This window comes from Coregonus lavaretus (assembly GCF_964263955.1).
Source record: "Coregonus lavaretus genome assembly, chromosome: 20".
Lineage (NCBI taxonomy): Eukaryota > Metazoa > Chordata > Actinopteri > Salmoniformes > Salmonidae > Coregonus > Coregonus lavaretus.
Genome location: NC_140007.1, coordinates 24,719,985 through 24,792,073, shown reverse-complemented (window position 1 = coordinate 24,792,073; position 72,089 = coordinate 24,719,985). Strand labels below are relative to the sequence as shown.

General features: G+C 42.7%; 3 protein-coding genes across 3 annotated transcripts; 1 reads left to right on the top strand and 2 right to left on the bottom strand.

The window, feature by feature from the left end:
* Positions 1-1,850: 1,850 nt before the first annotated feature.
* On the bottom strand, positions 1,851-19,904 carry LOC311147351 (transmembrane protein 240-like; the record flags this gene model as incomplete). Its single annotated transcript, XM_084184037.1, has 4 exons — positions 1,851-2,005; positions 6,394-6,602; positions 19,383-19,489; positions 19,848-19,904. 4 exons carry the CDS (start codon positions 19,902-19,904, stop codon positions 1,851-1,853), a joined length of 528 nt encoding a protein of 175 aa, XP_084040163.1.
* Positions 19,905-31,818: 11,914 nt separating this feature from the next.
* On the top strand, positions 31,819-39,293 carry otud3 (OTU deubiquitinase 3). Its single transcript, XM_084184461.1, has 8 exons — positions 31,819-31,945; positions 34,308-34,612; positions 36,493-36,641; positions 36,802-36,914; positions 37,334-37,456; positions 37,565-37,694; positions 37,992-38,182; positions 38,552-39,293. The coding sequence occupies exons 2-8, from the start codon at positions 34,404-34,406 to the stop codon at positions 38,714-38,716; spliced, it is 1,080 nt and encodes a 359-aa protein (XP_084040587.1). The 5' UTR covers positions 31,819-31,945; positions 34,308-34,403; the 3' UTR covers positions 38,717-39,293.
* An 11,668-nt stretch (positions 39,294-50,961) lies between these two features.
* Positions 50,962-64,301, bottom strand: vwa1 (von Willebrand factor A domain containing 1). The gene is made up of 6 exons (XM_084184205.1): positions 63,903-64,301; positions 60,156-60,713; positions 58,891-59,223; positions 58,389-58,664; positions 57,840-58,121; positions 50,962-52,083 (listed from the first exon to the last, which is right to left on the bottom strand). The coding sequence occupies exons 1-6, from the start codon at positions 63,985-63,987 to the stop codon at positions 52,055-52,057; spliced, it is 1,563 nt and encodes a 520-aa protein (XP_084040331.1). The 5' UTR covers positions 63,988-64,301; the 3' UTR covers positions 50,962-52,054.
* Between the last annotated feature and the right edge of the window lie 7,788 nt (positions 64,302-72,089).

Genomic DNA, 72,089 nt, shown 5'->3' with positions numbered 1-72,089 from the left:
ATCATACTAAATGAAGTGTCTCCGATTTACATACAGAATAATACAAAATGCTCCTAGACCAGGTTGAACCACAGAGGAAATAAAAGCTACAGATTGAACCTCAACTTGCAAAGTATTTACATTCATCAACATCGAACTGATAATTTGGTAGACCATGATGTCCCTAATACCTGCATATAAAATAAAGATAGGATGAGAGGATTGACCACCGACTGATTACAAATCTAATGCATATACACATTTCAATGTGTAACAGTTAAATAGTATGTAACAATGTGTAACTACACTGTAATTACACTGTACCTGCCTATGTAACCACAACGTTTAAATACCTAGATATTATGGATGCTTATGGGAAAGTGGGGCTGATCTTTTAGTAAAATTATGGACAAAATTGTCATTATTCCTAGATTGTGGATAAAGGGATAGTGCGATATTTTGGCAATCAATACCTTTTTTTACTAACCCATGAATTGCTAGCTGTTTCTGGAGCATGCTAACTAGTTTCTGGAGCATGCTAGCTGTTCCTGTAGATGTCCAGTCATTGCGCTAACACTAGTTAGCAATGGCTCCAGAAACTACCTTCAACTTCCTTCAAACTGCACAGAGACATATTTTGCACAGATTAATTAAACCACAATTAGGACTACTGCATGTGGATGGCATATACTCAAAACTTAAATTGCCCTGAACAGTTGATTTACATTCCATATTTCCTGTTTAAAAAAATAACCCTTCACAAATACAACCTCTAGGAATTCAGTTTTTTTCTCTCCATACATACACTGTTCAATGGTATGGCTACTGATGTTGAGGCAATGACACATTCAAACATCAGGGGTAACTGTTGTGCTTCAATGGCACTTTTAATAAAACAGACATTTTATCTTCACAACAGCAATGTCTGGACAGAGAGGGAGAGAGGGACTGGATAAGGGTTCCCGCTGCTTCTAGGCTGGTTGCTTCTGATAAGTATGAAGGAATTGGATATAGCAAATTGGGAAGTGCTATTAGACACAATATTGGGAAGACGAGGGAAGAACTGAACTGTCTCCATCTTATCTGGGCTGGCATCAATTCATTTTCTAACTTCTCATAAATAATAACACAGTGCAGAGAACCCTGACCACAAACGTATGCTCCCCTCCCCCTCTTGTATTTACAGGTAAAATTAATACATTCATTTAATTCACTAAGTAACAAAACTAATTAATCTGTGTTTTTAGCAGAAATCACACTGTTTACTTCTGGACGGCTGTCATCCTCCTCTTTCCTACCCTCCGTTTATCCTTCCATACAGTCCATCAGCTCTACTCGTAACACTTGACTCACCACACTCACGAACAAACCCACCCTGTGTTCCCACTTCCCCATATTTAGAAGTATTTACAGAAGCAGCAATCTAAACTTCCCATCATAAAATCTTGAAACCCACCCCTTTCCATTTACCTCCCTCCCACTTTAGAGAAATACCCTCCCCATAGAGAGAAAAAAACAACAACACAAAAATACCCCCCCCCCCCCCCCCCCCCCCTTCGCATCGTACCCTGTTCTAAAAGATCATGCCAAGTTTCAACAATGAACACAGAAAATGTCTCTATACAGAAAGCACCCTTAAAAATGGTTGTTTTTCCTTCCTCCCGCAATGGTGGACATAGACAAGATTTGAGTGGCGACTATCTTCTTCTTCTGCTTGAGTTTGGATTGGTTGGTGCTGACTTGTGTCAGGGTCATCGTAAGAAAGTCTCAGGCCAGGTGTGTTATGAACAGTCGGAGGGCAGTATTCCAGTGTCTCTGAGGCAGCAGTTGGCCTTGGGGCAGTTTGAGGGGCTGGAGGGGGGATTCTTGTTTCAGAGGTGGCGTGGGCTGGGGTGGCCATTATGGTAGAGCTTCTGCTTGATGTGGACCATGTTGCCACTGGAGTCCTCCAGCTGTCTGAGCTGGGAGCGTCGACGCAGGTCTCGAAGGTTGCAGAATGAGGGGAGCCATGACCAGGAAGGGGTGTCTTGGGGACAAGAGGAGAGAGGGAGGTTGTTAGAGGGGTGAAGAAACTATTAGAACATTTATCTCAATGGGGTTAATAAGAGGACGGGAGTGAATTTGGTTAGGTTTATTAGATGCCCAAGATGCCCCAAATGTCATTGATGCTCCCACCAACCCAATGCTTGGTAGTACAATAGTCCAATCCTAGAAACACATTTGTTGCCCACACATTCATCTGCCAAACATAGAATCTTACCCATACTGTATGTGGTGCACTATATATACAAAAGTATGTGGACATCCCTTCAAATTAGTGGATTCTGCTATTTCAGCCACACCCGTTGCTGACAGGTGTATAAAATCGAGCACACAGCCATGCAATCTCCATAGACAAACATTGGCAGTAGAATGGCCTTACTGAAGAGTTCAGTGACTTTCAACGTGGCACCATCATACAGTAGGATGCCACCTTTCCAACAAGTCAGTTTGTCAAATGTTTGCCCTGCTAGAGCTGTCCCGGTCAACTGTAAGTGCTGTTATTGTGAAGTGGAAACATCTAGGAGCAACAACGGCTCAGCTGCGAAGTGGTAGGCAACACAAGCTCACAGAACTGGACCGCCCAGTGCTGAAGCGCGTAGTGCGTAAAAATCGTCTGTCCTCGGTTGCAACACTCACTACCGAGTTCCAAACTGCCTCTGGAAGCAACATCCGCAAAATAACTATTTGTCAGGAGCTTCATGAAATTGGTTTCCATGGTCGAGTAGCAGCACACAAGCCTAAGATCACCTCAACCCCATCGAACACCTTTAGGATGAATTGGAATCCAGACTGCAAGCCAGGCCTAATCGCCCAACATCGGTGGCCGACCTTACTAATGCTCTTGTGGCTGAATGGAAGCAAGTCCCTGCAGCAATGTTCCAACATCTAGTAGAAAGCCTTCCCAGAAGAGTGGAGGCTGTTATAGCAGCAAAGGGGGACCAACTCCATATTAATGGCCATGGTTTTGGAATGAGATGTTCGACAAGCAGGTGTCCACATACTCTTTCTCATGTAGTGTATGTACGTTTCAGTTTCTATATCCTGCTATACATTAATAATAGCGACTTATTTATTTAGGATTTCTTTCCCCAAGCATATGAGTGTGAGGTAAAATTTGTGCAGGTATTTGTCCCTGTCAGACTTAGATGGTGAGGCCCTCTGAGATGGGAGAGAAACAGGAGGGAGAGCCCCAGACAGCACTAGCAAATGTCCACGCAAAAGGTTGGGGGGAAGGGGAGTGGCTGGAAGAAGGGAGGGAGGAGTCAGTTATTTATAAATGTGAATGGGTATGCAATCCACAAGGGCTGTTCTGAAGGGTATCCAAAGGAAAAGAGAGAATGAGACAGGTCCTTCTCATTTCAATAAAAGGATGGAGATGGAGTCAGGAGAAAATTAAAATGGTAATGTATTGCGGAAAGTGGGGTGAGGGCAGAAATGTAAAGGTCTTTCTATGGAGGGAGGAGAGGGGGCGATGGTTTTGCCAAGTCATCATTTTCCCCTTTTGTTATCATATTTTGTTACCCTATTTTGCTAAATCAAATGTCTTTCCACCGATGACACTGGTGCCAAAGAATATGAATCAGTTATTCATGGAAAATAGACAATAAGAAAGGAATCATCACTTTCCAAAAGGATGCTATATAAAGAAAATGGATAGAAATGGGGGATTCAATAACTGAATGGAGAGCAGGAGAGGCAGGGTATATAGATGGAATTAGAAAAAGCAAACGGAATCAATGTGCACCTCTGTGGTGTGTGTGTTTGTGTGTCTGTGGTGTGTGTGTTTGTGTGGTGTGTGTGTTTCTCCCTCGCCCGCCATTCCAGCTGCTCTCTTTCACTCTATTTATAGCTCCCGGGGAGAGAGAGAGAGAGCAAGTGTGTGTGTGTGTGTGTTAGAGAGAGAGAGTGTGTATGTGGGGGTGGGGAAGTGACAGTATCTGCCCCACCTCCTTCCTTCCCGCTCCGTCAGCCTTACCTTCACTCCCCATCTCAGGGAGGCTAAACGAGTCTGACCCGCCATCAACGTCACAGCCAAACACTGGTGAAGGGGCATTCCCTCCATGGACAAGGATTCCAGCACAAAGTAAAGCCTAGAGCCACCCCTCTATACCTCGAGGGAATCATTTGAATGTAAAATCTGGGTATATTTTGTATGTTGATGTTATGCACAGAATATCAAATTGGTTGATTCTTGCTGCAAAGCTAAAGCAGTTGTTTCTTGCCTAATACTACTAGAATCACAATCTAAGACTGGCAATATTTGTATGCTTCAAACTTCCAAATTCTCTTATCATCAAGAAAAATACGACATGCATCAAAATAATATGGCATCTCTACTTTTAATTTAGTATATTCAGGACATTTTTTTTTTTTTTTTTTTTTTGTCATTTAGCAGACACTCTTATCCAGAGCGACTTACAGTTAGTGAATACATTTTTTTTTTTATACTGGCCCCCCGTGGGAATCGAACCCACAACCCTGGCGTTGCAAACGCCATGCTCTATCAACTGAGCTACATCCCTGCCGGCCATTCCCTCCCCTACCCTGGACGACGCTGGGCCAATTGTGCGCTGCCCATGAGTCTCCCGGTCGCGGCCGGCTGCGACAGAGCCTGGATTCGAACCAGGATCTCTAGTGGCACAGTTAGCACTGCGATGCAGTGCCTTAGACCACTGCGCCACTCACTTTTAGTACCCCATCTTTGTGTAGTGGTTTCATATTAATCAAAGGTAATTAATTGGCAATCTCTTTCATTTACACTCACTAGACATTTTGCCCCTCTATTTTCTGACCATAACAGCAGTCATCCAGGTCACATCACCTACATTAACATTGTCTTATATCTAAATGATCCAGGCCAGCTACAAAATATAGGCCTGTTTTGACATTGAGAGCTGCACAAGATAAAGCTTAGCTGACGTAATTGGAATATTCCAACACTTATATAAGAACACTGGACAAATGATTGAATCAGGAGAAAGAGTATGGACAAGTCCTCTAATATGTTTACATTGGCATAGCCTCGCACCCAGTGAGGTCTGGCTTGCTAATATAACATTGGCATGACTTGAGACATTGTATATCTTTGTGGTGTGCAGACAAGTGCCCTCTGTGTTACGGGTAGGGAATTTTGTCTCAGTGAATCAGTATGTACTAAACACATGACATCTGAGGGCAGCAATATTTCCACAGCAATATTCATATTACAGTTTCACTATGCTTGTACTTTATACACAACTACCCCCCCCCCAATGGAAACAAAGTAAGCTTTTTCCAATTTCCTTCTCCTACTAATTACCTGCATAATGTCTTAATTCCAATCCATGACCATGTCACGCCCTGACCTATAGAACTCTAGTTTGTTGAGTCAGGGTGTGGAAATCTATGTTAGATATTTCTATGTTTAAGTTCTAGTTTTCTATTTCTATTTCTATGTCTGGCCAGGTATGATTCCCCAATCAGAGGCAGCTGTCGCTCATTGTCTCTGATTGGGGATCATACTTAGGTAGCCCATTGCCTACTGTGTATTGTGGGATCTTGTGTGTGTGTGTGCGCGTGTGTGTGTGTGTGTGTGTGTGTGTGTGTGTGTGTGTGTGTGTGTGTGTGTGTGTGTGTGTGTGTGTGTGTGTGTGTGTGTGTGTGTGTGTGGGTGTGGGTGTGGGTGTGGGTGTGGGTGTGGGTGTGGGTGTGGGTGGGTGTATATATTGTGGGATCTTGTGTGTGTGTATTGTGGGATCTTGTGTGTGTGTGTGTGTGTAACCCTTTGGACTTCACGTTACGTTGTTTCGGTTTGTATGTTTATTGGGTGAATAAACATGTACGCTTTTCACGCTGCACCTTGGTCCGACCCGTCTCTCAACGTTCGTGACAGACCACAACACACTGCATACACTACTGTACATAAAATATCCTGTGTGACAATTAATTTAGCCTGGAACACACTTTTCCTTTTTCCCCTATTAAATTATTTATTTGAAAAAACAACTTAGCCCTTATGTCCTCAAGTTCTGTAAAGTTTCCCATAACCATCACTTATAGCCAGGTGGGTTGGGCTATCCACCCACCCAAGGATGCCTGGTTTCAATTGGTTTCAATGAATGGTACAGTGGTCAATTCTGGGCATTCGCACACCCATGTCACATCCCCAATAAAATATGTAGGAGAAACACTGATCAACCTCATGTAATGTAGCAGTCAAAATATTAACAGGAACACCACTTCACTCACCATCTCTCTTTTCACGGAGGTGGGAATCAACAAAATACTTCTGTCATCAGATTATTGAAAACATTTCTGCTCATTCTGCTGCACATTTGTCAGGCCATGTCAAACTTTTCCCAGTCAAACGGACCAAGTCTCTGGTTAACTCACCATAGTAGCGGCTGGCCCTCCATGCCCTGACAGCACAGTGCAGCACTCCATCCAGCCACAGCAGGAGCCAGCTGATACAGAAGCCCAGCAGCAGCCCCAGCATCAGGTCCATCTCCTGCTTGGTCACGCTGTCACTCACAAAGTAGTTCTCCGACGAGTCCACCAGAGAATGGTCCCCATCGTACGGGATCACATAGTGGACATGATGCCTGGAAGAGACCAAGCCGGAGGTTAGAAGGTGTTAGTGATGGAGGGAAGGACAAGGAAAATATGATGGGGCAAGGAAGGTGAAATTAGGGGGGTAGGTGATGAAATCGGGTAAATAGCAGAAATTCTCATTACTGATTTGGTACAAATTGGGAAATACAAAGGCACAGAATACATGCTGGTGAATAAAGATTAATTAATTTCTAGAAACATACTCAAATATCAGTGGCAACAGCTGCGATATGAAAATAAATGTGTCTCATTCCTGTTTCCAATTCCAATTCCAAAGAAACACCAGAGTATTATCAAAGCCTAACATAACGGCATACCTAACATGCCTCTCAAAGGTAGCCTACATCTCATACAATGAGAACCTGAGGTTCACAAGCAGTGATCTGACAAGCTAGCAATCGCTGGTGCCAAATTCAATTACTGTGGATGTGTCCTCAGGCCTGATCCTCAACACGGGGGCCCCTCAGGGTGCCTGCTTAGACCCTCCTGTACTCCATGTTCACCCACGACTGCGTGGCCAAGCACGACTCCAACACCATCATTAAGTGTGCTGACGAAACAACAGTGGTAGGCCTGATCACCGACAACGATGAGACAGCCTATAGGGAGGAGGTCAGAGTTGTGCCAGGACAACAACCTCTCCCTCAACGTGAGCAAGACAAAGGAGCTGATCGTGGACTACAGAAAAAGGAGGGCCGAACACGCCCCCATTCACATTGACAGGGCTGTAGTGGAGCGCGTCGAGAATTTCAAGTTCCTTGGTGTCCACATCACCGACAAACTATCATGGTCCATACACACCAAGACAGTCGTGAACAGGGCACGACAACGCCTTTTCCCCCTCAGGAGACTGAAAAGATTTGGCATGGGTCCCCAGATCCTCAAAAAGTTCTACAGCTGCACCATCGAGAGCGTCCTGACAGGTTGCATCACCGCCTGGTATGGCAACTGCTCGGCATCCGACCGTAAGGCGCCAAAAAGGGTAGTGTGTACGGCCCAGTACATCACTGGGGCCAACCTTCCTGCCATCCAGGACCTACAGTTGAAGTCGGAAGTTTACATACACCTTAGCCAAATACATTTAAACTCAGTTTTTCACAATTCCTGACATTTAATCCTAGTAGAAATTCCCTGTTTTAGGTCAGTTAGGATCACCACTTTATTTTAAGAATGTGAAATGTCAGAATAATAGTAGAGAGAAGGATTTATTTCAGCTTTTATTTATTTCATTACATTCCCAGTGGGTCAGAAGTTTACATGCGAAAGTATTCACCCCCCTTGGCAGTTTTCCTATTTTGTTGCCTTACAACCTGGAAGTAAAATTGATTTTTGGGGGTTTTGTATGATTTGATTTACACAACATGCCTACCACTTTGAAGATGCAAAATATGTTTTCTTGTGAAACAAACAAGAAATAAGACAAAAAAGACATAACACTTGAGCGTGCATAACTATTCACCCCCCCCCCCCCCCCCCCCAAAGTGAATACTTTGTAGAGCGACCTTTTGCAACAATTACAGCTGCATTTCTCTTGGGGTATGTCTCTATAAGCTTGGCACATCTAGCCATTGGGATTTTTGCCCATTCTTGAAGGCAAAAAACTGCTCCAGCTCCTTCAAGTTGGATGGGTTCCGCTGGTGTACAGCAATCTTTAAATTATACCACAGATTCTCAATTGGATTGAGGTCTGGGCTTTGACTAGGCCATTCCAAGACATTTAAATGTTTCCCCTTAAACCACTCGATTGTTGCTTTAGCAGTATGCTTAGTGTCATTGTCCTGCTGGAAGGTGAACCTCCGTCCCAGTCTCAAATCTCTGGAAGACTGAAACAGCTTTCCCTCAAGAATTTCCCTGTATTTAGCGCCATCCATCATTCCTTCAATTCTAACAGGTTTCCCAGTCCCTGCCGTTGAAAAACATCCCCACAGCATGATGCTGCCACCACCATGCTTCACTGTGGAGATGGTGTTCTCGAGGTGATGAAAGGTGTTGGGTTTGCGCCAGACATAGTGTTTTCCTTGATAGCCAAAAAGCTCAATTTTAGACTTATTTGACCAGATTACCTTCTTCCATATGTTTGGGGAGTCTCCCACATGCCTTTTGGCGAACACTAAATGTGTTTGCTTATTTTTTTCTTTAAGCGATGGCTTTTTTTCTGGCCACTCTTCCGTAAAGCCCAGCTCTGTGGAGTGTACGGCTTAAAGTGGTCCTATGGACAGATACTCCAATCTCCACTGTGGAGCTTTGCAGCTCCTTCAAGGTTATCTTTGGTCTCTTTGTTGCCTCTGATTAATGCCCTCCTTGCCTGGTCCGTGAGTTTTAGTGGGCGGCCCTCTCTTGGCAGGTTTGTTGTGGTGCCATATTCTTTCCATTTTTTTATAATGGAGTTAATGGTGCTCCGTGGGATGTTCAAAGTTTTTCTGATATTTTTTTATAACCCAACCCTGATCTGTACTTCTCCACAACTTTCTCCCTGACCTGTTTGGAGAGCTCCTTGGTCTTCATGGTGCCGCTTGCTTGGTGGTGCCCCTTGCTTGGTGGTGCCCCTTGCTTAGTGGTGTTGCAGACTCTGGGGCCTTTCAGAACAGGTGTATATACTGAGATCATGTGACAGATCATGTGACACTTAGATTGCACACAGGTGGACTTTATTTAACTAATTATGTGACTTCTGAAGGTAATTGGTTGCACCAGATCTTATTTAGGGGCTTCAGAGCAAAGGGGGTTAATACATATGCACGCACCAATTTTACCTTATTTATTTTTTAGAATTTTTTGAAACAAGTAATTTTTTATTACTATTTTGTGTATGGCCATTACATGAAATCCAAATAAAAATCCATTTAAATTACAGGTTGTAATGCAACAAAATAGGAACAACGCCAAGGGGGATGAATACTTTTGCAAGGCACTCAATTACTCAATTAGTATTTGGTAGCATTGCCTTTAAATTGTTTAACTTGGGTCAAACGTTTTGGGTAGCCTTCCACAAGCTTCCCACAATAAGTTGGGTGAATTTTGGCCCATTCCTCCTGACAGAGCTGGTGTAACTGAGTCAGGTTTGTAGGTCTCCTTGCTCGCACACGCTTTTTCAGTTCTGCCCACAAATGTTCGATAGGCTTGAGGTCAGGGCTTTGTGATGGCCACTCGAATACCTTGACTTTGTTGTCCTTAAGCCATTTTGCCACAACTTTGGAAGTATGCTTGGGGTCATTGTCCATTTGGAAGACCCATTTGCTACCAAGCTTTAACTTCCTGACTGATGTCTTGAGGTGTTACTTCAATATATCCACCTAATTTTCCTTTCTCGTGATGCCATCTATTTTGTGAAGTGCACCAGTCCCTCCTGCAGCAAAGCACCCCCACAGCATGATGCTGCCACCCCCGTGCTTCACGGTTGGGATGGTGTTCTTTGGCTTGCAAGCCACCCCTCTTTTTCCTCCAAACATAACGATGGTCATTATGGCCAAACAGTTCTATTTTTTTTAATCAGACCAGAGGACATTTCTCCAAAAAGTACGATCTTTATCCCCATGTGCAGTTGCAAACCATAGTCTGGCTTTTTTATGGCGGTTTTGGAGCAGTGGCTTCTTCCTTGCTGAGCGGCCTTTCAGGTTATGTCGATATAGGACTCGTTTTACTGTGGATATACAGTGAGGGAAAAAAGTATTTGATCCCCTGCTGATTTTGTACATTTACCCACTGACAAAGAAATTATCAGTCTATAATTTTAATGGAAGGTTTATTTGAACATTGAGAGACAGAATAACAACAACAAAATCCAGAAAAACGCATGTCAAAAATGTTATAAATTGATTTGCATTTTAATGAGGGAAATAAGTATTTGACCCCCTCTCAATCAGAAAGATTTCTGGTTCCCAGGTGTCTTTTATACAGGTAACGAGCTGAGATTAGGAGAACACTCTTAAAGGGAGTGCTCCTAATCTCAGCTTGTTAGCTGTATAAAAGACACCTGTCCACAGAAGCAATCAATCAATCAGATTCCAAACTCTCCACCATGGCCAAGACCAAAGAGCTCTCCAAGGATGTCAGGGACTAGATTGTAGACCTACACAAGGCTGGAATGGGCTACAAGACCATCGCCAAGCAGCTTGGTGAGAAGGTGACAACAGTTGGTGCGATTATTCGCAAATGGAAGAAACACAAAATAACTGTCAATCTCCCTCGGCCTGGGGCTCCATGCAAGATCTCACCTCGTGGAATTGCAATGATCATGAGAACGGTGAGGAATCAGCCCAGAACTACACGGGAGGATCTTGTCAATGATCTCAAGGCAGCTGGGACCATAGTCACCAAGAAAACAATTGGTAACACACTACGCCGTGAAGGACTGAAATCCTGCAGCGCCCGCAAGGTCCCCCTGCTCAAGAAAGCACATATACAGGGCCGTCTGAAGTTTGCCAATGAACATCTGAATGATTCAGAGGAGAACTGGGTGAAAGTGTTGTGGTCAGATGAGACCAAAATCGATTTATTTGGCATCAACTCAACTCGCGTTTGGAGGAGGAGGAATGCTGCCTATGACCCCAAGAACACCATCCCCACCGTCAAACATGGAGGTGGAAACATTATGCTTTGGGGGTGTTTTTCTGCTAAGGGGACAGGACAACTTCACCGCATCAAAGAGACGATGGACGGGGCCATGTACCGTCAAATCTTGGGTGAGAACCTCCTTCCCTCAGCCAGGGCATTGAAAATGGGTCGTGGATGGGTATTCCAGCATGACAATGACCCAAAACACACGGCCAAGGCAACAAAGGAGTGGCTCAAGAAGAAGCACATTAAGGTCCTGGAGTGGCCTAGCCAGTCTCCAGACCTTAATCCCATAGAAAATCTGTGGAGGGAGCTGAAGGTTCGAGTTGCCAAACGTCAGGCTCGAAACCTTAATGACGTGGAGAAGATCTGCAAAGAGGAGTGGGACAAAATCCCTCCTGAGATGTGTGCAAACCTGGTGGCCAACTACAAGAAATGTCTGACCTCTGTGATTACCAACAAGGGATTTTCCACCAAGTACTCAGTCATGTTTTGCAGAGGGGTCAAATAATAATTTTCTCATTAAAATGCAAATCAATTTATAACATTTTTGACATGCGTTTTTCTGGATTTTTTGTTGTTATTCTGTCTCTCACTGTTCAAATAAACCTACCATTAAAATTATAGACTGATCATTTCTTTGTCAGTGGGCCAACGTACAAAATCAGCAGGGGATCAAATACTTTTTTCCCTCACTGTAGATACTTTTGTACCTGTTTCCTCCAGCATCTTCACAAGGTCCTGTGCTGTTGTTCTGGGATTGATTTGCACTTTTCGCACCAAAGTACGTTCATCACCTGAGCGGTATGACGGCTGCGTGGTCCCATGGAGTTTATACTTGCGTACTATTGTTTGTACAGATGAACGTGGTACCTTCAAGCGTTTGGAAATTGCTCCCAAGGATGAACCAGACATGTGGAGGTCTACAATTTTTTTTCTGAGGTCTTGGCTGATTTCTTTTGATTTTCCCATGATGTCAAGCAAAGAGGCACTGAGTTTGAAGGTAGGCCTTGAAATACATCCACAGGTACACCGCCAATTGACTCAAATAATGTCAATTAGCCTATCAGAAGCTTCTAAAGCCATGACATAATTTTCTGGAATTTTCCAAGCTGTTTAAAGGCACAGTCAACTTAGTGTATGTAAACTTCTGACCCACTGGAATTGTGATACAGTGAATTATAAGTGAAATAATCTGTCTGTAAACAATTTTTGGAAAAATTACTTGTGTCATGCACAAAGTAGATGTCCTAACCGACTTGCCAAAACTATAGTTTGTTAACAAGAAATTTGTGGAGTGGTTGAAAAACGAATAACCAACCTAAGTGTATGTAAACTTCCGACCTCAACTGTATATACTAGGCGGTGTCAGAGGAAGGCCAAAAAAATTGTCAAAGACTCCAGTCACCCAAGTCATAGACTGTTCTCTCTGCTACCGCACAGCAAACGGTACCGGAGCGCTAAGTCTAGGTCCAAAAGGCTCCTTAACAGCTTCTACCCCCAAGCCATAAGACTGCTGAACAATTAGTCAAATGGCCACCCGGACTATTTGCATCCCCCCCCCCCCTTTTTATTTATTTATTTTTACTTCACCTTTATTTAACCAGGTAAGCCAGTTGAGAACAAGTTCTCATTTACAACTGCGACCTGGCCAAGATAAAGCAAAGCAGTGCGATAAAAACAACAACACAGAGTTACATATGGGGTAAAACAAAACAAAGTCAAAAATACAACAGAAAATATATATACAGTGTGTGCAAATGTAGCAAGTTATGGAGGTAAGGCAATAAATAGGCTATAGTGCAAAATAATTACAATTTAGTATTAACACTGGAGTGATAGATGTGCAAGAGATGATGTGCAAATAGAGATACTGGGGTGCAAATGAGCAAAATAAATAACAATATAGGGATGAGGTAGTTGGGCGGGCTAATTTCAGATGGGCTGTGTACATGTGCAGTGATCGGTAAGGTGCTCTGACAACTGATGCTTAAAGTTAGTGAGGGAGATAAGTGTCTCCAGCTTCAGAGATTTTTGCAATTTGTTCCAGTCATTGGCAGCAGAGAACTGGAAGGAATGGCGGCCAAAGGAGGTGTTGGCTTTGGGGATGACCAGTGAGATATACCTGCTGGAGCGCATACTACGGGTGGGTGTTGCTATGGTGACCAATGAGCTAAGATAAGGCGGGGATTTGCCTAGCAGTGATTTATAGATGGCCTGGAGCCAGTGGGTTTGGCGACGAATATGTAGTGAGGACCAGCCAACAAGAGCGTACAGGTCACAGTGGTGGGTGGTATATGGGGCTTTGGAGACAAAACGGAAGGCACTGTGATAGACTACATCCAATTTGCTGAGTAGAGTGTTGGAGGCTATTTTGTAAATGACATCGCCGAAGTCAAGGATCGGTAGGATAGTCAGTTTTACGAGGGCATGTTTGGCAGCATGAGTGAAGGAGGCTTTGTTGCGAAATAGGAAACCGATTATAGATTTAACTTTGGATTGGAGATTCTTAATGTGAGTCTGGAAGGAGAGTTTACAGTCTAACCAGACACCTAGGTATTTGTAGTTGTCCACATACTCTAGGTCAGACCCTTCGAGAGTAGTGATTCTAGTCGGGTGGGTGGGTGCCAGCAGCGTTCGATTGAAGAGCATGCATTTAGTTTTACTAGTGTTTAAGAGCAATTGGAGGCTACTGAAGGAGTGTTGTATGGCATTGAAGCTCGTTTGGAGGTTTGTTAACACAGTGTCCAATGAAGGGCCAGATGTATACAAAATGGTGTCGTCTGCGTAGAGGTGGATCTGAGAGTCACCAGCAGCAAGAGCGACATCATTGATATACACGGAGAAAAGAGTCGGCCCAAGAATTGAACCCTGTGGCACCCCCATAGAGACTGCCATAGGTCCAGACAACAGGCCCTCCGATTTGACACATTGAACTCTATCTGAGAAGTAGTTGGTGAACCAGGCGAGGCAGTCATTTGAGAAACCAAGCTATTTAGTCTGCCAATAAGAATGCGGTGGTTGACAGAGTCGAAAGCCTTGGCCAGGTCGATGAAGACGGCTGCACAGTACTGTCTATTATCGATCGCGGTTATAATATTGTTTAGGACCTTGAGCGTGGCTGAAGTGTACCCATGACCAGCTCGGAAACCAGATTGCATAGCGGAGAAGGTACGGTGGGATTCGAAATGGTCGGTGATCTGTTTGTTAACTTGGCTTTCAAAAACTTTCGAAAGGCAGGGCAGGATGGATATAGGTCTGTAACAGTTTGGATCTAGAGTGTCACCCCCTTTGAAGAGGGGGATGACCGCGGCAGCTTTCCAATCTCTGGGGATCTCAGACGTTACGAAAGAGAGGTTGAACAGGCTAGTAATAGGGGTTGCGACAATTTCGGCGGCTAGTTTTAGAAAGAAAGGGCCCAGATTGTCTAGCCCAGATGATTTGTAGGGGTCCAGATTTTGCAGCTCTTTCAGAACATCAGCTGTCTGGATTTGTGTGAAGGAGAAGCGGGGGGGGCATGGGCAAGTTGCAGCGGAGAGTGCAGAGCTGGTGGCCGGGGTAGTGGTAGCCAGGTGGAAAGCATGGCCAGCCGTAGCAAAATACTTGTTGAAATTCTCGATTATTGTAGATTTGTCGGTGGTGATAGTGTTTCCTAGCCTCAGTGCAGTGGGCAGCTGGGAGGAAGTGCTCTTATTCTCCATGGACTTTACAGTGTCCCAAAACTTTTTGGAGTTAGTGCTACAGGATGCAAATTTCTGTTTGAGAAAGTTAGCCTTTGCTTTCCTAACTGCTTGTGTATATTGGTTCCTAACTTCCCTGAAAAGTTGCATATCGCGGGGGCTATTTGATGCTAATGCAGTACGCCACAGGATGTTTTTGTGCTGGTCAAGGGCAGTCAAGTCTGAGGAGAACCAGGGGCTATATCTGTTCTTAGTTCTGTATTTTTTGAATGGGGCATGTTTATTTAAGATTGAGAGGAAATTACTTTTAAAGAACAACCAGGCATCCTCTACTGAAGGAATGAGATCTATATCCATCCAGGATACCCGGGCCAGGTCAATTAGAAAGGCCTGCTCGCTGAAGTGTTTTAGGGAGCGTTTCACAGTGATGAGGGGTGGTCGTTTGACCGCGGACCCGTTACGGACGCAGGCAATAAGGCAGTGATCGCTGAGATCCTGGTTGAAGACAGCGGAGGTGTATTTAGAGGGTAAGTTAGTCAGGATGATATCTATGAGGGTACCCATGTTTACGGATTTAGGGTTTGTACCTGGTAGGTTCGTTGATAATTTGTGTGAGATTGAGGGCATCTAGTTTAGATTGTAGGATGGCCGGGGTGTTAAGCATATCCCAATTTAGGTCACCAAGCAGTACGAACTCTGAGGATAGATGGGGGGAATCAATTCACATATGGTGTCCAGGGCACAGCTGGGTCTGTAGCAGGGGGTCAGGGGGGTCTGTAGCAAGCGGCAACAGTGAGAGACTTATTTCTGGAAAGGTGGATTTTTAGAAGTAGGAGCTCAAACTGTTTGGGCACAGACCTGGATAGTATGATAGAGCTCTACAGTAGATTGCAACTCCACCCCCTTTGGCAGTTCTATCTAGACGGAAAATGTTATAGTTGGGGGTGGAAATTTCAGAATTTTTGGTGGCCTTCCTAAGCCAGGATTCAGACACTGCTAGAACATCAGGGTTGGAGGAGTGTGCTAACGCAGTGAATAACTCAAACTTAGGAAGCTTCTGATATTTACGTGCAGAAAACCAAGGCTTTTACGGTTACAGAAGTCAACAAATGATAGCTCCTGGGGAGTAGGAGTGATACTGGGGGCTGCAGGGCCTGGGTTAGCCTCTACATCACCAGAGGAACAGAGGAGGAGTAGAATAAGGATATGACTAAAGGCTTTAAGAACTGGTCTTCTAGTGCGTTGGGTACAGAGAATAAAGGGGGCAGATTTCCGGGCGTTGTAGAAAAGATTCAGGGCATTATGTACAGAAAAGGATATGGAAGGATATGAGTACAGTTGAGGTAAACCTAAGCGTTGGGTAACAATGAAAGAGATAGCATCACTGGAGGCACCGATTGAGCCGGTCTCGGCGTGTATGGGGGGTGGAACAAAGGAACTATTTGAGGCAGTTTGAGAGGGACTTGGGGTTCTACAGTGAAATTGTATAATAAGAACTAACCCAAACAGCAATAGGCAAGGCATATTGACATGGGAGAGAGGCATAAAGCAATCACAGGTGTTATTAGAGAGAGCTAAGACAACAACTGGTAATAGCGATAAAGTTTGGGCTGAGGCTAAACAGAATAAACAGGACAGGGTACCGTGTAAAGGAACAGTCCAGCAGGCATCAGCTGTGCAGCTGAGTGATCATAAGGTCCAGTGAACAGCAATATGTGAGTCCGAGAGCAGTTCAAATTGGTGCTTCAGCACAGCTAGCAGGAAGCACAGTTGTAGTTTGCGTGTGCTAGCGGGCCGGGGCTAGCAGATGGATCTTCGTGGTCGTCGCAACGGGAAGCCTGTTGAAACCACATCAGACGATTTCATCGGCAAACCAGTCGTGTTGGATCGGCGGGGCTCAGTGTCAACACTAGGAGGTCCCGTCCGGTTGACAGAGAGGTAGATAGCCGGGAGATGGGCCTGAGGCTAGCTCAAGGCTAACTGGTGCTTGCTATGGGGCAATGGTAATTAGCCAACAACAGGTTGCAGCTAGCTGGTTGCAATGATCCGGCGCTAGGGTCCAGTGATTCCGGCAGAAAGTCCGATATGCTCTGGGTCGATAGCACGCTGTGCAGACTGGCCGACGAATTGTCCAGGCTAGAGCTAGAGCTGGCTGGTGGATAGTGTAGGCCACGGACAATGGTGAAGACGCTAACGGTGACTAATAGCAAGTAGCCATTCAGTTGCAGCTAGACTAGTTTCAGCTTAAGGTTCTTGATGAAAGTTATAAAGAAATAATAGAATCCTTTCCACGTTGGGTGAGGCGGGTTGCAGGAAAGTATATTTAGTTAAAGAATGAAAAGTAAAATTGAGAAATATATACAAAATAGACAAAAAAACAAGAAACTGGATATTTACACTAGGACACAGAATAAAACCACGACCGCACTGCTACGCCATCTTTGTTTTTACACTGCTGCTACTTGCTGTTTATTATCTATGCATAATCACTTTACCCCTACCTACATGTACAAATTACCTCAACTAACCTGTACTCCCACACATTGACTCGGTACCGGTACCCCCTGTATATAGCCTTGTTTTTTACTTTAGTTTATTTAGTAAATATTTTCTTAACTCAATTTTCTTAAAACTGCATTCATTGTTGGTTAAGTGCTTGTAAGTAATCATTTCACGGTAAGGTCTACACCTGTTGTATTCGGCGCATGTGACAAATACAATTTCATTTGATTTGATTAGGTGTGCATTATCGCAGAATGATGCCTCAACACCACATGCACTTAAGGTAGGCTCAGGAAGCATTCAAGCACATGGTGGCCTCATCTGTCTGTTCCATTAAATGTTTATGCTGAGAGGGTAAACATTGTACGTAAAATTAGTAGCTCTTATTTAAGATAATTTTCAGGTCAGTAGAAGACAAAGTGGGCTGCGTCCCAAATGACACCTTTTTCCTTACATAGTGCACTACTTTTGACCAGAGCCTGGATGCAGCCACTGTGTCACTCGCTTTCCTTTCACTTAATTCAAGGGATTCATGCAGCCCGAAAATCTGAGAGGGCACAAAGTATTTGAGGATGGCTGGGGGTTGATCCGGAGAGAGGCCCCCCATCCTGTAGTTGGAGAATATTGCATTTTTTAAACACCTGAAACAGCTTTTTCTGCAATCTAGAGCCATAATCATTATGCTTAATTCTATGTCAAAAATATGTCTATTTTTCTGCATATCTAATGGCCTAATCTATCCTCCTGACTGGTATTTTTTTTTTTTTTTTTATGAGAGGGAGTGAGAGAGAGGCCCTCCCCAAATTTTGGCCAAGATTATTTTATGATGACAATCCTGATCTTAGTGACACAACATTACCCATATCTCAGGTTGTTGAATTGTAGGCAGTCAAAATAACAGTATTCATACAGGGCCAAGACCTGCTACAATGTGACTGCGGTGATATCACATCAGTGGGACAACTCAGAGCAGATTTTCCTGTCCTCAGTGACTGAATTAGATCCAACCAAGAATAACCCAACACTTACAAAATGTTGCAATATGTATGTGTTCGGACTCAGGCCTCAACTTGCCTTTATCCAGGGCTTAATATCCTAATGAAGTCGATAGGTGTGTATCTATTGGATCAGAGGGCTCTTATTTTAAAACCTGGCACAACGCTGTTGACATACCCTTGGGCAAGGTACAGCACTTCACAAAAAATAAATAAAATAAAACTCTAAGACCAGGGGCCAATTTAGGTTTACAGTTCCTGTATGTGAGTCAGTCATATGAAACCTGTACCAATCTCACTGGCATTATTTAATGTTTTACAACACACTAATTCAAGTAGTAAGGAGCCTAGACCCCCAATCGAGAAAATCTGAGGCCACATATAACTTGTATAGGCCTAATCACAACAGCAATAGGAAACCTGGCCTAATCATCATTTCATTCCATTTTCAGCCTTCATAATATGGGTTATCAGTAATAGATCAATGTATATTTAGGATCATTCTCACAACTGGTTCAATATAGGTATAGGCTAGCCTTTATGTCCTCTCTCCAACAACATTTCCTCATATCTAAATATTGAAAATGCAAACCGCACTTGAACAGTCATTGTGGGCCGTCTTCGTTTAAAATGATTCCTTAGCCCATTCCTCATAATTCATAACATATTTATGGCTCACACACCTTCGTATGCAGTAAAAGCCAAATAACGGAATATATGCTTAAAAACACCGTCACAACCTAGGCATCGAAAAATAAGGCTCTCCTACGGTTAGACACACGCATACCTCGAATAAAAGCAGAGTCGACATCAATTAGGTACATTTTCAAGAGATTAGGCCTACGCATAGAGCATGTTTGGAGGCTTATTAAAACAAACAGTTCAGCAGGAGAAATCATTCGAGAGGCCTATTGAGCGAGTATGAGCCTATGATTAGACGGATAACATAGCAGCTCTCTTGACTCTTAAGGCTACGCTTTCATTTAAGATATTTGTATACATCCAAACGAATCACTGTATGATATATTAATTTTTTTACCTTCCACAGTTGCAATGACAGACGCGGTCTTCCCCTCGTAGATGCGGTAAAATGTAGTTGTGAAAGCGATCCAGTAGTGCGTTCATGTCCATTAAACAGGCTATCGCCTGCAAATAACCATTCGAGTCAACTCACATGACAAGCATCATTTCCAACACAGCACGGTTATATGACCTGTTATTAGGCTACAGTCCATATAAGAGAAAATAGAAAAATACATTTGGAAACCCACCTTGCAACCCTCGCTCTAAAATGTTCTTTAGATTGTTTATTTATGATAGCCAAGGTATGTATGTAGGCTACTTTCTCAAGTCATCATTATTTTCAGTGATATCAAATGTGATCTGTAGGCTATTTGTAATATATATAGCTACATTATTAGTTTATAGGCTCCATACATTAAAATAATTGCTGTAGGCGTTTAACACACACGATGGGGCGCATAATAAAAAGCAGATCTCTTACCATTACAACTGAAGCGCCAAGAATCATAAAAATCATGGTGGTTGTGATCACATGCATCAAAACTTCCAAACTCGCCGCCGTTCTCTAGCCTTCTCTACCTGTCCGGGGAGGATACGGTCATTGAGGCGCTCTTACTGCACCGGACACTCCGTCCCTTCAAACTTGCCAGATTGGAGCGCAATTAACCGGTGCAGGGGGGATGAGCTGGCCCGGTCTCCCTCTGTCCCCCTTTTGACACACGCACTCACGGTCTTCACAGTCTATGCTACTCCCCATCCAGTAATGCGTCGATTTGATGGCGCGGACCGGGTCGTGGACGGGTTTGCGTTCGGTGCCGCGGTTGCTGCGCCGGGAACGGCGAAATTAGGGTGCTGTTGGAGAGGGTGTCCTAGCCTGATTACTAATGCAATTATGTTATTTTCACTGCAGCCTACGTACCGATCTCGTTCAAAAAATCGTAGCAAACAGGAGAAAGGGTGAGCCGGTCGTCTCACGGGGATGTCCCTGGCTACTGCCCCCCTTCCTCCAAGACAGCAGTTTATTAGTTATCATAAATAAGATCCTCCTCCATCGATAGGAGCATGTAATTACTCCATTCAGATTTTTTTTAAATAATTGCGGTTGCGCGTTTTAGGCTACATCAGTCGTTGTCTTCTTACATGTAAATAGCTTGATAACATCGACGTCAAGCCGAATAGAGATGTAGATCCAGTCGGAACCGGAACAATCCTAGCCTCAGTCCAGTAAAGACCAGGCAATGGCAGCTGCATCAACGCCCGGGGCCAGACACTCATGATTATCCCACCTTGTCTTAGCCATCGAGTCAGAAGCATCCACCATCCCTTTGCGTGTGTGTGTGTGAAAGAGAGAGAGAGAGGGAGAGAGAGAGAGAGAGGGGAAAATTCTGTGTCACCCGATTGCATTTGTCTGTGAAACACCCAGAGCCATTCAAGCAAATCATTCCAAGAATATTCGCAATGGTTTAACCTCTATACCTTTTCACCCGCTTTACTGATCACCCTCTCCCCTTTGTCCTACCAGTCTCTCGCTCTCTAGTCTTTCCCAACTCGACGTTGCAGTTCATTTTCGGTTTCTGCGCCATTTCGCTTCGACGAATTCCTGAGTGCGGCCAATTTCTCATTGGCTGGCACTGTATGATACAACATTGGACTTTATACGCTTTTTGTATTAGCATTCACTAGAGTTATTGTTTTATTAGTTGAAGTCGATATGCATTGTGTAGCCTAATAGTAAAGCGTATTGTAGGTGGCAAGACAGTTGTCCCTCAAAATTAACTTTCATTCACTTCTTCCCAGATGCTCCATTCATTCCAGCCTGGTCACATAGACTAGACATAACATAGTAAAATGTAAATCTGGCACACTCAAATTAGTATGATATGTTAAGTTTGGTATGGGTACATAAGACAGAAGGTTACTTAAAAGCGACTGCCTTTAAAAAGCAACGAATCCCTTTGAAAATGGCCTATGTGGCATCGATATGAGTCAGAATTGACTACAAAGTGCAAATAGGATTATTTTTGGTAAAAAAGTAAGTATCTCGCCTAAACAGAGATTGGAACATCTATGCATCACAACAGGTAAAAAATGAAGGTTGGGTTTTGTTTGATGATGTCCATTTGTCCACTAACATGTGGGGGTGAACAGCTGCGGTGACTGCTCTCTATCCAATAGCATAGACAGTGAGACAGACCTGCCCAGCAGCTCCGACTGTTTACATAAGACAACACATCACACATTTTTGAACTTGAGAAATACTGCACCAAACACCTTAGTTAGATGTGAAATTGAACAACTAAAACATACTTAGCAAAAACATCAACATTAATTACAGATTTCTTGAATTATTTTAGATTCATTCTGGGGATTTTGAGGAAGTGAAATAGGCTTCCTCTACAGTGTCTCATGGGGGACAAACATCATTAACCAAACGCTGAATCGGTCAGGATACACACCTCCAAGACTGAAATCTCGTTTTTCTAATGAGCAACAGAAAAACACACGTGCCAATTGGCATGTTCAGTGGCTCTTCAAGGCAAAAAATGAAAAGGGTGGTTGGTCGGGGTGGATGGGTAGATGTATAACGCGAACATCTAGCAACACAAAGATTGCATGTTCGAATCTCATCACAAACCACGTTTCCACAGTTTTTATGCGAGCAAAGTCATACCGTATAAAAAAAATCACAACAACTGTGATGGAAACGTAGTTTCGGTACAATGGTGGGATCTTTTTGTGTTGGTAAAATTAATTATTCGACAAATGGTGGTGGAAACGCCTTTATGCGCAAATATTGATATAATAACCATCATATCGAAGTAAACTTGATGATATGGTCTGTGGTCCTCCCACTATGACTCGGGAAACCATTCCGTTTATTAGGCTATAGGGTGGTGAAAGTGCACTCTGATCTTGATGCTCCTTTTCAATAAATATCGAGGGTCTTATTCTGGTGACATGATGATCAATGCTTGACTGCCGTTTGACAAATAAATATTCTCGCTCTTATCCATAATAATGTCATCATGTAGACTAGCCTACCAGCACATTTTACCTGCACTGTATCTGCGAGCTGTTGGCTAGAGCACATGTGCCAAGACCAGAGTAGGTCTGTTGCTATTCAACGTAACAGTTTTTGTGACAAAACTATTGGTAGAGTTGAAAATCAGATGGAAACACATTGAACTTTAGATTTTTATTCGGTACATGAAAACTTAAGCAAAAAATACATTTTGTGTGCACTGAGTCATCACGCACTGAAGTCCGTTGGGTGGAAACACACCACTGGTGGGAAAATGCGCATACTTTCTTTATGTGGATTTTAGAATATTTGCAGGAAATCTGTCGCCAATTGGATGGAAACCTAGCTACAGACAACTGTAGCATTTTAGCAACTTTGCAACTACTTACTACTTTTTAGCTACTGTACTTTGCAACTACTTAGCATGTTAGCTATCCCTTCCCCTAACCCTAACCTTAACCCTTTAAATTAACTCCTAACCCTAACCTTAACCTTAACCCTAACCCCTAGCCTAGCGTTATGAACAACCTGGACTCAGGTAATTTGTAATTTGTTGGCAAGGTGGCTAAAGCTAACCTTAGCCACCGAGCTAACATTAGCATTAGCCACCTAGCCACTTAGCTAACGTTAGCCAAAACAAATTGGAATTGGTAACATATGGGTCATTCTACAGATTCGGTGCCTTTTGTGATTGAGGAGGATGAAACAATGAACATTAAAATCTTAAGCTTTTTTTTATTTGATGTGACAAAGTAATGTGTGTACTTCCCATCTCAATGTAGAGTATTAAGTTATTATTCTGTATTATTTTCTCAAACAAGTCCCAATTTAATTCAACCCCGTCACAGTCATTTTGTTATTCAACTATTCATTTTTCCAATAAGCTTGAGATCAGCTTCTGGCATAATCTCACAGTTTAGATGTCCCTTGTAAATAATGGCATATTGTAATTAAAGAGAAAATCAAGAAAAACTGACCAGCACCATCCTTTCCAGTTTACGATGAAGAAATTTCTAATCTAACTCCACATTTTCGCAAGAAATGTGCAAGAATGCTGCGTAATTCCTGACAAAATTGAAATAGCCTTATTTACCCTGATTTAATACACACAATAAAAACACTATTGATGTTATATTTTGTGTATTTAATACAAAAATGTAAAAAAAATAATCTCGTAACAGGGATGAATGCACCGCAACAGGGTTGAAAATCATGTAACAGGGTTGAGTGAAAAGCATCACATGTCATATGTTTTATCTTTTGAGATCACTAACATGTTGCCATTTTTTAAACATTTTAAACATTTTTAAACCTACTGTCAACATAGCTTTTAAAATCTAAAGAATCTAGATGAAAGCTAGACAGAGTAAAACACATTAATGAACTAATAACAGTAACAACATCTGAAATTGTAGGTCAAGGTCAAGTCAATGACCAGTTTACTCTCCAAAACTAATTACTGTATCCTTTTAATCACTATGTAGTAAAATGAACGTGAACTTGCAGATAATACTCCTAAATATGTCAGTACAAACCAGTCGGCTAGTGAACATGAACCCCTCACGCACCAGTTGCCAAGGCAGTATACTGTATGTCTTTTTAGACTAGTCTTCATTTACATTCTCTAGTCTTTTTATGCATTACCAAATTATGCTTTAAAGCAACAAAACTTTATTTTCTGTTGATTGTGTGTCCATGACCACCACCACCTCGTGTCTTAAAGATCTTACATTTCCAGGAGAATTACCTGACCACCGGCGCGCGGATGTCCCTCACCTTCCTCTCTATGTGTGTTTCCTTTCTGCTGCTGTTTTTTCCATTGTTGAATCTGAAATTGTAGGTCAAGGTCAAGTCAATGACCTGCTTACTCTTCAAGACTAAATATTGTATCCTTTTAATCACTATGTAGTAAAATGAACATGAACTTGCAGATAATACTCCTAAATATGTCAATGTAAATAGGAGAGAGAACAAATTAATTGTCACTTTTTTAAAGTTATTATTTTCAAAAATTCCTCGTACTTTTAGTTGATACTGTAAAACCGTAAACAACAAACATTCAACAAGAAAATATGATTGGTATTAAGCAATATACATTAAATATTGTTAAGATTTAACAGCTATTCAACCCTGTAACAGCCATTCAACCCCGTAACATTGAAAAATGTGATGGGGTTGAATGTGACAGGGTTGAAGATTTTGTGCTAATCTGTTGCTAATTCGGGATGCTAGCAGCTAGCAGTGTGCCACATGGCCTTATTCAACAAAAGACATTGTTATACTTCATAGCTATAAAAAAAATTATTGGTAAAATCTTAACTATGAATTCCCCCCCCCCCCAACAGAGTTGAATACCTGAGATTGACAAAGCCCATATGTGCTTAAAAAACATGAAATATTTATAAAAAGTGAGAGAGCAGCTTACCACTTGTCACACCAGGCTTCTCTGAAGACTTGTATGATGTCACTTCCTCATAAATGATGTCCACAGGATCAAACCATTATTTAATTGTGAGTGGGGGTATTGTTGCATTACGGGGTTGAAAGAAAAACAAGGACAGGGGTAAAAGCCCGAATTTCTCAGAAAATAAAATGTCTTATGCTGAGAAAATGGATTATGCATAATAAGGGGGCATATACAATTAATTTAACAAAAAAAAAGCATTATTATTTAACACTGTGTACTCAAAATGAGTCACGCCATTTGCATGATGGTCAATAGGGACAGGCGAAATTCTTAATACTCCTAAGAAAAGCAAACATATAAGTATTGAAATTCATCTCTGTTTAAAATCATATTCTCTACTCCATATTAAAAACATGTAAAACTTTGAAATGTTGTAATTTAAGTGTAGTTTGATAAATGTTCTGACAAGTTATAACACTAGTACATCTTGGGACACTGACAATACTGAAATGTCACCGAATCTGTAGAATGACCCATATCATACATTTTTCAAATTCGTGATATATTGTAAGAATTGCAATTCGTAACATATCATACAAATTGTAATTCGTAACATATCATACAAAATGGATGATGGACAGCCACCAATTAATACATACCATTCGAAACGTAACATATCATACAAATTGGAGTGTCCCGCATTTACATTTACTATGTTATGCTTACCCCTGAGTCCAGGTTGTTCATTCAGACCTAACTGGTTGTGCAACACAACCCAAAGACAAATCTCACAAGATGCAAGCTAGATAGCAAATGTATTTAGCCCTACTTAGTTGGCTAATTCTATAGCCTAAACATATAATTAAACTAGGCTATGCATTCTGGACAAATTCCCAAGGATGCCCCCTATCAGGCTACCTGTTGGAAGATAAACTGTCGTTACACAATGTAATTACATTCTGCTTTGTTACCTTCAATAGTCATAGCTGTATGTTCTTTAACCTCAATGGGATCCGTGTCCCGTATATGGGACGGTTGAGCTAACGTGCGCTAATGTGATTTGTATGACTGTTGTAAGTAACAGCAAACTTTCCAGGACGTAGACATACGGGAAGAAAGCTTACATTCTTGTTAATCTAACTGCACTGTCCAATTTACAGTAGCTATTACAGTGAAAAAATACCATGCTATTGTTTGAGGAGAGTGCACAACAACAAAAAACATATCATGGCAACTGGTTTGATACAATCACCTCTGAAGGTAAATAATGTACACTACCGTTCAAAAGTTTGGGGTCACTTAGAAATGTCCCTGTTTTCGAAAGAAAAGCATTTTTTTTCCTCCATTAAAATAACATCAAATTGATCAGAAATACAGTGTAGACATTGTTAATGTTGTAAATGGCTATTGTAGCTGGAAACGGCTGATTGTTAATGGAATATCTACATAGGCATACAGAGGCCCTTTATCAGCAACCATCAGTCCTGTGTTCCAATGGCACGTTGTGTTTACTAATTCAAGTTTATCATTTTAAAAGGCTAATTGATCATTAGAAAACCCTTTTGCAATTATGTTAGCACAGCTGAAAACTGCTGTGCTGATTAAATAAGCAATAAAACTGGCCTTCTTGAGACTAGTTGACTATCTGGAGCATCAGCAATTGTGGGTTCGATTACAGGCTCAAAATGGCCAGAAACAAAGAGGAACATTTGTGAGACGCAGACCAAATGAAAAGATGCTGGAGGAGTGCTTGATGCCATCTGTCAAGCATGGTGGAGGCAATGTGATGGTCTGGGGGTGCTTTGGTGGTAAAGTGGGAGATTTGTACAGGGTAAAAGGGATCTTGAAGAAGGAAGGCTATCACTCCATTTTGGAATGCCATGCCATACCCTGTGGACGGCACTTGATTGGAGCCAATTTCCTCCTACAACAGGACAAAGCACAGCTCCAAACTATGCAATAACTATTTAGGGAAGAAGCAGTCAGCTGGTATTCTGTCTATAATGGAGTGGCCAGCACAGTCACCGGATCTCAACCCTATTGAGCTGTTGTGGGAGCAGCTTGACTGTATGGTACATAAGAAGTGCCCATCAAGCCAATCCAACTTGTGGGAGGTGCTTCAGGAAGCAAGGGGTGAAATCTCTTCAGATTACCTCAACAAATTGACAACTAGAATGCCAAAGGTCTGCAAGGCTGTAATTGCTGCAAATGGAGGATTCTTTGACGAAAGCAAAGTTTGATGGACACAATTATTATTTCAATTAAAAATAATTATTTCTAACCTTGTCAATGACTACATTTCCTCTTCATTTTGCTATATTTCCTATTCAAACTCATTCATGTATGTTTTCATGGAAAACAAGGACATTTCTAAGTGACCCCAAACTTTTGAACGGTAGTGTACTTACATTCAGTAATCTTGCTCTGATTTGTCATCCTAAGGGTCCCAGAGATAAAATGTAGCATAGTTTTGTTTGATCAAATCAATTTTTATATTCAAATGTAGGAAATGGGTTCTACAGTTTGAAGCCCTGCTGTCACTGTCTCCACACCCACCCCGCCATCTAGATGTGTGAAAGTTAGTGTAGAAGATAACAATCCATCATGTATGACATTCCTGGGAGTGTGTAACGTTACATTTTGTATTACCATATAATTGTTATATGTTCTCTATAGTTATGTACTTGAAAATGTATCAATTGACCAATTCGGCACATTTGGGCAGACTTGATACAAAATAGTCCAGTATTGCAACGCTTCACTGGATCAATCTGAAACTTTGCACACACTGCTAAATTGAAATTGCACCTAAACTGCAATATTATATTGTTGCCTTTCTCTTGCATTTCAAAGATGATTAAAAAAAATAATAATAATAATAATAATAATAACAGAAAACGCTTGTTTTTTTGTTTGTATTATCTTTTACCAGATCTAATGTGTTATATTCTCCTACATTCATTTCACATTTCCACAAACTTCAAAGTGTTTCCTTTCAAATGGTATCAAGAATATGCATATCCTTGCTTCAGGTCCTGAGCTACAGGCAGTTAGATTAGGGTATGTCATTTTAGGCGAAAATGGTAAAAAAGGGTTCGATCCTTAAGAGGTTAGCAATCAAAATTAGCCACAAGGCTAGTTTACGAATTCAGGACCATGGAAAGCAGCCTGCCACGCTCCCTTTGTGTTGGGCTACTAGGCTGCTTGCTATCAGTTCAGGAGAGCACCACTGCCAATGTATTTCTCCCTCTTTCTCCGTATTGGGCTACTAGGCTACTAGCCTACTAGTTCAGTACCATGGAATGCACCACTTCCAATGGATTTCTCCCTCTTTCTATCTTTGCTTTCTGTGTTGGACCAACTTTCCTGTTCAAAATGCTGTTTCTTTTGGCCTAACACAATCTAACACTTTTCCTCAATGATATGTATCTGTTCGTCCCCTATTAATTCAACTGCGATCCTTCCATCTTTCCTCCTGCTGTCACTGGACTCTGTAAAGTGTGTTGAGACTTTATGAAATGGACTTTAAATAAATTGTGACTTGACTTAAGTTGACTTAACTAATGAATGTACTTATGTCTTCTTCACTATTTGCTGAAATGAGTGTTGTAAATGAACAATGAACCATATAGGCTACACGTAGTCAAAGGGGCATCATGTTAACCTTGTTGTTGATCCTTACCTTCTCGTATAAGGCTAAGGTACTGAGTAGAGCAGGTATAGTACATCCCTTTATAATTTAAACAAAGCAGATAGCTGCTTTATGTACAAGATGTCAGTGCATAAACAAATACAAGCAAATACATTCCTAGCATCTAAACCAGAACACATCGTTTTAGTTTGTAATGCTAATCTCTAATACAACTGGGAAGGTATACACTGGACTGTGTTTTCTTCTTGTTGTTATATAGACATTCTTTTTTCCTTCTAATGCCTGCTGATGCTTTTTTTGGTCCTGAGGCTACATCTGTGACAATGTCTGATGGTATTCTACACAGCAAACACTCTCTGTCCTCCTCAACCCACTCCTCCTCCACAAGACTCTTTCCAACTGCAATCTGACATAAGGAGGAGAGGACTGGAGAAGAGAGCCTGCATTGTGGTGCTTCAAAATGTAACAGATTTTCACTTTATCCTGAGTCATACACTGTAACACACAGATTTCTGAGATGAACATGATTCAGAGCTTGTTCGCTTGATGACTGTTGACCATCATGTACCAACCAAGTTTTCATATCTCAGTTGGTAGACATGCAAAGTTGTTTCATAGCACAGAAAGCTTGATCTGAACTTAACCACAGCGTTAATAAGTAGGCCTAGCCTACACAATTACTAACGATATGTAACTGTTTTAAAGATTACTACCAAGGGGTTGTCTTTCCCTGTGAAAGTGCCCCACTCTATCCCCAATGTTTCTACATCAACATTAACTAAACCATTCTTGCTTAGTGAAAATCAAGTAATTAACATTTATCAACACAGTTGAAGTAGGGGTTTTAAGGTGAGCTGAACGTTTTACAAATAGGTCATTTTCAATAAGAGCGTTCGATTTTTCTGTTGGGGGACAAGGAGACCCACAGCTCGGCTAAAACCATTGACAACTGCGTGCCGTTTTCAAGGGATTGTTAAATAAATGTTAATTATTTGGTTGTAATATCATCACCTCTTGAAGAGCATAGTCAGACCTACAAATTTCTGATTATTCCATGCAAAACAACTGCGCGCATTTAGCTCTATCATCAGTTATACAGCAAGTAACTGCATTCTTTTCATGATCAGTAACATCAATTGATCATGTAATTTCAGATATGTAGAGTAGCCTCATGATATCTCTCAATATTGGCCACCATTATTTGGATATTTGATATTTGAGTGATATAAAATACAAGTCAACTATACCTGAACTATACCTGACCCTAGCCCCCCCTGTCTCAGCCTCCAGTATCTATGCTGCAATAGTCTAGGTGCCGGGGGGCTAGGGTCAGTCTGTTATATCTGGTGTTATTCTCCTGTCTTATCCGGTGTCCTGTGTGAATTTAAGTATGCTCCCTCTAATTCTCTCTCTTTCGCTCTCTCCCTCCCATCCCTGAGAACCTGAGCCCTAGGACCATGCCTCAGGACTACTTGGCCTGATGACTCCTTGCTGTCCCTAGTCCACCTGGTCGTGCTGCTGCTCCAATTTCCACTCTTCTGCCTGCGGCTATGGAACCCTGACCTGTTCACCGAACGTGCTACATTGTCCCAGACCTGCTGTTTTCAACTCTCTCTCTCTACCGCACCTGCTATTTCAACCTCTAAATGCCCTGCTATGAAAAGCCAAGTGACATTTACTCCTGATGTACTGACCTGTTGCAACCTCTACAACCACTGTGATTATTATTTGACCCTGCTGGTCATCTATGAAAGTTTGAACATCTTGGAGAAAAATCTGGCCTTAATGGAACATGTACTGTTATAATCTCCACCCGGCACAGCCAGAAGGGGACTGGCCACCCCTCAGAGCCTGGTTCCTCTCTAGGTTTCTTCCTAGGTTTCTGCCTTTCTAGGGAGTTTTTCCTAGCCACCGTGCTTCTACATCTGCATTGCTTGCTGTTTGGGGTTTTAGGCTGGGTTTTCTGTATAGCACTTTGTGACATCTGCTGATATAAAAAGGGCTTTATAAATCAAATGTGATTGATTGATTGATATGAGTGGTTTAGGTTAATTTCCCATATTTTGTGGGCTCTGCCTATCAAGCAGCAGAAGGGTGCATTTACCGTGGTACATAGCTGCGGGAAGTAGGGGTGCTGAGGGTGCTGTAGCACCCCCTGAAAAATCAGATTTTAAAAAATATATTTATTTAAAAATATAGAAAACAAATTGTAGAAAAATATATATTTTTCACAAAAGTAGTGCACAGGGCCTTTACTAGTATTAGCGGACCGATATAGACATCTGCAGTGCTGGCAAAAACATTTTTTAAACATCTCAACAAACATCTTTGGCAAAAAATGTAGTTGTATAATTAAGAACAGTATCTTACAGGATTCAATAGTTGGAATTGTAAGAGTTGTTGCCCTGTCCCTTTCTCTGCTATTGTCATTCTAATAGAATCCAGAAAGAACAAAACCCTGGTCTCAAACATTTACATCAAAAGGTGCTAAATTATGGGCAAAGACACAAAACATCCACATCAAAATAAATACTTTTCTTGATCAAATAACATGGAAAACAGCCACTTTTTGTGCAGTATTAATTTAACATCCTTACAAACCACTTACTGTACGCTAAATGTACATTACTGTATTGTACATAGGCTGGTCATCTAGGTTTGATACCTGTACACTTGAGTACATTGAGACATCAAGTGGTTTGTGATGATGTGGCTCAGTTGGTAGAGAATGGTGCTTGCAATGCTAGGGTTGTGGGTTTGATTCCCATGGGAGACCACTACTAAAATGTATGCACTCACTACTGTAAGTTGCTCTTGATAAGAGCATCTACTAAAATGTAAAATAAATGAATAGGCCATTTGAGTTTACACATAGAAATAAGTTGCATTTGCAAAATATTTCAAGGAACTGGAAAGAATATATCAAGCAAGTGTTTTTATATTCCACAAGTATTATCAGATTAACTGTTTAGTACAGAGAATTATCAGACTCAAGTTATAAATGCTGGTAAATACTCAAATACAAATACATTTAGTTAAATATTTTTTTTCTTTCTGCATCGTTGATCTTTACTGATCATGAAAAGCATGCAATTACTTGCAGTATAACTCTGATGATACAGCTAAATGTGCGCAATTGTTTTGCATGGAATAATCTGACATTTGTAGTTGCTGACTATGCTCAATAGGTGATGATATTAAAACCAAATGGTTATAACATTTATTTAACAATCCCTTGAAAACGGCACGTAGTTGTGAATGGTTTTAGTGGAGCTGGGGGTCTACTTGCCCCACAGCAGCCAAATCGAACGTATTGTGACGTTTTATTGAAAACGACCTATTGATTTGATTTGATGCACTCATGCTTCCGTACTCTTACAGTCTCGGAGGTGGTGCTGAACAGGAATTGTAAACAAACTCATGAGTCAGATCTGATTTAGGCAAAAATAACGTAGTATAGGACGTGTGTTGCGTATCATTGGGTGCGCTCTATGGAATGTGAGTAAATTGTTACTTTCGTTATATTCTGATGGCTTGACATTTAATCACTGTTGTGTTTAACTAGAAATCAGCGAGAACGAGACTCGAGCTAGCCAGCTGGCTAACAGACCTATCCATTAGCATTAGCAGCTAACGTTTGCAAAGTCGTTACTTAGCCAGCTAGCTAAATAGTCGGCTAACCTAGCTTTCTTGCAGTCATATCCAGCTGGCATAACAGTTGCTCGCTAGCTAGCTAGTTACTTATCAGCTAATGATCAGCTAATGCAATTAGCTATAACTAGCTACAGTAAAGCTCAAAACTGGCCAGTCCACTAACGTTTTTATTTTTTTGTGGGGTAAGGGGGGGGTAGAAGGATTACTTTATCATATCCCATGTATTCCTTAAAGAGGTGGGGTTTCAAGTGTCTCCGGAAGGTGGTGAGTGACTCCGCTGTCCTGGCGTTGTGAGGGAGCTTGTTCCACCATTGGGGTGCCAGAGCAGCGAACAGTTTTGACTGGGCTGAGCGGGAACTGTGCTTCCGCAGAGGTAGGGGGGCCAGCAGGCCAGAGGTGGATGAACGCAATGCCCTCGTTTGGGTGTAGGGACTGATCAGAGCCTGAAGGTACGGAGGTGCCGTTCCCCTCACAGCTCCGTAGGCAAGCACCATGGTCTTGTAGCAGATGCGAGCTTCAACTGGAAGCCAGTGGAGTGTGCGGAGTAGCGGGGTGACGTGAGAGAACTTGGGAAGGTTGAACACCAGACGGGCTGCGGCATTCTGGATGAGTTGTAGGGGTTTCATGGCACAGGCAGGGAGCCCAGCCAACAGCGAGTTGCAGCAATCCAGACGGGAGATGACAAGTGCCTGGATTAGGACCTGTGTAAGGCAGGGTCGTACTGTCCGAATGTTGTAGAGCATGAACCTACAGGATCGGGTCACTACATTACCAAAAGTATGTGGACACCTGCTCGTCGAACATCTCATTCCAAAAGCATGGGCATTAATATGGAGTTAGTCCCCCGTTTGCTGCTGTAACAGCCTCCACTCTTCTGGGAAGGCTTTCCACTAGATGTTGGAAGGGGACCTGCTTCCATTCAGCCACAAGAGCATTAGTGGGGTCAGGCACGGATGTTGGGTGATTAGGCCTGGCTCGCAGTTGGCGTTCCAATTCATCCCAAAGGTGTTTGATGGGGTTGAGGTCAGGGCTCTGTGCAGGCCAGTCAAGTTCTTCCTCACCGATCTCGACAAACCATTTCTGTATGGACCTCGCTTTGTGCACAGGGGCATTGTCATGCTGGAACAGGAAAGGGCTTTCCCCAAACTGTTGCCACAAAGTTGGAAGCACAGAATCATCTAGAATGTAATTGTATGCTGTAGCGTTAAGATTTCCCTTCACTGGAACTAAGGGGCCTAGACCGAACCATGAAAAACAACCGCAGACCATTATTCCCCCTCCACCAAACTTTACAATTGGCACTATGCATTGGGGCAGGTAGTGTTCTTCTGGCATCTGCCAAACCCAGATTCGTCCGTCAGACTGCCAGATGGTGAAGTGTGATTCATCACTCCAGAGAACGCGTTTCCACTGCTTCAGAGTCCAATGGCGGCGAGCTTTACACCACTCCAGCCGACGCTTGGCATTGCACATGGTGATCTTAGGCTTGTGTCCAGCTGCTCGGCCATGGAAACCCATTTCATGAAGCTCCCAACAAACAGTTCTTGTGCTGACGTTGTTTCCAGAGGCAGTTCTGTGAGCTTGTGTGGCCTACCACTTCGCGGCTGAGCCGTTGTTGCTCCTAGACGTTTCCACTTCACAATAACAGCACTTACAGTCGACCTGGGCAATTCTAGGAGGGGAGAAATTTGACGGACTGACTTGTTGGAAAGGTGGCATCCTAGAGTAAGGCCATTCTACTGCCAATATTTGTCTATGGAGATTGCATGGCTGTGTGCTCGATTAAGTATATATTTTTTAATATGAAGGATTATTTCTCACTGATGAAAGATATATCACAAGCGATGATTATTGACGTTTCTAAACAATAAAACACAGCGTCGGGATTGTAGTTCACATGAGCCAGTCATGGGCGAAGCTGAAGGCTGAAAACAGTAGGGAGAAGGCAGAATGCCGCCTACAGTTTGAGAGCTAGACAGCTACAGCATAATTAGCTAACCCATTTGGAATTGCAATTGCCTGCTGTGCCACGTATCAACTGACAGTAACTAGCTAATAAGAACCATCTTTTTGTAGCTGGCTACTGTACCAGTTAGTGTATGTGAAATGTGGAAGTAACTGAGTTGGTACACGTTGTAGCTCATTTTCTAAGTTACATTCAAACTCTCCTCATCTCTATTCTTTCCCTCCTCTTTCTGAAACACAGGATTCCACCTGTGTGGAAGTAACCCAACTGCATGTGCCAGTGAGTGACAGAGATCTACTGCATCTGTAAAGATCTGTGTCTGTAGGCCCGGCAGCCATGTCTAGGAAGCAGACAGGAAAGCCAGTGCGTGGCGGCAACAGGAAGTGTGACGCTGAGCGGAAGCGGGATGAGCGGGCCGCGCGCAGGGCAATCGCAAAGGACCGTAAGAACCGGCCCCAGGACGGGGACGAGGGAGAGGAGTTTGTCAGCTTCTCCAACCAGCTCCATGCGCTGGAGCTCAAACTGAGAGAGGTGCCCGGTGATGGGTAAGATTCAGAGAGAGAAGGGCCATGTTCCAGGCTGACTACATTGCAGACACTTGCCAGACCTCACAACGCCTGGATAGGTATTTAACATATCAGCTAACCACATACAGTGGGGAAAAAAAGTATTTAGTCAGCCACCAATTGTGCAAGTTCTCCCACTTAAAAAGATGAGAGAGGCCTGTAATTTTCATCATAGGTACATGTCAACTATGACAGACAAAATGAGGAAAAAAAATCCAGAAAATCACATTGTAGGATTTTTAATGAATTTATTTGCAGATTATGGTGGAAAATAAGTATTTGGTCAATAACAAAAGTTTCTCAATACTTTGTTATATACCCTTTGTTGGCAATGACACAGGTCAAACGTTTTCTGTAAGTCTTCACAAGGTTTTCACACACTGTTGCTGGTATTTTGGCCCATTCCTCCATGCAGATCTCCTCTAGAGCAGTGATGTTTTGGGGCTGTCGCTGGGCAACACAGACTTTCAACTCCCTCCAAAGATTTTCTATGGGGTTGAGATCTGGAGACTGGCTAGGCCACTCCAGGACCTTGAAATGCTTCTTACGAAGCCACTCCTTCGTTGCCCGGGCGGTGTGTTTGGGATCATTGTCACGCTGAAAGACCCAGTCACGTTTCATCTTCAATGACCTTGCTGATGGAAGGAGGTTTTCACTCAAAATCTCACGATACATGGCCCCATTCATTCTTTCCTTTACACGGATCAGTCGTCCTGGTCCCTTTGCAGAAAAACAGCCCCAAAGCATGATGTTTCCACCCCCATGCTTCACAGTAGGTATGGTGTTCTTTGGATGCAACTCAGCATTCTTTGTCCTCCAAACACGACGAGTTGAGTTTTTACCAAAAAGTTATATTTTGGTTTCATCTGACCATATGACATTCTCCCAATCCTCTTCTGGATCATCCAAATGCACTCTAGCAAATTTCAGACGGGCCTGGACATGTACTGGCTTAAGCAGGGGGACACGTCTGGCACTGCAGGATTTGAGTCCCTGGCGGCGTAGTGTGTTACTGATGGTAGGCTTTGTTACTTTGGTCCCAGCTCTCTGCAGGTCATTCACTAGGTCCCCCTGTGTGGTTCTGGAATTTTTGCTCACCGTTCTTGTGATCATTTTGACCCCACGGGGTGAGATCTTGCGTGGAGCCCCAGATCGAGGGAGATTATCAGTGGTCTTGTATGTCTTCCATTTCCTAATAATTGCTCCCACAGTTGATTTCTTCAAACCAAGCTGCTTACCTATTGCAGATTCAGTCTTCCCAGCCTGGTGCAGGTCTATAATTTTGTTTCTGGTGTCCTTTGACAGCTCTTTGGTCTTGGCTATAGTGGAGTTTGGAGTGTGACTGTTTGAGGTTGTGGACAGGTGTCTTTTATACTGATAACAAGTTCAAACAGGTGCCATTAATACAGGTAACGAGTGGAGGACAGAGGAGCCTCTTAAAGAAGAAGTTACAGGTCTGTGAGAGCCAGAAATCTTGCTTGTTTGTAGGTGACCAAATACTTATTTTCCACCATAATTTGCAAATAAATTCATTAAAAATCCTACAATGTGATTTTCTGGATTTTTTTCTTCTCAATTTGTCTGTCATAGTTGACGTGTACCTATGATGAAAATTACAGGCCTCTCTCATCTTTTTGAGTGGGAGAACTTGCACAATTGGTGGCTGACTAAATACTTTTTTTCCCCACTGTATCATATGATATAGCAATCTGATGCCAGATTGCGTAATTGATGACGTGGCACGCAATAATTGGTTGATGCAATGCAAAGTCTGCAATGTAGTCAGCCTGGAACACCACCTAAGTGCTGTTATAAAAGGCTGTTATAACGTTGACTAATACTGTGTGTCCGTCCTTTAGTAACTGCCTGTTCCGGGCTCTAGGTGACCAGTTGGAGGGACACTCTCGGGGACACTTGCGCCTGCGACAGGAGACTGTGCAGTACATGATGTCACACCGGCAGGACTTTGAGCCCTTTGTGGAGGATGATGTGCCCTTCGCACAGCATTGTAAGGAAACGGCCCAATATGATAGAAATCAAATACTATTTGCATGTGAAAATGTTGTTGGCTGCCCAAGTTTCTGATGGTATGCAAGTCATCCTACAGATTGTCTTTAAAGGTCTTGTCACTAATCTTTCTCTCTGTTATGTTGTTATCTTCCTCTCAGTGTCAAACCTCTCCCAGCCTGGTACTTTTGCTGGTAATGATGCCATCGTGGCATTCGCCCGCAGTCAACAGCTTAAAGTGGTCATTCATCAGCTCAACACGCCACTGTGGGAGGTAGGATCCTCAATGACACCCTATTGCCCATATAGTTTACTACTTTTGGCTAAGAGACATTAAGCTGTATAAAGGGTATAGTAGTGCACAATTGGTGAAACACTTTATTTTACTATTTGTTTGTTTGTTTTTAAAGGAGATCCCAATCTCATTAAGTAGGCCTATTTTTTTATAGTTTATTATTATTATGTTTTTATGAAAGAACAACGGGAAAGTGGACAAGGGTGTAGTACAAAATAGAAGGGTATATATGAAAAAGTCAGTGAGGAGAGGCATGAATCCCCTGTTGCCAGGTGGTATATGTGGTCCTACCACTAGACCACATTCTGGCACAATACTGTTTTTTAAACTGAAGTCCTCTTCTAATGTAAGAAATACCCCTATTGATAAGTCCTACTCATTATGTTTCCTCAATTCAGATAAATGGCTCTGAGAAGCTGGTTGGCCGAGAGCTACACATTGCCTATCGCTATGGAGACCATTACGACAGTGTAAGACCAATCGGTGACAACTCTGAGAGTCCTGCTCAGCTGCATATAGAGGTACAAATAACAACCCCTTCAGCTAAAAACTCACTACCAAATATTTGGACCATTGGATTAGTCCTGTTCTCAAACAAATATCCTTTATCCCCCCCCACCCCACTCTAGAATCTACATAATTCGAGTGGGCAGCGTGAGTTTGGTGACGGCCAGAGGGACAGACGGAAAGCCCCCTCGCCCACCCCCTCAGAGGAGGACAATGTGATCCTAAATTCCCTGAAGAACAGGGGCCCACACTGTGAGTGTCCCCTCTGTCTTCTCCCCCATTGGATTCTGATTATCAGTGTCTACTAGCTGTTTGGGGTCATTTTCTAATCCCAACTCATACCAAACTGTAATTTGTCTGCAGTCTTAGCCCACTGCATATAATAAACATTGCTAATAAATACAACTGATGTTTATTGGCTGTTTTGAGGATTTCCATCTTTTAGAGGGAGCTACCAACCAAAACCCTTTGATAATGATCAACAGGAGCATCTGATGTGATATATTCACTGCAACTGACCCCATGTGTTTTGTGTGCCATGTCTCTCAGGGGAAGAGGAGAATCTGTTTCAGCTGAGTGCCGCCACCATCAACGCTGGGTGGCTGGTGGATTCTGAGCTAGTGGCCCAAGTGTGTCACGGCCAGTGTGCTTCAGGATCATGCTCTGCGTGTAGAGAGGCAGGGACAGAGTGCAGTGAGCACAAACCACCACCTGATGGAGGCAACCTACACAAATCCAAGGTAAGATGCTCAAATTCCAATTCTTAAAAAAAAAATATTTGTTGGTCTTTTAACACATTCTATTCAGACAGTAAGGAATTGAGGTGGGGAGACAGGCAAGTTGGAGAAACAGTGGGAAAGGTGTACACATGGATTGAACCCTGGTCTCATGTGGGGAGTTTTAACAGTATATGTGACATGTGCCGGAGAGTGTTAACGCTACACGACGGCTCTGCACTCAAATTCCAATTCTGTATCAGTATTCTGAGTCTGTGCGACTATTTCAATTCAAGTTCCAGATGAAATTGACCTGCATTTCTCAATTTAATTCAGAACGGACATGAATCCCCCTTTTTCATCTTGACCCCCGTTTTTCAACCCCTCTCTCAGGCTTCAAACAAGCAGAGAAAAGAGCAACAGCACTTGGAGAAGAAAAAGCGACAAGAGGAAAGACATCGACAGAAGGTTCTTCAGAGCAAAGGAACACCTGACCAGAACCAGATCCTCTCGGAGCCGGTCACTCTAGTGCCAGCTCTAAATACACTTAGTATATAGACAGAGCATGGCCAAATAAAGCAGCGGATGACAATGTTTTGCACACAGAATCAATCTCAATCACATTGGATGACTTTCATATACCCTTTAGTTTCTTTGCAAATGTACGGTGCCTGCGATAGGGTGTGTGTGTGTGAATATGTGTTCAGGGTTGTGGTTGACTATGAGGGTGTTTGATAGTGACCCACGATGGTATACATAGTTTCCTCTGTAGAGAGACACTGTCTTGACTCTTTCTATGCTGGTGAATGGGGGCTGCTTTTCACAATGACCATGCAGTACATCTTGGCCTCCTCTTTGAGTTTGTTTTGAGTTTAATTTCTCTGATTACAGCCAAAGAAGAAAGGAAAGGGAAGAGAGAGACATCATTGTAAACAGAATGAAATGTTTTGTGAACGATACTGAAATTGTTTCGTTGATTTGTAAAGAATGTATATTTTATCTGGTTAATGGCAGTTCCAGTATTATTGATCAGGTTTAAATAAATTATTCAGTTGGGAGATTTGCTTATGAATGATTGTGAAGCACTCTGTCGGGTATGACATGTAATGTGGCAATAAATGAAAACTTTACAGTATTTGATTTTATTAATATTAGTGTGATTTTTTATTTTATTTTTAACTTTATTTAATTAAGTACAGTATGTCAATGATGACTGATCACTTAATATATATATACAGTGGGGGAAAAAAAGTATTTAGTCAGCCACCAATTGTGCAAGTTCTCCCACTTAAAAAGATGAGAGAGGCCTGTAATTTTCATCATAGGTACACGTCAACTATGACAGAGAAAATGAGAAAGAAAATCCAGAAAATCACATTGTAGGATTTTTAATGAATTTATTAGCAAATTATGGTGAAAAATAAGTATTTGGTCAATAACAAAAGTTTCTCAATACTTTGTTATATACCCTTTGTTGGCAATGACACAGGTCAAATGTTTTCTGTAAGTCTTCACAAGGTTTTCACACACTGTTGCTGGTATTTTGGCCCATTCCTCCATGCAGATCTCCTCTAGAGCAGTGATGTTTTGGGGCTGTCGCTGGGCAACACGGACTTTCAACTCCCTCCAAAGATTTTCTATGGGGTTGAGATCTGGAGACTGGCTAGGCCACTCCAGGACCTTGAAATGCTTCTTACGAAGCCACTCCTTCGTTGCCTGGGCGGTGTGTTTGGGATCATTGTCATGCTGAAAGACCCAGCCACGTTTCATCTTCAATGCCCTTGCTGATGGAAGGAGGTTTTCACTCAAAATCTCACGATACATGGCCCCATTCATTCTTTACTTTACACGGATCAGTCGTCCTGGTCCCTTTGCAGAAAAACAGCCCCAAAGCATGATGTTTCCACCCCCATGCTTCACAGTAGGTATTGTGTTCTTTGGATGCAACTCAGCATTCTTTGTCCTCCAAACATGACGAGTTGAGTTTTTACCAAAAAGTTATATTTTGGTTTCATCTGACCATATGACATTCTCCCAATCCTCTTCTGGATCATCCAAATGCACTCTAGCAAACTTCAGACGGGCCTGGACATGTACTGGCTTAAGCAGGGGGACACGTCTGGCACTGCAGGATTTGAGTCCCTGGCGGCGTAGTGTGTTACTGATGGTAGGCTTTGTTACTTTGGTCCCAGCTCTCTGCAGGTCATTCACTAGGTCCCCCCGTGTGGTTCTGGGATTTTTGCTCACCGTTCTTGTGATCATTTTGACCCCACGGGGTGAGATCTTGCGTGGAGCCCCAGATCGTGGGAGATTATCAATGGTCTTGTATGTCTTCCATTTCCTAATAATTGCTCCCACAGTTGATTTCTTCAAACCAAGCTGCTTACCTATTGCAGATTCAGTCTTCCCAGCCTGGTGCAGGTCTACAATTTTGTTTCTGGTGTCCTTTGACAGCTCTTTGGTCTTGGCCATAGTGGAGTTTGGAGTGTGACTGTTTGAGGTTGTGGACAGGTGTCTGTATACTGATAACAAGTTCAAACAGGTGCCATTAATACAGGTAACGAGTGGAGGACAGAGAAGCCTCTTAAAGAAGACAGGTCTGTGAGAGCCAGAAATCTTGCTTGTTTGTAGGTGACCAAATACTTATTTTCCACCATAATTTGCAAATAAATTCATTAAAAATCCTACAATGTGATTTTCTGGGAAAAAAATTCTCAATTTGCCTGTCATAGTTGACGTGTACCTATGATGAAAATTACAGGCCTCTCTCATCTTTTTAAGTGGGAGAACTTGCACAATTGGTGGCTGACTAAATACTTTTTTCCCCCACTGTATCCTCAATAGATGATACAAGATAGCATATTACATTCTTGTAGGCTGCACTGTAATTTCTCTGATATTTTGGGCAATATTTTGGCTAATGATCTACTCATGTCATTGCAAGTAATGTGTTATAAAACGGATTGATTATTTTACCATGGATAATGTAGATTGGAGCAGTATCAATGTTCAGGATGCTGACTGACTCCTCCCCTTTACTATGTATTGTGATGTCACAATAAGGGTACATATATGACATCATCAGTGGTCCAGGCTGCAAGCATAGAACACCAGTTTCACTTATAAAATCATTATTATGGCTCCAGGTTAGTACACTCTCCAATGATGTTCTGAATCTGCAAGGTGGTGAGTACCTCTTCATGAGAACTATTGATTTTAATTTGTAGCATTGGTAATGTGGTTCTGAGAGCAACGTGTGAGAAGCATAATGGTATTAAACAATTTAGGCTCAGGTGAATAGGAAGCTAGAGGTCAAGCTACATTTTAAAAAGTTATAGGAATACTGGATTTTGATTATTGTCATGCATTGTTTTACTTGCATAAATCAAATTCTATTTAAACAAGTGTCTAATAGTTTGTCAGTCTGCAATGGACTCATTTTGACAACAGCAGCAATTACAAATTCCAATGTTAGGGTAACTTGGGGGAAAACGGTCTCAAGGAAAATGTATATTTTAAAGTTTTTGTACGATTTTGATATGTGCATAATGGCTATCCTTAGGCAAACACATTTTGAAGGGAAATTAGTGGGCAGATTTCTTTAGAAAGGTGGGGGCCCTCTGTCTCAGTATGTGTAGACCATGTATCTGATTCTGTCTGGACCAAAAGAGTATGGCATGTCATACTATTTCTGGCCGGACAGCATCAGATACATGGGCAGTAAGACAGAGCGGCGCTATTTTGCTACTCGGATGCTTTCTCTGGTGAGAGAGTTTCAGCAGAGAGGAAGAGGCGAAGCGAGAGAGCTCACTCTCCCCAAAATCTGCCCAGAATAAGCCCAATGCGTTTCTATGTGCATAATTCAATTTCAATTTAAGGGGCTTTATTGGCATGGAAAACATATGTTTACATTGCCAAAGCAAGTAAAATAGATAATAAACAAAAGTGAAATAAACAATATAAAAAAATGAACAGTAAACATTACACTCACAAAAGTTCCAAAATAATAAAGACATTTAAAATGTCATATTATGTGCAAATAGTTAAAGTACAAAATGGAAACTAAATAAGCATAAATATGCATTGTATTTACAATAGTGTTTGTTCTTCACTGGTTGCCCTTTTCTTGTGGCAACATGTCACAAATCTTGCTGCTGTGATGGCACACTGTGGTATGTCACCCAATAGATATGGGAGTTTATCGAAATTGGGTTTGTTTTCAAATTCTTCGTGGGTCTGTGTATATGCATACCTAAGCTTGCCGCCTGCTTTCCTGCCTTTGGGACAACGACTCCCATTGTTAGGGCGGAGACATGAGCATCTCGTCATTATATACAGATCTCTGATTTCAGCCTCTTGCGAATTGGAAAGGAAAGTTGGTTGGTGCACAGTGAGTGCACTGTTAGGATGCTGGCTTCCCTTAAAGTAAATAGATTTTTTGCCAAAATTATATAATTACTCCTGTCAAAATGAAAAGATTCAAAACACTTCACCAGAGAGCATGACTTAGCCACAGAGGATCATTAGCTTCTTTAATTTGTTTTGCTGTTGATTGTTTCAAATCACAAGTGTGTAGGTCTATGCCTATTTGGGAAGCCCACAATTTGGGCAGCCTGCGTGGCAACATGTCTAGCTGATTGAGTTGCATCTAAAGTGAAAAGCATCTAAAATATGTGTGAAGATAATGTATCTTGAGTATAATTTAAAACGTTACAACAAGAAGAAGGAGAGGGGTGTGCAGCAAAGATATGGCTGGTCTCTCTCCAAAATGCATGCACTCAGCGCTCTAGAATGCACTCAGCTGTCGCCCACCAATTCTTGCACATTCATTGTTTCATTCTGTGAATTGTTTGCCCTTTGATTGTTTATTTCTTTATCAATACCCCATTACATATGTGCCTAGTAAATGTACCATTAATCCCCCATCATTTGGTTACATTAATTTCTGTTAATGTATGTATTAATTACAGTCATTTACCATTTTCATTCTCGGAGTGGAAACATTGTTTGCAGAGTTCAAAACCTGCTACACTTGTGAGAAACAAGTTTTGGTTTATTTCATATTGTCTTTTATTTGGAGAGCTCCATGAGCAATGAGCATGAGTCTGGTTTCGCTGTCCTGATAACGTTGAGGGAGGCGTGCGCCTGAGCCGGACCCAGTTGATGATTTGATACAATGTTGGACTTCACTAGCGATAGCGCAAGTCAAGACAGATAGAAAGGGAGGCAGACAGGCAGAGTAGAGAGATTAATATGATTGAAAGAACAGGAATTTTTATTTGTCTGCTTTAGGCCTATGTATTTTACTTAGTTGACGATGGAAGTTATAGGCCTACCGCTTTATTGGCCTATATGCTATCTCTGAGTTCTATGTGCTCTTTTGTTAGCTGCCAATGGACCACAGTGTATCAATGTGTCCATATGGCAGAGGCTGGTGCTCTCGCCTTATAAAAATAATCGTAAATGGTAGGATAAATTGTAAGCTTCCCCAAACTTGAAACTCAGGAGCTGCCTCTGGTCTTTACTATAACACCTTTTTTTTTAAATGGTGAACGCGCAAGCGCATGCACACATAGGAAGTTCCGTGAAAAAACGTGCCCGCCTATGGATATCAAAGGCCCGTCCAACTGATTCATTCTGGCGCAGACCCTGCTGCGTCGTTGAGGCCATCCGTAGAAAGTATCCTTCACCTTCAGGAGTATATGTTTGATTCAAGGAGTCTGAGGACACGCACCTGCTTCTCTGAACCACTTGATTCTCAAGAATGTATAAAGACTGAACACATAATGATGCCAAGATTTATTACACAACATGTCTATGGCTATAACCATGTAAATACAAGGTGGCTATGAGTATGTGAACAACATAAAGTTACTTGTTCTTCAACATTGTTCCCAAATAAAGAAAGCTTATTTTTATGACACATAAACATGTTCCCAAATAAAGACAACACTGTGCAAGTACAGTATGTGTTGTAGACAATCAATTTGTAATAAAGGTTATACAAGGTTATACAAGTAAACACACATACAACTAATAGAAAAATACACTTTTTAATAAGTAAATGAACAGATAAACATGTTCTACACTACTACTTTAGTAATCCAACTACCTATGTAGCTTCTTCTTCGTCATCTAGGCTATCTGTATCCTTATCCCTGTCCTAGCTAGTGACATCTAGGCCAAATAGAACAATGAGCCAGATATTTCACTGGATGAATAAATGTGAGGCATTCAGTTGGCATTTCCACTCACTACCAAATATGGTGATGAGAGGAAGCCCAGTGGCCGACAGTGGGAGAAGATGGAGCGAGAGGGATTCTGGCCGACATTCTGCTAATTTTCTCATCGATGAAACATTTGATCTCCATACAGTTTTCTGTTTCAAAAACTATAATCTGTAACAAACAGAGTGGACTGCGTTTTGTAGACTTTACCCTTTGTCAAAGTTTCAAAAAATGGCATTGTTTAGAAGGAGTGCAGGGGTGAATTGAGTTATTGCACAAGTGCACTTCACAGAGTAGGCGTTCCCTAACGGAAATATGCAAATAAATGCTAGAACGCGCCAATAGGACCTCACTAACTTGTGCTTGGCTCTGCCCACTATGATTAATTTGCTCCCATTGGAAACTACAGGCTCTGGTCTATATTGGGTTAGTTATAAAAATCTTTGCTGGCAACGTACTTCGACTGAAGTAGCTAGTCCATTTTCATTAAAAGCACAATTGCGGAAGTTTGCAGACAATTTTTCTACAGCCCCCCCGAAAACATAATCTTCTTCAGAATTTTATGTGGAGATGTTTTGAACCACGTTTTTGGGTGAGTCTGGCCACTACCACTATATGGCTAATGCAAGCAACTAAGCCTGCCAAAGAAATCTCAGGAATGGAACTCTGACCAAAAAAACTGTCTGGATGATGCTTCAACACTAAAAGTAAGTTGGCTGGATGTCCTTTGGGTGGCGGTGTGATGGGTGATTTGAAGGAGTCAGGCGCAGGAGGGCAAATCACCGAATACAGAGTTTATTCCGGAATACAGAGTTACGCAGAATTGCGTCAAACAGTCCAGTGTGCAAAACAGGCGCACTGGAACCAAACAAGCACACGGGGCCTCTCCTCTGTGTCGTACAGCCGTGACAGTGCGTCTGCCTTCACATTCTTCGTACCCGGGATGTATGATAGAGTAAAATCAAACCGGGTGAAGAATAGGGCCCACCTGGCCTGGCGAGGGTTCAGCCTCCTCGCTGCCCGGATGTACTCCAGGTTACGGTGGTCCGTCCAGACGAGGCAAGGGTGTTTCGCCCCTTCGAGCCAGTGCCTCCACACGGTCAGGGCTCGGACAACAGCCAACAGCTCCCGATCACCAACGTCGTAGTTCTGCTCCGCCGGGCTGAGCTTCTTAGAGAAGAAGGCACAGGGGCGGAGCTTGGGTGGCGTGCCCGAGCGTTGAGATAGGACAGCGCCTATCCCTACCTCGGACGTATCCACCTCCACTACGAACGGTAGTGATGGATCGGGTTGGGCAAGTACCAGGGCTGAGGTGAACAGACCCCTTAGGTTACTTAAGGGCCTGTCATCCTCAGCAGACCAGCGGAGCCGGGACGGCCCACCCTTCAACAGAGATGCGATGGGAGCTGCGACCTTGCCAAAGCCCCGGATAAACCTCAGATAGTAGTTGGCAAATCCAATAAAGCGCTGCACCTCCTTTAACGTGGTTGGAGTCAGCCAATTACGCACGGCTGAAATGCAATCTCCCTTCATCTCCACACCTGAGGTGGTAATGCGGTATCCGAGGAAGGAGACAGACTGTTGGAAAAACAGACACTTTTCTGCCTTGGCATAAAGGTCATTTTCCAACAGTCGGGCCAGCACTTTGCGAACCAGGGACACATGCTCGGCGCACGTAGCGGACTACACCAGAATGTCATCGATATAGACCACTACACTGCGACCAAGCATGTCCCAAAACACCTTGTTCACAAAGGACTGGAAGACGGATGGAGCATTCATCAAACCGTAAGGCATCACCAGGTATTCCTAATGACCCGTGGTTGTGCTGAATGCTGTCTTCCACTCGTCCCCCTCTCGGACACGCACCAGGTTGTACGCATTCAGCAGATCTAATTTTGTGAAGAAGCGCGCCCCATGCATTGACTCAATCACAGAAGGAATGAGGGGGAGAGGATAACTAAATCAATATCGTCCCCTTGTTCAGTGATCGGTAATCAATGCAAGGGCGCAGACCACCGTCTTTCTTCTTCACAAAAAATAAACTTGAGCAGGTGGGTGAAGTGGAGGGACGTATAAACCCCTGCTGCAGGGACTCGGTGACGTATGTCTCCATAGCCTCCGTTTCAGCCTGTGACAGGGGATACACATGACTCCTGGGAGGCACAGCATCTACCCGGAGGTTTATCGCGCAATCCCCAGCCCGATGAGGTGGTAACTTGGTCGCCTGCGTTTTGGAAAATGCGTGTGCCAAATCGAGGTAGTCGGGGGGAATGCGCACGGTGGAGGTACTGTCTGGTTGCACCGTGGTTGCACCAACGGAAACACAGAGACACCTACCCTGACACTCTCGCGACCACCCCGTGAGAAGCCTCTGCGAAGTCCTGCGTGGTCCTCGTCCCCTGCCTCAGGTGGACCAGCCACTCGCCTGCCTCTCGACCCTCGGGCGGGTGATCGAAGACAGCCCGAAAGAGGCGAGCGAACTCCCCGTAGTTGTCCAACGCGGCTCCTCCTTCGTTCCAGACCGCGTTGGCCCACTCCAGGGCTTTCCCTGAGAGGCAAGAGACGAGGGCAGACACCTTCTCCTGCTCCGATGGGGCCGGGCTGATGCTGGAATAGTAGAGCTCCAGTTGGAGGAAGAATCCCTAGCAGAGAGCAGCTGTCCCGTCGAAATCCCGTGGTCGGGATATATGGATCCCTCTGGGTGCTGGGGTGTGGGTGGCTGGATCCGGTCGCCCAGCTGGTCCCGACAGATCGGGTCCTCTCCTCTCCAGGCATTGGACGACCTGGAGAACCCGATCCATCGCTTCTCCCAAGCTGGCTAGCATCGTCAAATGCTCCTGGACCCGTGCCACGACTCCAGGCATGCGCACCCTCATAGATATCATCCGGACTAATTTACCCTCTAAATACACCTCCGCTGTCTTCAACCAGGAGCATGAACAGGTTTCAGGAAAAGAGAGGGATGGACATGAGATCATCTTGGAGGAGCTGAAAACTCTGAGAGCCATATTGGAGGAGGTAAGGCCAGATCATCATCCTCTGTTTTGTAGATGGGCGTCATTTCATTGTAATAATGATGTTATTTCGACCAGCTTTGGCCTCTGGGTAAGGTTAGAGTTGGGTTAAATTCCGGCTATCGTTTCGTCCATCTGTCCACCCCTCTGTCTGTCTCCACACAGAGAGGCATGGTGAAGCAGCAGTCAGCCTCCATCATGCGTCCCGTCTCCCCAATTCTGCCCATCCTTTCTCAGGGCAGAGCTGGTATTTTCCAAAGCCAGCCAGACATGCCTGCACTAAGTTCACTCTGTCGTAGCCGGCCGCGACCGGGAGACCCATGGGGCGGCGCGCAATTGGCCCAGCGTCGTCCAGGGTAGGGGAGGGAATGGCCGGCAGGGATGTAGCTCAGTTGATAGAGCATGGCGTTTGCAACGTCAGGGTTGTGGGTTCGATTCACACAGGGGGTATGAAAAAAAAAAATATGTATGCACTAACTAACTGTAAGTCGCTCTGGATAAGAGCGTCTGCTAAATGACTAAAATGTAAAATGTAAATGTAAACGTAAGTTCCCTGCCTGCCCCCCTCTCTCCCTTGCCACACCCAGCTGCACCTCACCCTGGACCGCACCTCACCTCACCCTCACCAGTGAGTGAGACTGAATCTATGGAGTCCCTCCAGAATGAGGAAACCTCATGTGCAAGAGACAACCTCACAGAGTGACAGTGAAAGTGAGGAAGAGAGGAGGAAGGGAAAGGAGTACCTAAAGGAGAGTGAGAATAAAGAGAAGGAGGAGAGGGAGGAGACCTCTGTGGGTGATAATGAGGGTGATGAGGAGGAGAGACTGGTGTCTGTTAAACAACGAAGACAATTCATAGAACAGGAGTTAAGGAACAAACAGCAGATCCTCAAGAAATTGCAGCAGAAGGCAAAAGCAGAACAGGAGGCACGGAAGAAAAGGCAAAAAAACTGAACAGGAGATAATGGGAAAGGAGGAGAAAAGGTGTTGGGAGCTACAGAGAATGAGGGATATAGAGAGGCAGAAAATATAAGAGAAGGATAGTGTGGGAAAAGGAGGAGGAAAAGAAGCAAGTGCAGGAGAAGAAGGAGGCAAAAAAGAGAGCTGAGGAGGAGAAAAACAATGATTGAACGGGCCTCCCAAGTGGCGCAGCGGCCTAAGGCACTGCATCGCTCTGCTTGAAGCGTCACTACAGACCTGTGTTCGATCCCAGGCTGTGTCACAACCGGCTGTGACTGGGAGTCCCATAGGGCAGCACACAATTGGCCCAGTGGCATCTGGGTTTGGCTGGGGGGACTTTACTTGGCTCATTGTGCTCTTGGGGGTAAATAAAAAAACAATTGGAGGAGAAAATAAGGAAGTGACAATTAAAAGAAAAGAAGCAGGAGGTGAAAATGGCAAAGAAGAGGAGAAGATTGTGAGGGCCATGAAATAACCATTTCCCACCCAATTGCTTTTCCTCGCCAATCAGCAAAGGTGGGGCATCCATCTGATTCATATTCTTCGTCATTTCGGCAATCCCTTTTGTTATCAACCCTTCCTCAATGAATTCATCCAATCAGCATCCCGATCCTCAATAAATAGTCAAAGGCATTCAGTCCCTGTGTTTTAACTGATGTACAACTCTCAATTTATTGAATATGAACAAATCTAAATATCAGTACAACTTCCACAGGGAGGCAACAGAGACCAGCTGTAAACAAAGCCACGTACTGTGAACAGATCTCAACACACACACACACACACAGTTCAGTATGAATACGGTCAAAGGAATTTGGTAGAATAATTATATTTCCTCTGCAGACCTACAGTGGGTATCATAAGTATTCATCCCCTTTATTTTTTGTATTTTTTTTTGTATTACAAAGTGGGATTGAAATAGATGTAATGGTGATCTACACAAGATACTCTATAAAGTCAAAGTGACAATAACATTCTACAAATGTTTACAAATTAATACAAATTAAATAACTAAAATATAGTTGTTGCATAAGTATTCACCCCTTTGTTTAGGCTTGCGTAAATTAGTTCAGGCGTAAAATTTGGCTTAACAAGTCACATAATAAGTTGCATGGACTCACTCTGTGTGCAATAATAGTGTTTAACATTATTTTTGAATTACTACCTCATCCCTGTACCCCACACATACAATTATCTGTAAGGTCCCTCAGTTGAGCAGTGAATTTCAAACACAGATTCAATCACAAAGACAAGGGAGGTTTTCCAATGCCTCGCAAAGAAGGGCACCTATTGGTAGATGGGTAAAACATTTAATAAAAGCAGATATTGAATATCCCTTTGAGCATGGTGAAGTTATTAATTACACTTTGGATGCTGTATCGATACACCCAGTCACTACAAAGATTTCATAGCCGCTGGAAGTAAGGGTGTTGCATCATCCCCTGATAAATAAATACATGTAAAAAATCCCAAACATATTGTTCCTGTATGAGCGAACAAAAATACTCCTCAGCACCCCCGTCCCCCCCCAATACTTTCTGAAGGCACTGTACATGGAGTCACTCTGTGTTTTGAATGACTACCCCTTCCTCTGTCCCCCATACATACAACATCTGTAAGGTCCCTCAGTCAAGTATTGAATTTCAAGCACAGATTCAACTACAAAGACCAGGGAGCTGTTCGAAAGCCTCATAAAGAAGGGCAGTGATTGGTAGATGGGTAACAATAACAAATAAGACATTGACTATCTCTTCAAGCAAGGTCAAGTTAATAAATATGCTGTGGATTATATATTAAACCACCCAGACACATCAAAGGTACAGTTGTCTTGCTGAACTGAGCTGCAGGACAGGAATGAAACTGCTCAGGGATGTCAACATGAGGACATAGGTGATTTTAAAACAGCTATGCAGTTCAATGGCTGTGATGGGAGAAAACTGAGGATAGATCAACAATGTTGTACTGACTCCACAGTAATGACCTACTGTAAATTAAAGAGTGAAAAGATACAGAATAAAAATATTCCAAAACATGCATCCTGTATGCAACAAGGCACTAAAGTAATACTGAGAAGAAAAAACACGGCAAAGGAATACACTTTCTGGCCTAAATGCAAAGCCTTATGATTGGGGAAATCCAACACAACACATCACTGAGTAACTGCCTCCTTATTTGGTATGGGTATGCTTGACATCTGCAAAGAATGGGGAGTTTTCCAGGATAAAAAGAAACAGGATGGAGCTAAGCACAGGCAAAATCCTAGAGGAAAACGTTCCTCTGTCTGCCTTACACCAGACACTGGGAGAGGAATTCACCTTTCAGCAGGACAATAACCTACAACACAAGGACAAATCTACACTGGAGTTGCTTACCAAGAAGACAGTGAATGTTCCTAAGTAGCCAAATTACAGTTTTGACTTAAATCTGCTTGAAAATCTATGGCAAGACATGCAAATTGCTGTCTAGCTATGATCACCAACACCTTGACAGAGCTTGAAGAATTAAAAAAATTATAATGGGCAAATATTGCACAATCCTGGTGCTCTTAGAGACTTACCCAAGTGTTTCTAACATGTATTGACTCAGGGGGGTGAATACTTATCTAATCAAGGTATATTAGTGTTTTATTTTTCATTCATCTTTAAAAAGAAAACACATTTTTATTCCACTTTGACATTACAGAGTATTTTGTGTAGATTGTTGACCAAAAATGACAATTAAATCTATTTGAATCGCACTTTGTAACACAATAAAATGTGATGAAATACAAGGGGGTGAATACTTATGATACCCACTGTATGCCCCCCTGGTTCAATGGCCAACCTGTATGACTGAATACAGCATCATCCAATGTAACGGTTTGCCAATGCCTCCATGTATAAGTGTTGGTGGTGATGAGTCAAAACAATCCTGGAAAATATCAGTGTGACCATCATTTATCTAAATAACATCTGCAACATCTCACTGGTAGAACATCTGTCTGTGGTTTTATCAGTGTAGCCACATATAGAATCTGTTTGGGATTTGTCATTGGTTCAAATGAGTTCCTCTCTGTTATGAAGGGTTCTGTGTTCACTTGCCTTTCAATTAAAGTCTACGCTGAGTTTGCGCACACATGTATTCAATGTTACAAAATATTAGGGGTGGGTGCTTTGGGAAACATTCAAAGTATTTTGCAAACATAGTTGCTCTCCGTGCGCTAGAAAAATGTGTTTCTATACGTTAATCTTTTTGAGTAAAACTACATAGTGTATTGAGTAAAACTACATAGTGTATGATACCACAAACCAGAATTACCTTGATCTATACTGCTATGCTTGGCCCACTCTCTACAGCTTAAGCTTATATCTAAAACAAATGTTTAAACAGTGTGATTACAGGTTTTAGGAAATACAAAGTAAACATGAAAATCAAGATGTCTGCATTGCAGAAGATAGCAACCCACAGTTCAGTTAGGGTGCTGACTAATAGAGCAACATTTTTATAGTACAGTAAGCCTATATCTATTGTGTCAGTATCTATTAAACATAAGTGCTTTGTAAGCCAAAGGCCTTGTGTATTGTGGATGATGTCCAGAGAGGATAGAATGAGCTAAGAGAGGGATGCAAGTTCAGATGTATTGTTCTTGTATCTCTTCTTCTCCTTCCTCCCTCCATCCTTGCCATAGTATAGTGCCTGTTAAACTCAGCAATGTTATGATCTGTGGCCCCAAGCCGATGCGTCTGAAAGGCAGAAGGAAACAGGCAAACATTAAAACCTCACCAAAAAGTCTAATTACATTTGGGGGGGTCTCTACATAATACTTATTTAACCATTATCCTATTTGTTTCAAATGCAATTTGTATTGCTACAGTGGTAAATATTAAAATGAAAGCTTATTCCAATTTAAAAAACACCCCCACCTCTGTGTCATGGTTTAAACAATATTTTCCATGTGGCTGCACTTGTTATCCCAGGACGGTCCCGTATCTCAGCCCCTTTTCAGGTGTCCAAACTTTTCTTTCCACAAAAAATGTCCTTTTGTCAGCAATACCCCACATGTGTTGTGTTTTTTTTTTTTTAGGGGGTAGATCAGCTTTAATATTGCAGATAGATTGTAGCTTCCATCAATGTAATTGTCTTCATCATTTCCAATCCCCCATATATTTTTTTGTCAATATACAGTGGGAAGAACAAGTATTTGATACACTGCCGATTTTGCAGGTTTTCCTACTTACAAAGCATGTAGAGGTCTGTAATTTTGATCATAGGTACACTTCAACTGTGAGAGACGGAATCTAAAACAAAAATCCAGAAAATCACATTGTATGATTTTTAAGTAATTAATTTGCATTTTATTGCATGACATAAGTATTTGATCACCTACCAACCAGTAAGAATTCCTGCTCTCACAGACCTGTTAGTTTTTCTTTAAGAAGCCCTCCTGTTCTCCAATCATTACCTGTATTAACTGCACCTGTTTGAACTCGTTACCTGTATAAAAGACACCTGTCCACACACTCAATCAAACAGACTCCAACCTCTCCACAATGGCCAAGACCAGAGCGCTGTGTAAGGACATCAGGGATCAAATTGTAGACCTGCACAAGGCTGGGATGGGCTACAGGACAATAGGCAAGCAGCTTGGTGAGAAGCCAACAACTGTTGGCGCAATTATTAGAAAATTGAAGAAGTTCAAGATGACGGTCAATCACCCTCGGTCTGGGGCTCCATGCAAGATCTCACCTTGTGGGGCATCAATGATCATGAGGAAGGTGAGGGATCAGCCCAGAACTACACGGCAAGGACCTGGTCAATGACCTGAAGAGAGCTGGGACCACAGTCTCAAAGAAAACCATTAGTAACACACTACGCCGTCATGGATTAAAATCCTGCAGCGCACGCAAGGTCCCCCTGCTCAAGCCAGCGCATGTCCAGGCCCGTCTGAAGTTTGCCAATGACCATCTGGATGATCCAGAGGAGGAATGGGAGAAGGTCATGTGGTCTGATGAGACAAAAATAGAGCTTTTTGGTCTAAACTCCACTCTCCGTGTTTGCAGGAAGAAGAAGGATGAGTACAACCCCAAGAACACCATCCCAACCGTGAAACATGGAGGTGGAAACATCATTCTTTGGGGATGCTTTTCTGCAAAGGGGACAGGACGACTGCACCGTATTGAGGGGAGGATGGATGGGGCCATGTATCGCGAGATCTTGGCCAACAACCTCCTTCCCTCAGTAAGAGCATTGAAGATGGGTCGTGGCTGGGTCTTCCAGCATGACAACGACCCGAAACACACAGCCAGGGCAACTAAGGAGTGGCTCCGTAAGAAGCATATCAAGGCCCTGGAGTGGCCTAGCCAGTCTCCAGACCTGAACCCAATAGAAAATCTTTGGAGGGAGCTGAAAGTCCGTATTGCCCAGCGACAGCCCCGAAACCTGAAGGATCTGGAGAAGGTCTGTATGGAGGAGTGGGCCAAAATCCCTGCTGCAGTGTGTGCAAACCTGGTCAAGACCTACAGGAAACGTATGATCTCTGTAATTGCAAACAAAGGTTTCTGTACCAAATATTAAGTTCTGCTTTTCTGATGTATCAAATACTTATGTCATGCAATAAAATGCAAATTAATTACTTAAAAATCATACAATGTGATTTTCTGGATTTTTGTTTTAGATTCTGTCTCTCACAGTTGAAGTGTACCTATGATAAAAATTACAGACCTCTACATGCTTTGTAAGTAGGAAAACCTGCAAAATCGGCAGTGTATCAAATACTTGTTCTCCCCACTGTATATACACACATATGCATACATACATACACATATTGACTGTACATACATATATACATACATATATATATATATACAGTGGGGGAAAAAAGTATTTAGTCAGCCACCAATTGTGCAAGTTCTCCCACTTAAAAAGATGAGAGAGGCCTGTAATTTTCATCATAGGTACACGTCAACTATGACAGACAAAATGAGAAAGAAATTTCCAGAAAATCACATTGTAGGATTTTTAATGAATTTATTTGCAAATTATGGTGGAAAATAAGTATTTGGTCAATAACAAAAGTTTCTCAATACTTTGTTATATACCCTTTGTTGGCAGTGACACAGGTCAAACGTTTTCTGTAAGTCTTCACAAGGTTTTCACACACTGTTGCTGGTATTTTGGCCCATTCCTCCATGCAGATCTCCTCTAGAGCAGTGATGTTTTGGGGCTGTCGCTGGGCAACACAGACTTTCAACTCCCTCCAAAGATTTTCTATGGGGTTGAGATCTGGAGACTGGCTAGGCCACTCCAGGACCTTGAAATGCTTCTTACGAAGCCACTCCTTCGTTGCCCGGGTGGTGTGTTTGGGATCATTGTCATGCTGAAAGACCCAGCCACGTTTCATCTTCAATGCCCTTGCTGATGGAAGGAGGTTTTCACTCAAAATCTCACGATACATGGCCCCATTCATTCTTTCCTTTACACGGATCAGTCGTCCTGGTCCCTTTGCAGAAAAACAGCCCCTAAGCATGATGTTTCCACCCCCATGCTTCACAGTAGGTATGGTGTTCTTTGGATGCAACTCAGCATTCTTTGTCCTCCAAACACGACGAGTTGAGTTTTTACCAAAAAGTTATATTTTGGATTCATCTGACCATATGACATTCTCCCAATCCTCTTCTGGATCATCCAAATGCACTCTAGCAAACTTCAGACGGGCCTGGACATGTACTGGCTTAAGCAGGGGGACACGTCTGGCACTGCAGGATTTGAGTCCCTGGCGGCGTAGTGTGTTACTGATGGTAGGCTTTGTTACTTTGGTCCCAGCTCTCTGCAGGTCATTCACTAGGTCCCCCCGTGTGGTTCTGGGATTTTTGCTCACCGTTCTTGTGATTATTTTGACCCCACGTGGTGAGATCTTGCGTGGAGCCCCAGATCGAGGGAGATTATCAGTGGTCTTGTATGTCTTCCATTTCCTAATAATTGCTTCCACAGTTGATTTCTTCAAACCAAGCTGCTTACCTATTGCAGATTCAGTCTTCCCAGCCTGGTGCAGGTCTACAATTTTGTTTCTGGTGTCCTTTGACAGCTCTTTGGTCTTGGCCATAGTGGAGTTTGGAGTGTGACTGTTTGAGGTTGTGGACAGGTGTCTTTTATACTGATAACAAGTTCAAACAGGTGCCATTAATACAGGTAACGAGTGGAGGACAGAGGAGCCTCTTAAAGAAGAAGTTACAGGTCTGTGAGAGCCAGAAATCTTACTTGTTTGTAGGTGACCAAATACTTATTTTCCACCATAATTTGCAAATAAATTCATTAAAAATCCTACAATGTGATTTTCTGGATAAAAAAAATAATAATTGTCTGTCATAGTTGACGTGTACCTATGATGAAAATTACAGGCCTCTCTCATCTTTTTAAGTGGGAGAACTTGCACAATTGGTGGCTGACTAAATACTTTTTTTCCCCACTGTATATATATATATACAAACATCTTTTATAAATATATTTTCCTTTATTATTTTCTACTAACCCTATCACCCCTCCTCTAATTGGAGTAAACTAATGAACAACAACACTTAGGCTTCTACTTCCAGCTTATACATACTATATACATTTTACGGACACAATCTATTTTACAATAGTTATCTTTTGTTTGTTTTTACTCATATCCTTCCGTTACTCTCAACCCCTCCAATCTATTTCTGAAGACCATCCCGTTTGATTTCTATTTGCCATATATTTTTAACTGTGCTGTTTCACAAAAGTTCTGAACCTACATACATTTTACGGACACAGTATATTTTACATTAGTTATCTTGTTGTTATTAGTCCCAGCCTTCAGCTCCACTCAACCCCTTCCATCTATCACTGAACACCATCCAGTTTTGATTTCCATTTGCCATATATTTTTCAGCTGTGATGTTTCATAAAAGTTCTGAACTTTTCTATTCTCATAGTTTCTACAGATTGTAAATTAAAGATAACATTTTTTGCTAAAAGTATTATTATATTATTGATCGATTGACTATGACTTTTCAAATCACCCAGTAGTGCTATCTGCAGAGTTAACTCCAGGTAAATGTTGCAATTCTTCAGCCATTCCTGGACCTGCGACCAAAAACAAGCTACATATGGACAGTACCAAAACAAATGATGTAATGATTCTGTCTCTCCGCAGCAAAATCTGCAGAGCTCCGATGGTTGTATCCCCCATATATATATAACATTCTATTGGTTGCAAGAATTGTGTATAATAATGTAAATTGAAAAAGTTTTGAATCCGGTGTCGTTTTGCGTATCAATTCATAAACCATGTGCCATCGAATCGGTACATCGAAAATCTCTTCCCAACTATTTTGCAATCTATATGGCACAGCTTTCAATTTTTTGGTCCTTAAATGAAACTGGTATACTTTTTTATTTATCACAATTTTCTTTAACCAATTTTGGTCTTTAATGCAGGGCCGACAAATAAGTTCCTTACTTTTTCCCCCTTCCACTTGCCTCTTCCATTTTTGTGGTAATGCTGCAATTAGTTGGTTGTAATTTTGTGTAGAGCAGATATTTCCATGTATTTATGTTAGCTGCATGTGTGACATAACTCCACCAGTCATATTTATGATATAATTTACAAATATTTTTTATATCTATTTTATTTTATTATGTTTTTTTAAATCAATTAGTATATTTGAGTTTAATCACAATATTTGTTGTATTATTTGTTCTGTCTTTTCTGGTGGATTAAACTGAAATTTCAACCAACTTTCAAACAGATGTCTCTTTCCATTCATCAAATGGTGCGAGTTAGCCAGCCAACTGTAGCTCAGTTGGTAGAGCATGGCGCTTGCAACACCAGGGTTGTGGGTTCGATTCCCATGGGGGGCCAGTATTAAAAATGTATGCACTCATTAACTGTAAGTCGCTCTGGATAAGAGCGTCTGCTAAATGACTAAAATGTAAATGTAAAATGAGTGCACAGTGCAATGTTTGGATGCTGGAATTATTTTGGATGAACATGCGCATGTACCCTACTTTTTGAAGTAATTTGTTTGACAATAAGATTAATTCATCATGACTGGTAATGTTCATGCCAAATTAAAAAGTAATCTTTTATTTATTTTTACAGTTAAATGTCTTTACTATTAGGCCCATCAAATGTTTTTACAAGAACATTCTGTCTATCTGGAACCATTTTGGAGTTGTTAAAACAATTCTCAGAAGTCTTGGCGACATGCTACCAGTTGATCAATGTTGTAATACGGGCAATAAAAAGGCTACCTCTTCAGCTTCAAAATGCAATTCAAATCTCATCCTTATCCAAACAAAGAGTTGGCTTGGATGCATTCAAAAGTGCCAATTCTAGGATCCAATTGGACATGCCTTAAAAAATCCATGTTCGCTCCAATTGACCAACTCAACACAACTGAAATTAACTGACCCCAACCAACAGTGCTGAAGGGTTCACATCCTCATTCAAAATAGCAGCGGCCCGTCCTCTCACCTGAATGAAACTGGGCCGTGCAGCAGAGGCCCTCCCCGCGTGTCGTCCGGTAGACAGGCGACACACACACTCTGGTGGCGGGGGGCAGGTGTGTCAGGCGCGTGGACAGTAAGTTGGGGGGCAGGTAGAAGGAGGAGCGCTGAGCGGTGGTAGAGCCGTGGCCGCCCTGTCCCTCCCAGGTGATCCAGTAGCCCCTGAGGCCGTCCACGCTGGCTTTCCAGTCCACCTGAACAGAGTCACTGCCCACCGTGGTCAGCTGCAGGTCTGCAAGAGCCGGCCTCACTGAGAAGGGAGGGAGGGAGGGAGGGAGGGATATGGGATTACCTTTTCAAAGTACGCTTTGGCAATATTTACATTGTTACATCATGCCAATAAAGCAATTGAAATTGAAATTAAATTGAGAGAGAGAGAGAGAGAGAGAGAGAGAGGTGAAGGGTAATAGTACATTTAGCATTTTCCCCTTTTAATGCTTCAGTTTAAAAACGTTGAGGCTAATCCCATACTGCATCTGTGCCTAAGAACATATCCTCAATGCTCTACGCTCCTTACCCTCCTCAGTGCACACTTTGACAGACATGGCCCTCTCCCGGCCGTAGGAGTGACGGGCGCTCACGGTGACCAGGTACTGGGTGTCTGGCTGGAGGTTGGTCAGCATGGTGGAGTTCTGCCCTAGGCCCACAGTAGCTGTGTGGAGCTTCCCCCCCGGCAGGGCTGAGTACTCCACCTGGAAGCTCTGGACAGACTCCGGCTGCAGAGGACCCCAGCTCACCCTCACACTGTTGGTCCCTGAGTCAGACACCGTCACCATGGCTGGGCTCAACACCTCTTAAGGAGACAATACGTTATATGTAATAATATAATATAAAAATATATAATATGGTGATTTACCAGGTGCTTTTGTCGAAAGTGACATAAGAATATTCGGTATACAGTGTGCCCATACTGGACACAACCCCAAAGACACCACATCCCAACCAACTGAGCCAACATTGTTAATTGTAACAATATAAATGTTGTAAATGTCAAATGTAAACATGCTACCGCCTCTTACCTGGCTTAGTGGTGAAGGTGACGGAGCGGGGGTTGAGCACCTGCAGGTTGGACTCAGGAGTCAGTGTGGCTGTGTATGTGGTGTCTGGCTTCAGGCCCGTCAGCCTGGCCGTGCTGGAGTCCCCTGGCCGGGTGAGTCTCTGGTACTGACCACCGCTGGTACTGGGGCTGGTACCAGGCCCCTTTGCTCCTCCTCCAACCACTCCCCCACTGGGAGCCGGTCCAAACTGGATCTCATAATAACCGGTCAAACCGGCCAGAACCGGTCGCCACTGCAGCACAGCGCTGTCTGTGGACACATCTCGCACCTGGAGCCGGTCAGCCCAGAGGATCTCTGTTAGAGGAGAGACAGAACGAGACCAAAGGACTGAAACACTGGTGAAATATAAAACTCCAGTGGAGGCTGGTGTCACTTTAAATCGAAGGACATGGCTATACCGATGGCGGTATATAATTCCATTCATTCCATTCCAGCCATTACTTAAGACACCCTCCCTTCACCAGCCCCCATTTGCCTAAATACATTTACGACCATATTATCACAGTGTGTGGATTCCTTTCTCTCACTGGTGAGCATTCATCCTTGGATAACCAGAACAAGATGGCAAAAAAGAGAGGGAGGAAAAGGATGAGAGAGAGAGGAGCTCAGACAGACAGACAGACTGTGGGTTCCCCAATGCATTCACAATGCATGCCATAAAACCCCTCGAAATAGACAACCCAGTTCTGAAGATACTTCTGTAACAAATACCAAACCCAAGAAAGGTTTCAGTGTCAGAGGATAGGAACTTCAGGCACTCGCTAGAGGGACCATGGATTCTCCTTCTGTGTCGTAAAACAACCGTATTTACACTATGCGTCTGCCCATCACTACAGTATGCATCATGTCTTAGAGCTACATATGTTTACTGGAAGTGATTGTGTCCATATGACTGCTACCCTATCTGACCAGAGAAATACCCTCTATATATATCTGGCACCGTAGAGGGGCACGGTAGGGGGGGCTGGGTGGTGGTGGGGGGGGTTGAATAATGTATTTATTAATAGCCCCCCCTCTCTCCTTACAGTCTAACATACACTGTCTCTGCGTCCCTCTATTTCTCACAGTCTCTAGGAGTGGGTATGTGATAAAGGAGTAGCATGGAGACATGCATTTGTACAGCAGCAAAGTCTAGAGTAGAGCTCAAAAGAAGGGGTCAGGTCCATGTAAATTGCAGTCAATTGAGGAATCAAATTGGACACACACAGAACCCCACACACACTCACCAATAATGGCATCCCTCAGGTCCTCGGTGATGATACTCATATCGTCGATGTCCACAAAGTACAGGTGTGACTCCACAGGCGGGGTGACCACCTGCCGCAGCACCTGGTAGTTCCCGTGGCCCGTGGAGATCACCAGAACGGCCACGCCCTCCGCTCTCAGCTCCTCCATTGGTCCAATCACATCGCCCGGCTTCACCCCGTCCGTCAGCCACACTAGAACCCTGGGTAGCTCTGCCCTGGCTCCCCCGGCCCCTCCAGGCTTCAGCACCCAGTCCTTGGCCATCCTGAGGGCCTCCTCTGTATTGGTGTTGCCCCTCAGAGGCTTGGTGTTCCCCAGTGCCCCCTGGAGGCCAGTTTGGGTATTGTGGACATCAAAGCCAAACTCAAGGCGGGGTTGGGTGCCCACCTGCAGTAGGCCCACCCTCACCTGGTCCTCGCCCAATGAGAAGGGGAGGAGGAGCTCGGACAGGAAGACCAGCATGCGGGAGTACTCATAGGACGAGACGCTGCCCGAGGAGTCCAATAGGAAGAGGACGTCGCCCTCACAGCAGTTCAACACTGAGAGGAGAGGAAAAGAGAGCGTTACAGGTGGTGGACACACATCCACTAGATTTTTACAGATATAGGGTATATAGAATTATAGATACATATATATAGGCTATAGCTACAGAATATTATGCTAATATTATGCGAAAATTAATAACTGAATAAGTCATAGCATACTGTTGAGAATTAAATACTCCCAGAGTTTAGCAATATTTACACCAAATGTGGGTCTTCACGATGGGGAAATTTCTATAAGCATAGTGCTTATAGTAGATGTGTATGTAGGAAACAGGGAAACAATGTGGTATAGTTATTAGTTTCCCCACAAACTTCCCATAGAGAAGCAAAATAATTATTCATGATAGCCAGCCACATATTTACAGGGATAAGTACAATCCCAGAACTCACTGAGACTGTGTGGAGCATCTGTGGGAAAACCTACTTCTACTTTCAACTTTCTCTCTCTTTTCTCACTCTCTCTCTCTGATTCCTACTCCCTCCCTTAACTTTTTCCAGTGGTCCTCTTTCTGTTCAGTATGTGAGTGTGCACACGCTCACACACGCGCACGCACACACACACATACACACACACACACACAGAATCCCCCCCTTCTCACCATCCACTTCCTTGGAACAACACTGTCCCACAGTCATTCAAACCTTTATAGAAAATGCCATAAGTCTGAAAGCGGGAGAAACTGAAACAAAATGAAAGGAGAAAGAATGTGTGAAGAGGCGTGAACTGTCCGAAGAAAGGAAATGAGTGGAAAACCAGTAATTACAGCGATAAGACCAGATCAAAACAAACAAGCCAACCTAAAATTAGGGATGAAGAAGTGAGATAGATCAGAGGAGGGGTGGGCGGATGAAGGATGGATGAAAAACGCTGTCATAACATTTAGACTAGGCAACATTTTACAAATGTTCCATATTTCATAACAGTAGCACGGAGCAGAGCTTCTCATTAAAGAGAGAGAGGGAGTAAGAAGGGGTGAGGGGGAGAGGGGGAGAACTGTAGGAGCTCCATATATTGATTCTATAAGGAGGAGGTTAGGTTGGAGGTGGGGATAGAGAGAGAGAAAGGTTAAGGGGGAAGTGTGTATTGGAATTTCCATTTGAGAGAAGAAGAGGCATGCGCGGTAGTAGACGTATACCCATATACAGAGAGAGAGATAGGGGGAGGAAGAGAGAGAGAGAGAGAGAGACGTGCCATGTTCATTTTCCAGATTTGAGTGCTTTGGAAATTCATGATTTTCTTTGGGCCCTTAGCAGTGAATTTCTTAACGCTTCAATTTGACACTCGATGTGTGGTCGCTGTACTGATAAGAGTGTAGTGTTGAAAGACGAGTGTACACTCAAGCATGCATGCACGCCACACACACACACACATCTGGACTTTGTACTCCTCCAGCTCCCTAAGTGGGAGGGGCTGCAGTTACACTGCACATATGGCCTCTAATGTTAAGCCCCAGTAAACTGTAGTTCTGTCTGTGTCTCTCTGCTTATTGTAAACCAACTGTTTGGGTCTGAACTGTCTTGTACATTAGTATTAGCTTTATTACATTTACATTTACGTCATTTAGCAGACGCTCTTATCCAGAGCGACTTACATTATTATTATTTCATACCCCCTGTGGGAATCGAACCCACAACCCTGGCGTTGCAAACTATCGAACCCACAACCCTGGCGAACCCACAACCCTGGCGTTGCTCTATCAACTGAGCTACATCCCTGCCGGCCATTCCCTCCCCTACCCTGGACGACGCTGGGCCAATTGCGCGCCGCCCCATGGGTCTCCCGGTCACGGCCGGCTACGACAGAGCCTGGATTCGAACCAGGATCTCTCGTGGCACAGCTAGCACTGCGATGCAGTGCCTTAGACCACTGCGCCACTCAGGAGACGTTACAGTGTTAGGTTTACAGTACACCCTGAACAAGCTTGACTAATACTGTATATTAGTGGCTACACACTGAATGTAAATTATGAAACCACAAAGCCTTGGTGGGCATGGGAGTAACTGACAATAACTCTTTAGACCTGCTTCACACATGCATGCATGAAAGCTCTCACACACACACACACAGAGACACTCACACAGAGCTCAGATGTGTTAGAAAAGGCCTCCTGCACAGCTCTTCTTGGTTCTAAAACATGATGTGGTTATATCACCACCAGTAGGCTATAAGTAGGATCAAAATACATCATCACAGGGGATCAAACCTGGATTATCTGTGCTTCTCTGCCAGTCTTTAGTATTAAAAGCATTTATATGTTTGAGTGAGTCGCATAGAAAGTAATTAGGCTATGTTAGTCAAAGTCTGTCTCTATAAATGGAAGTCTGTGTGATAAGTCTAATGTTCTGTCTGTCCACTGTAAACTTACACTGAGTCATAAAGACAGACCACTGACAGATAGAACTGACTCACCACCAAGTTTAGTTTTCACCCCTACAGTATATGGTTATGAGCTCTAACTACCACATTTGTGGTTGTAACAAGCATTCAGTAATTATTATGGTGTTATAATCAATTATATGTTTTAATTTACATTGCATTGACTCATAAGCATATAAATGTCACATAGTGTTAAAGTCAGGAACAGATATCAACATAAACTGAGTATACTAAACATTAGGAACGCCTTCCTAATATTTGCCCTCAGAACAGCCTCAATTCGTCGTGGGCATGGACTCTACAAGGTGTCAAAAGCGTTCCACAGGGATGATGCCCCATATTGACTTCAATGCTTCCCACAGTTGTGTCAAGTTAGCTGGATGTCCTTTGGGTGGTGGACCATTCTTGATACACAAGGGAAACAGTTGAGCATAAAAAACTTTTGTCTTGCCCATTCACCCTCTGAATGGCACAGGTCTCAATTGTCTCAAGGCTTAAAAATCCTTCTTTAACCTGTCTCCTCTCCTTCATCTACACTGATTGAAGTGGATTTAACAAGTGACATCAATAAGGGATCATAGCTTTCACCTGGATTCACCTGGTCAGTCTATGTCATGGAAAGAGCAGGTGTTCTTAATGCTTTGTATACTCCGTGTATATTACTGTCAAAGTTGTAGAAATTATATGACAGGTGATACAAGTATTGTGCCTTTAATATAATAACACCATTTGGAGATACTCTGACTTCTCCCTAGTCTCTCAGTCACCCCACCACTAGACCATCGACCACCACCTGCAATGCTCACCGGCTTCAGTTGCTGAGTTTTGACCACAGGATTTCCGAAGGAATATTCCAACCAGTATGCAAGTAAACAAAATCCGACTCTCCATCTCAAGGGTTTATTGTGATCAATTCCGGAAGAAAGAATTATGATAATATCAATAGGGCTTCCTCCAAAACCGTCGCTCCAACTGAAATGGTAATGAGCCTTACATTCAGGATACTTAGGCTATAAATTGCGGCTTGAAACTTCATATCCCAAATTCTCACTTTCACCGAGACTTTCCCGTTTTGTTTCCGCTTTTCTGAAACATTGTATTCTCGTAATATTTCCCACAGATCAAATGTTGTCTATGAGTTTATGCGCGCAAGGTATAAAGCGCGAGCATTCTAGTCGGTTCTTCGCTCTGACTCCCCTTCCAGTGTTTACTCCCTTATTTCTTAACCGTCTTTCAAGACACTTCGAATAGCAATAGGCTCAAGAGCTCTGGCCAAACGTCATTGCTCTGGAAAGGTGCCCATTTTCTCATATCTTTACATTTTATGGCAAACTTGACACTCGTGCAAAAAGTGAAGAGAGTCTAAAATGTTAAAAAACATAAGGAAGAATTTAAACGTTCAGCTTTTAAATTAATTTCAGTTAATTATGGAGCCTTATCTGAGGACCACTGACTTTCAGCACTAAAATCCTTGGAATGAGAGTGCCTTTTCAAGATCATAGGCCCAGGAATGGTTATGTGGTAGGCCCAGGAATGGTTATGTGGTATTTCGCACAAATGCCAGATGGGCTGGTCCATTTTAAGACCAGTGGGCCTGTCTAACTTGGGTGTTTTGCACCAAATCATCATTATCTGGTGAATAATGGGGGCCTCGACATCATTAGTTCAACTTCTTTTTATTTACATTTGGCTGAGTTATCAACTAACATGAATTCAATGTGAAATCAACTTTCCATGTTGATTCAACATCATCACATCACATTTCATTTTATTGTTGTTGAAGTGACGTGGAAACAACGTTGATTCAACCAGTTTTTGCCCAGTGGGCTATGTGCATGTTTAGTTAAATGTGAGACTATAAGTAAATATTGTACTCCTTTTTATAAATATAGAATTACCGTATGCTGACAAACTGTCAGGTGACTGGCAATCTGTTTACTGACAGAGGGACAAAATAATGGGGTCAAGCTCTTGGACTTCAGCATCAACTTTGCTCAAATTGGCAAAATAGATGTGAAATATTATTTTTGATTGAATTGCATCAGCCTATAGTGCCTCGGGAGATTTGGAGAATGTGATATTGAGATGGTGTCTATTTGAGAGTGAAAAGCAATGTGCTTATGAGAGAGAGAGATAGAGAGACCGAGAGAGAGAGAGAGAGAGAGAGAGAGACCGAGAGAGAGAGAGACCGAGAGAGAGAGAGAGAGAGAGAGAGAGAGAGAGAGAGAGAGAGAGAGAGAGAGACCGAGAGAGAGAGAAAGAGAGCGAGAGAGAGAGAGAGACCGAGAGAGAGAGAGAGACCGAGAGAGAGAGAGAGAGAGAGAGAGAGAGAGAGAGAGAGAGAGAGAGAGAGAGAGAGACAGAGAGAGACAGAGAGAGAGCGAGAGAGAGACAGAGAGAGAGAGAGAGAGAGAGAGAGAGAGAGAGAGAGAGATAGATAGAGAGAGAGAGAGAGAGAGAGAGAGAGACAGAGAGAGAGCGAGAGAGAGACAGAGAGAGAGAGAGAGAGAGGAGAGAGAGAGAGAGAGAGACAGAGAGAGAGAGAGAGAGAGAGAGAGAGAGAGAGAGAGAGAGAGAGAGAGAGAGAGAGAGAGAGATAGATAGAGAGAGAGAGGTGAGGAGGAGTGGGAATAGGGTAGAAGACGAAAGTGGGAATTAAGAGAAGGGACAAAGGTCTGATGTCTGGAGACCTCGGTGACACATCACATGAGCTAAGCTTATTTCTATTGTTCCATTGTAACAGAACACCCCATCACACACCTAGTAACTAAACACTGAGTCTATACAAACCAGTGAAAGATAGGCACTGTTCTATGAAAGATAAGTAGTTGACCATTTATATGTATATTCCATTCCCAATTATAAATGGAGATGGAACATACATTTCTCTTGTATTGAGTGGCTGTTTTGAATCTTGTTTCCCACACACTAAACTTGCCTTTACATACAACCCCCTCTGCCCCCCTCAGTCTGGTCACTGACCCCACTGTATAGTACCCTGTTTATGTCTGCAGATGGGAGTCCTGCTCTTTCAACTGTCCAATAAGCAGTACATCAGTTAGAAATACCCACCTGGAATAACTTTGCAGTGGTATGTGTGTACTGTATGTATGTGTGTGTGTGTGTGTGTGTGTGTGTGTGTGTGTGTGTGTGTGTGTGTGTGTGTGTGTGTGTGTGTGTGTGTGTGTGTGTGTGTGTGTGTGTGTGTGTGTGTGTGTGTGTGTGTGTGTGTGTGTGTGTGTGTGTGTGTGTGTGTGTGTGTGTGTGTGTGTGTGTGTGTGCGTGCGTGCATGCATGCGTGCGTGTATATTCATGGTATGCAGGTTTTAACTGACGGATCTGGTAAGTGGCCCGGCTGTATGCAATCCACATAACATGTTGTTACTGGAGGACCAGAGCAAAGGAAATGTTTTTAATCTCACACGCATTCATGTCAACACATTTCTATCCTCTCAATATGTATAGGTTATGCAACCAAAGTGGTTGTCTTTGTTCACTTATTTGCACATTCCCTATAAAGAGTAGTAAGCTCCTCTGAGATTCATGTGTCTTTGTAGTACAGTTTCATTGAAAGCGATTGGGCAAAGCTGCAAAGAGAGGTTAGTTGACCATTTTTGGCAGTGGACAAGGCAATGGGAATAAGGGGGGAATGGAAGTGAAAGAGTAAGGGAGGTGGAAGATGGACAGATGGATGACGAGTCCCATATGACACAGCCATCGCCCAATCCTCACAGTGTGACAACATGGAAACACAGAGAAACAGCATCACGTGAGAGGAGAGATCTATTTTGTTGAATTCTGAACACTTTAAGTTTATACAACTGAGCACCATTTGTAATTGGGTTTTATGCAGTCTCTTGACACTTTGGCACAAAGTAGCGCTCCCACTGTTATTTAACATTAAAACTTTGGCCCCAGTGCTTCTGGCATCACAATGGAAATCCCATTTCATTAGTAAAGACAGTTCTCTACTTCACTCCTTGCCAGTTTTTCCCCCTTCTATGGAGAGTTTGAGAAATTGGAGGTTTATGTAGCATGCCATGTTTTGATAGAGTTGTGAGAATTAAGAGGTGGAGTATACTATATTTGACTTGGACACAAGACATAACTAAAAGTATAAATAAGTCAGGAGGGGGAAGTCAGAGGGGTTTCCCATCACTGGGCCGTGTTGAAGTTCTTAATTGCCAAAAATGCCCAGCGTCTTCCTGGCACACTCTGACCCTTCTGTTCCTGCGTCACTAGATCTTCCTGCTCATGGTGTCTGCATCCTGCGCATTGCTCATCATGAAAGCTTTGTTGCAAGGTCTGTTTGTGAAGTCCTGATTGTTTTTTATACAGTTTCCTGTCTGCTCTCAGGGTGATGGTGGGCTACTGGTCCAAAGGGTAACAGAGGAATTGCCAAAAGTTCACATTTGAAAAAATTAACATGTGACAATCCATTTGCTGTTGTATATGTAAGAAAACTCTGCATGTGTAAATCTCACTTTCACATGAAAAATTGCAAGTTTACATGTGAAAAATAATCACGTGAAAATCACATTTGCAGTTTCACATGTAAGAAAACTCCACATGTTTAAATCTCACTGTCACATGTAGAATTTCAAGTTCACATTTGAAAAAATTAACATGTGACAATCCATTTGTTGTTGTATATGTAAGAAAACTCTGCATGTGTAAATCTCACTTTCACATGTAGAATTGCAAGTTCACATGTGAAAAAATAATCACATGTGAAAATCACATTTGCAGTTTCACATGTAAGAAAACTCCACATGTTTAAATCTCACTGTCACATGTAGAATTTCAAGTTCACATGTGAAAATCACACATTCGGCGTTCCAATTCATCCCAAAGGTGCTCGATGGGGTTGAGGTGTGGCTGATATACAAAAGTATGTGGACACCCCTTGAAATTAGTGGATTCGGCTATTTCAGCCACATCTCAACCTCATCGAACACCTTGCCATGTCTAATCGCCCAACATCAGCTCCCGACCCCACTAATGCTCTTGTGGCTGAATGGAAGCAAATCCCAGCAGCAATGTTCCAACATCTAGTGGAAAGCCTTTCCAGAAGAGTGGAGGCTGTTATAGCAGCAAAGGGGGGACTAACTCCATATTAATGCCCATGATTATGGAATGAGATGTTCGACGAGCAGGTGTCCACATACTTTTGGTCATGGAGTGTATGTGGATTTTTGACATACTTTTTTTCACATGTTTATTTGTCATTTTTCACATGACTCAGACATGTGGTTTCCCTACCTTTCACATGTGATATTCTAAGTTTCGCATGTGTATCTTTGTAACCGGTGGGATTAGAACCCAGGTCTCAGCCAATGTCTGGACCACAAGACCAAGAGGGTTTTCTTCTTATTTATTATCAATTTCTCTAAATCTCAGAATATTGACTGTTCAATTCAAAATAGGTATGTCAAACGTTTAAAAATGTAATCGAGTTAATCGCAGGATCACAAATCCGAAAATCACAAATTCAGAATCACGATTAATCACAAATTCAGAATTTAAGTAATAATTGAATTTAAGATATTTTATGTAAAAAGCATTACAAGAATATTGACATCTTGATTTTGTTAGCAAAATCAGGTAAATTGATAAAGCACACCTTCTTTAACCTCAATGTCAACTTGTTTTGACATTGTATTTTTAGCTGTATAGATTATGTATTTTTGATGTTCTTTGTGTATTTGGAATGGTTTCAGACAATACAATAATCAAGACTTGAGTGCACAACAATGTACATGAGTTAACTGATTAACTCTGACAGCCCTAATTCAAAATCATCTCTTTGTGGAAAAGTATCTGTTAACATTAATTCCTAAAGCAAACACATTCACACATTTTCTAATTCCTTAAAATCCCTTTTAGGCCTGTGTATTAAATGTAACAAAAACCAATGGACCGCTAACAATAACAGAAGCTAAGAATAGCTAGCTAGGAGGAAATGGAAGGCTAGCTATCACCTATCAATAAGCTAGCTAGCGGTTAACAATTAGCATGTGACCATTAGATGCACATTTCATAAAAGGTAACCTTCTAAAATATATGTACACATGTAAATACACTCAATATGAGCCCTCGTTTGTAAAAATACAAAAGTGAGCATGTGAATGGAAAAATCTCCCTCGTTTTTCACTAGGTCAAAACAATACAATTATACTGTACATCAAAATGACCAGAAAACTAAACACAGTTTAGTTAAACATGTTTTCTCTAGATTTTTAAAAAAAAAGTTGGCTTCTTCCAACTGTCACGGAGCAACACGTACGAAGAAGAGAGGCGCGTCCCTGCAGCAGTAACACTCCGAATGACTCTCCCTAGTGGTAGCGCTAAGTATACATATATATCAAACGCAACACCATGGAGGACTACAATAATAATGGAGTGGATGGCTCAGAAATAAGAAATCACTATTTTTAATGCACTTCAATTATTATACTAAGGTAGGCTAAGTAACATTTTTACAGAATGGTATTACAGAATTTGAGGAAACATTGCTACTGCAACATGTGAACACCCACATTTTCACCCCCACATGTGAACTTGCAATTTTCACGTGGAGTTTTCTTACTTGTGAAACTGCAAATGTGATTTTCACATGTGATTGTTTTTCACATGTGAACTTGCAATTCTACATGTGAAAGTGAGATTTACATGTGGAGTTTTCTTACATGTGAAACTGCAAATGTGATTTTCACGTGATCGTTTTTCACGTGAACTTGAATTTCTACATGTGAAAGTGAGATTTACACATGCAGAGTTTTCTTACATGTACAACAGCAAATGGATTGCCATATCTTAATTTTTTCAAATGTGAACTTGCAATTCACATGTGAGGTGAAGTCGCTATTCTCCTCACATGTTAAAATGTGGTGTTTACATGTGAACTCTAAATGTAATACATGTGAAAATATGGTGAAATTTAAGCTCAATATCTGAAAACAGCTATTTCACTTGTGAAAACGCGATTTTCACATGTGAAACAGCAAATTGTACATGTTTTTTTGTTGTTGTAAGGGATATCCAGGAAACTGTATAAACATCAGTACCCAACCCCACTAGTTTCCTGTCTGCTCTCAGGGTGATGGTGGGATACTGGTCAAAAGGGTAACAGAGGAATTCCAAGCCAAGGGCAGATGCTTTGCACACTGTTACTGTTTTATGGGGGCTTCTTAATAAGCCACAAAATGACTGGTCGCAATTCAACGGCTCAGACACGAGACGTATGTGGCAGGGTCTACAGACAATCACGGACTACAAAAGGAAAACCAGCCATGTCGCCAACACCGACGTCTCGCTTCCAGACAAGCTAAACACCTTCTTCGCCCGCTTTGAGGATAACACAGTGCCACCGACGAGGCCCACTACCAAGGACTGTGGCCTCTCCTTCTCCGTGGCCGACGTGAGTAAGACATTTAAGCATGTTAACCCCCGCAAGGCTGCCAGCCCAGACGGCATCCCTAGCCGCGTCCTCAGAGCATGTGCAGACCAACTGGCTGGTGTGTTTACGGACATATTCAATCTCTCCCTTTCCCAGTCTGCTGTTCCCACATGCTTCAAGATGGCCACCATTGTTCCTGTATCCAAGAACGCAAAGGTAACTGAACTAAATGACTATCGCCCGTAGCACTCACCTCTGTCATCATGAAGTGCTTTGAGAGACTAGTCAAGGATCATATCACCTCTACCTTACCTGTCACCCTAGACCCACTTCAATTTGCTTACCGCCCCAATAGATCCACAGACGATGCAATCACCATCACACTGCACACTGCCCTATCCCATCCCATGGACAAGAGGAATACCTATGTAAGAATGCTGTTCATTGACTATAGCTCAGCATTCAACACCATAGTACCCTCCAAGCTCATCATTAAGCTCGAGGTCCTGGGTCTGAACCCCGCCCTGTGCAACTGGGTCCTGGACTTCCTGACAGGCCGCCCTCAGGTGGTGAAGGTAGGAAACAACATCTCCACTTCGCTGATCCTCAACACTGGGCCCCACAAGGGTGCGTGCTCAGCCCACTCCTGTACTCCCTGTTCACCCATGACTGCGTGGCCAAGCACGCCTCCAACTCAATCATCAAGTTTGAAGACGACACAACAGTAGTAGGCTTGATTACCAACAATGACGAGACCGCCTACAGGGAGGAGGTGAGGGCTCTGGGAGTGTGGTGCCAGGAAAATAACCTCTCACTCAACGTCAACAAAACAAAGGAGATGATCGTGGACTTCAGCAAACAGCAGAGGGTGCACCCCCCTATCCACATCGACGGGACCGCAGTGGAGAAGGTGGAAAGCTTCAAGTTCCTTGGCGTACACATCACTGACAAACTGAAATGGTCCACCCACGCAGACAGTGTGGTGAAGAAGGTGCAACAGAGCCTCTTCAACCTCAGGAGGCTGAAGAAATTTGGCTTGGCACCTAAAATCTCACTGGTCATCCCCAAAGCCAACACCTCCTTTGGCCGCCATTCCTTCCAGTTCTCTGCTGCAAATGACTGGAACGAACTGCAAAAATCTCTGAAGCTGGAGACACTCACTAACTTTAAGCATCAGTTGTCAGAGCAGCTTACCGATCACTGCACCTGTACACAGCCCATCTGTAATTAGCCCACCCAACTACCTCATCCCCATATTGTTATTTACATTGTTATTTATTTTGCTAATTTGCACCCCAGTATCTCTATTTGCACATCATCTTCTGCACATCTATCACTCCAGTGTTAATACTAAATTGTAATTATTTTGCACTATGGCCTATTTATTGCCTTACCTCCACAACTTACTACATTTGCACACACTGTATATATATTTTCTATTGTGTTATTGACTGTACGTTTTGTTTATTCCATATGTAACTCTGTGTTGTTGTTGTTTTTATTGCACTGCTTTGCTTTATCTTGGCCAGGTCGTAGTTGTAAATTAGAACTTGTTCTCAACTGGCTTACCTGGTTAAATAAAGGTGAAATAAAT

Coding starts and splice junctions, on each gene's coding strand:
- otud3 (XM_084184461.1), top strand. CDS start 34,404: ATGTCTAGGAAGCAGACAGGAAAGCCAGTGCGTGGCGGCAACAGGAAG. Junction 34,613..36,492: donor AGAGAGGTGCCCGGTGATGG/GTAAGATTCAGA, acceptor TCCGTCCTTTAG/TAACTGCCTGTTCCGGGCTC. Junction 37,457..37,564: donor CTGCTCAGCTGCATATAGAG/GTACAAATAACA, acceptor ACCCCACTCTAG/AATCTACATAATTCGAGTGG.
- vwa1 (XM_084184205.1), bottom strand. CDS start 63,987: ATGGAGAGTCGGATTTTGTTTACTTGCATACTGGTTGGAATATTCCTT. Junction 60,714..63,902: donor AAACTCAGCAACTGAAGCCG/GTGAGCATTGCA, acceptor CTCTCCTCTCAG/TGTTGAACTGCTGTGAGGGC. Junction 52,084..57,839: donor CACGGCCCAGTTTCATTCAG/GTGAGAGGACGG, acceptor TCTGCCTTTCAG/ACGCATCGGCTTGGGGCCAC.